This window comes from Bubalus bubalis, chromosome 22 (assembly GCF_019923935.1).
Source record: "Bubalus bubalis isolate 160015118507 breed Murrah chromosome 22, NDDB_SH_1, whole genome shotgun sequence".
Lineage (NCBI taxonomy): Eukaryota > Metazoa > Chordata > Mammalia > Artiodactyla > Bovidae > Bubalus > Bubalus bubalis.
In genome coordinates, this window is record NC_059178.1 from 9422 (window position 1) to 81070 (window position 71649).

Below are 71649 nucleotides of genomic sequence, written 5' to 3' on the forward strand. Positions count from 1 at the left end.
GGGCCCGCCCTATGCAAATTGGGCTTAGCCAGGAGTGCTGTTTATTCTACCCGAAGTCTTCACTCTGGTCCTCGGACCTTCCTTGGACCTTCCTTTGTTCTACTTTCGGGGGCTTTTCCCTTCCTTGTCTTTTAGCCACCACCATTTTGGACTCCTTTTCCTATTCTACCTACCTAACAGTAAAGAATCTGCCTACCAATGCAGGGAACATGGGTTCAATCCCTGGTACTAGAAGATTCCACATGCCCAGGGGCAACTAAGCCCCTGAACAACTGTCACGCGAGTGTATGTTCCTCGGTTCTTTGTCTCGTCACAACAAAGATTTGGAGCGACAGACTTTAAAGCCCTCGGCACGTCACAGCTCTCGGGTCTTGGACAAACCGTGCTACAGCTCTTAGGCAAATCAGTGTTACAGCTCTATTTTATTTAGAAGATAGCAGGAGAGTGAGAGAGAGAGAGAGAGAGAGAAAAGAGTGCAGGCGCGCGGGAGACAGAGTCCGAGAGAAAGCACTTTGGCTCCTCCTTTTATATGTTTTTTCCTCCACTTGGGCCTGCCCTATGCAAATTGGGCTTAGCCAGGAGTGCTGTTTGTTCTGTTTCTTCTGCCTGAAGTCTTCACTCTGGTCCTCGGACCTTCCTTGTCTTTTAGCCACCGCCATTTTGGACTCCTTTTCCCTATTCTACCTACCTAACACAACTATTGAAGTTTGCATGCTCCAGAGCCCAAGTTCTGCAACCAGAGAAAGCACTGCAATGAGAAGCCATGGCACGGCAACTAGAGGGCAGCCTCTGCTCACTACAACTAGACAAACTAGCAATAAAGACCCAGCATAGTCAAAAATAATTTAATGTTCAAAAAAAAAAGAGGACAGTTCTTTGAAGAAATGACTGAGACTAGGGGTGAGACTGTAAATATATGAGCCAGGGTAATCTTAAATTATGAGAAAGTAAAGAAAGTAAAGACAACTATCAAGCTGTCCAAACTGATAAAAATGAATGATTACACAGTTTTATCTGTATATACTAGCAAATAACAATCTGAAAAGGAATTTAAAAAAACAATTCCCCTTTTTCTGAGGGCTGTTCTTGCGGCGCTCTGGTACCATTCAGAGAGCAAGACGTCAGGCCTGAAGCCACATGCACCTTTGGTTCTATTTCTGTGCATTGGAGGATAAGAGGTGGATTTCTGGAGGAGGAGCCAAGATGGCGGAGGAGTAGGATGGGGAGAACACTTTCTCCCCCACAAATTCATCAAAAGAGCATTTAAACGTCGAGTAAATTCCACAAAACAACTTCTGAATGCCAGCAGAGGACATCAGGCACCCAGAAAATCAACCCAACTCTTCGAAAGGAGAGAGAAGAAATACAGCTCCATCCACCAGAACATCGACACAAGCTTCCCTAACCAGGAAACCTTGACAAGCCACCTGTACAAACCCACACACAGTGAAGAAATGCCACAATAAAGAGAACTCCACAAACTGCCAGAATACAGAAAGGACACCCCAAACCCAGCAATTTAAACAAGATGAAGAGACAGAGGAATAGCCAGCAGATAAAGGAACAGGATAAATGCCCACCAAACCAAACAAAAGAGGAAGAGATAGGAAATCTACCTGATAAAGAATTCCGAATAATGATAGTGAAATTGATCCAAAATCTTGAAATTAAAATGGAATCACAGATAAATAGCCTGGAGGCAAGGATTGAGAAGATGCAAGAAAGGTTTAACAAGGACTTAGAAGAAATAAAAAAGAGTCAATATATAATGAATAATGCAATAAGTGAAATTAAAAACACTCTGGAGGCAACAAATAGTAGAATAACAGAGGCAGAAGATAGGATTAGTGATTTAGAAGATAGAATGGTAGAAATAAATGAATCAGAGAGGGTAAAAGAAAAACGAATTAAAAGAAATGAGGACAATCTCAGAGTCCTCCAGGACAATATTAAACGCTACAACATTCGAATCATAGGGGTCCCAGAAGAAGAAGACAAAAAGAAAGACCATGAGAAAATACTTGAGGAGATAATAGTTGAAAACTTCCCTAAAATGGGGAAGGAAATAATCAGCCAAGTCCAAGAAACCCAGAGAGTCCCAAACAGGATAAACCCACAGTGAAACACCCCAAGACACATATTAATCAAATTAACAAAAATCAAACACAAAGAACAAATATTAAAAGCAGCAAGGGAAAAACAACAAATAACACACAAGGGAATACCCATAAGGATAACAGCTGATCTTTCAATAGAAACTCTCCAAGCCAGGAGGGAATGGCAAGACATACTTAAAATGATGAAAGAAAATAACCTACAGCCCAGATTTTTGTACCCAGCAAGGATCTCATTCAAGTATGAAGGAGAAATCAAAAGCTTTTCAGACAAGCAAAAGCTGAGAGAATTCTGCACCACCAAACCAGCACTCCAACAAATACTAAAGGATATTCTCTAGACAGGAAACACAAAAACGGTGTATAAATTCAAACCCAAAACAATAAAGTAAATGGCAACGGGATCATACTTATCAGTAATTACCTTACACGTAAATGGGTTGAATGCCCCAACCAAAGGACAAAGACTGGCTGAATGGATACAAAAACAAGACCTATACATATGTTGTCTACAAGAGACCCACCTCAAAACAGGGGACACATACAGACTGAAAGTGAAGGGCTGGAAAAAGATTTTCCATGCAAATAGGGACCAAAAGAAAGCAGGAGTAGCAATACTCATATCAGATAAAATAAACTTTAAAACAAAGACTGTGAAAAGAGACAAAGATGGTCACTACATAATGATCAAAGGATCAATCCAAGAAGAAGATATAACAATTATAAATATATATGCACCCAACACGGGAGCACCGCAGTATGTAAGACAAATGCTAACAAGTATGAAAGGAGAAATTAACAATAACACAATAATAGTGGGAGACTTTAATACCCCTACTCACACCTATGGATAGATCAACTAAACAGAAAATTAACAAGGAAACACAAACTTTAAACGATACAATAGACCAGTTAGACCTAATTGATATCTATAGGACATTTCATCCCAAAACAATGAATTTCACCTTCTTCTCAAGCGCACATGGAACCTTCTCCAGGATAGATCACATCCTGGGCCATAAAGCTAGCCTTGGTAAATTCAAAAAAATAGAAATCATTCCAAGCATCTTTTCTGACCACAATGCAGTAAGATTAGATCTCAATTACAGGAGAAAAACTATTAAAAATCCAACATATGGAGGCTGAACAACACGCTGCTGAATAACCAACAAATCACAGAAGAAATCAAAAAAGAAATCAAAATTTGCATAGAAACGAATGAAAATGAAAACACAACAACCCAAAACCTGTGGGACACGGTAAAAGCAGTCCTAAGGGGAAAGTTCATAGCAATACAGGCACACCTCAAGAAACAAGAAAAAAGTCAAATAAATAACCTAACTCTACACCTAAAGCAACTAGAAAAGGAAGAAATGAAGAAACCCAGGGTTAGTAGAAGGAAAGAAATCTTAAAAATTAGAGCAGCAATAAATGCAAAAGAAACAAAAGAGACCATAGCAAAAATCAACAAAGCCAAAAGCTGGTTCTTTGAAAGGATAAATAAAATTGACAAACCATTAGCCAGACTCATCAAGAAACAAAGGGAGAAAAATCAAATCAATAAAATTAGAAATGAAAATGGAGAGATCACAACAGACAACACAGAAATACACAGGATCATAAGAGACTACTATCAACAATTATATGCCAATAAAATGGACAACGAGGAAGAAATGGACAAATTCTGAGAAAAGTACAACTTTCCAAAACTCGACCAGGAAGAAATAGAAAATCTTAACAGACCCATCACAAGCACGGAAATTGAAACTGTAATCAAAAATCTTCCAGCAAACAAAAGCCCAGGTCCAGACAGTTTCACAGCTGAATTCTACCAAAAATTTAGAGAAGAGCTAACACCTATCCTGCTCAAACTCTTCCAGAAAATTGCAGAGGATGGTAAACTTCCAAACTCATTCTATGAGGCCACCATCACCCTAATACCAAAACCTGACAAAGATCCCACAAAAAAAGAAAACTACAGGCCAATATCACTGATGAACATAGATGCAAAAATCCTTAACAAAATTCTAGCAATCAGAATCCAACAATACATTAAAAAGATCATACACCATGACCAAGTGGGCTTTATCCCAGGGATGCAAGGATTCTTCAATATCCGCAAATCAATCAATGTAATACACCACATTAACAAATTGAAAAATAAAAACCATATGATTATCTCAATAGATGCAGAGAAAGCCTTTGACAAAATTCAACATCCATTTATGATCAAAACTCTCTAGAAAGCAGGAATAGAAGGAACATACCTCAACATAATCAAAGCTATATATGACAAACCCACAGCAAACATTATCCTCAATGGTGAACAATTGAAAGCATTTCCTCTAAAGTCAGGAACAAGACAAGGGTGCCCACTTTCACCATTACTACTTAACATAGTTTTGGAAGTTTTGACCACAGCAATCAGAGCAGAAAAAGAAATAAAAGGAATCCAAATTGGAAAATAAGAAGTAAAGCTCTCACTGTTTGCAGATGACATGATCCTCTACATAGAAAACCCTAAAGACTCCACCAGAAAATTACTAGAACTAATCAATGACTATAGTAAAGTTGCAGGATATAAAATCAACACCCAGAAATCCCTTGCATTCCTATACACTAATAATGAGAAAACAGAAAGAGAAATTAAGGAAACAATTCCATTCACCATTGCAACGGAAAGAATAAAATACTTGGGAATATATCTACCTAAAGAAACTAAAGACCTATATATAGAAAACTATAAAACACTGGTGAAAGAAATCAAAGAGGACACTAACAGATGGAGAAATATACCATGTTCATGGATTGGAAGAATCAATATAGTGAAAATGAGTATACTACCCAAAGCAATTATAGATTCAATGCAATCCCTATCAAGCTACCAACAGTATTCTTCACAGAGCTAGAACAAATAATTTCACAATTTGTATGGAAATACAAAAAACCTCGAATAGCCAAAGCAATCTTGAGAAAGAAGAATGGAACTGGAGGAATCAACCTACCTGACTTCAGGCTCTACTACAAAGCCACAGTTATCAAGACAGTATGGTACTGGCACAAAGACAGAAATATAGATCAATGGAACAAAATAGAAAGCCCAGAGATTAATCCACGCACATATGGACACCTTATCTTTGACAAAGGAGGCAAGAATATACAATGGATTAAAGACAACCTCTTTAACAAGTGGTGCTGGGAAATCTGGTCAACCACTTGTAAAAGAATGAAACTAGAACACTTTCTAACACCATACACAAAAATAAACTCAAAATGGATTACAGATCTAAACGTAAGACCAGAAACTATAAAACTCCTAGAGGAGAACATAGGAAAAACACTCTCTGACATACATCACAGCAGGATCCTCTATGACCCACCTCCCAGAATATTGGAAATAAAAACAAAAATAAACAAATGGGACCTAATTAACCTTAAAAGCTTCTGCACATCAAAGGAAACTATTAGCAAGGTGAAAAGACAGCCTTCAGAATGGGAGAAGATAATAGCAAATGAAGCAACTGACAAACAACTAATTCGAGAATATACAAGCAACTCCTACAGCTCAACTCCAGAAAAATAAATGACCCAATCAAAAAATGGGCCAAAGAACTAAATACACATTTCTCCAAAGAAGACATACAGATGGCTAACAAACACATGAAAAGATGCTCAACATCACTCATGATCAGAGAAATGCAAATCAAAACCACTATGAGGTACCATTTCACACCAGTCAGAATGGCTGCGATCCAAAAGTCTACAAGTAATAAATGCTGGAGAGGGTGTGGAGAAAAGGGAACCCTCTTACACTGTTGGTGGGGAATGCAAACTAGTACAGCCACTATGGAGAACAGTGTGGAGATTCCTTAAAAAACTGGAAATAGAACTGCCTTATGATCCAGCAATCCTACTGCTGGGCATACACACTGAGGAAACCAGAAGGGAAAGAGACACGTGTACCCCAATGTTCATCGCAGCACTGTTTATAATAGCCAGGACATGGAAGCAACCTAGATGTCCATCAGCAGATGAATGGATAAGAAAGCGGTGGTACATATACACAATGGAGTATTACTCAGCCATTAAAAAGAATACATTTGAATCAGTTCTAATGAGGTGGATGAAACTGGAGCCTATTATACAGAGTGAAGTAAGCCAGAAAGAAAAACACCAATACAGTATACTAATGCATATATATGGAATTTAGAAAGATGGTAACAATAACCCTGTGTACGAGACAGCAAAAGAGACACTGATGTATAGAACAGTCTTATGGACTCTGTGGGAGAGGGAGAGGGTGGGAAGATTTGGGAGAATGGCATTGAAACATGTAAAATATCATGTATGAAACGAGTTGCCAGTCCAGGTTCGATGCACGATACTGGATGCTTGGGGCTGGTGCACTGGGACGACCCAGAGGGATGGTATGGGGAGGGAGGACGGAGGAGGGTTCAGGATGGGGAACACATGTATACCTGTGGCAGATTCATTTTGATATTTGGCAAAACTAATACAATTATGTAAAGTTTAAAAAATAAAATAAAATTTAAAAATTAAAAGAAAATAAATTAAAAAAAAAAAACAATTCCCTTTCAATAATATCAACATTAATAAAATACTTTGCCATGGATGTAATGAGGATGACAAGACTGGCACACTGGAAATTATACACGATTGCTGAAAAATACCCTAAATACATGTACAGATATTCCATAGCGATGGAAAGACTTAAGTTGGCAATACCATGGAATGCATCTTCAATCTGAAATGAAGATTCAATATGAATTACAAAAGGCTGAAAGGTTGTTGCTAAACCACAAAAGATGCCAGGATTCTTGGCCTCCAGAGGAGAAGAGTTCAATCCAGGGCCAGTGACAAAGCTTGATGGCTCAGAGGTTTTGTGTTATAAAGTTTTATTAAACTATAAAAGAGATAGAGAAAGCTGCTGACATAGACATCAGAAGGGGGAAGAAAGAGTACCCCCTGCTAGTCTTTAGCCAGATGTTATACAGCCACTGCTGCTGCTGCTGCTAAATCACTTCAGTCGTGTCCGACCCTGTGTGACACCATAGATGGCAGCCCACTAGGCACCTCTGTCCCTGGGATTCTCCAGGCAAGAATACTGGGGTGGGTTGCCATTTCCTTCTCCAATGCATGAAAGTGAAAAGTGAAAGTAAAGTCGCTCAGTCGTGCCCTTAGCGACCCCATGGACTGCAGCCTACCAGGCTCCTCCGTCCATGGGATTTTCCAGGCAAGAGTACTGGAGTGGGGTGCCATTGCCTTCTCCGATACAGCCACTAGCAATCTGCTAATTAAAGAAAGACAATGTCTCAGAGAATGGCACCAGGCCCCTCACCCGCAACATGCATTGAGATAACATTGGCAGCAGGTGAGTCATCCCAGGCCATAAAATGATTGACATGAATCTTGAAGAAAGGCAGATTTCCAAGCAAATATATAGTTTCATTAACATAGATGAGGAGAACAAGGTATGAGTAAAACATACTGGTTTGTCCAGTCGGTTCTGAGCCTTTAGGGGGAACCGACCTGAAGACAGAGTCTTGGGTAAATACATAGTACATTAACATAGCTTAAGACAAACATTTCCATAAGAAAAGTGCATTGCTTAGCTCAAGGTTTGAGAAAAGTTAAATTCAGGTGGAGCCATGGCAACACAGAATTTTCAGAGAAACCTCCTTTTAAATTTTTATCGAGATGGATAAAAATTGCAACACTAGTTTCTTTCCTCCTGCCTCTTAAGAGAGAGAGTAAAAAACATCTGACACTTGCAGCCTATTCTCTCTGTCTGAAGACCCCTGGCCTTCCTGCCTGTTAGCCTCTCCAGGCCTATAGGAAGCAATACACAAGCTGACCCCAACATACACGTGGAATGACAAGGAACTCTAAGGAGCCAAAACAATCACATGAGTCTGCAGTTCTAAGGTCCTCTGGTATGCTGTGCTAAGTCGCTTCAGTCACGTCTGACTGTCAGAGCCCGCCAGGCTCCTCTGTCCATGGGAATTTTCCAGGCAAGAGTACTGGAGTGGGTTGCCGTGCCCTCCTCCAGGGGATCTTCCCAATCCAGGGATCGAATTCCTGCATTGGCAGATAGGTTCTTTACCACTAGCACCACCTGGGGCAAAAGTGCCTAAATGGAGATCAGGGAAACCCATTTAGGAGAAGGGACTCAGAGACAAGGAAGTGAGGGAAGGAGATTCTTAGCCACATTCAGAGAAGCCCCGCAGGTAGTTCTGCAGGTGGGAGAGGAGGAGGAAGCAGGCTGGAGCTGTGTAGAAGATGAAAGAGGGAACTAAAGCAGGGGCCCCCAACCTCTAGGATCTAATGCCTGATTATCTGAGGTGGAGCTGATCAAATAATAGAAATAAGTGTTCGGTCACTCAGCCATGTCCAACCCTTTGTGACCCTATGGACTATAGCCCATAAGACTCCTCAGTCCATTGAATTCTTCAGGCAAGAATACTGGAGTGGGCTGTCATTTCCTTCTCCAGGAGATCTTCCCAACCCAGGGATTGAACCCGGGTCTCCTGCACTGCAGGTAGACTACCGACTGAGCCACCAGGGAACAGAAAGAGTGCAAAATAAATGGACTGCACTTGAAACATCCCAAAACCTTCCCCCACCCCCATCTGTCAAAAAATTGTCTTCCAAAAAAACTCCCAAGGTCAAGGAAGGAACTTCAAGTGTACTCAGCTGTCCCAGGTTGCTGGCTTAGGGAGATGCTGAAGCAGGGGTGTCCCAAGAGGTAGACCCTCCCTTGTGTGGGGTCCTCAACAGACCTCCAATGGCCTTGGTGATGATTGGAGAGATTTGTTTCATTTTTTTTTTAATATCCTTGTGGGATAAACTTAAAACTTAGCAATTGTTACAGCCTTCCTAAGAAAAACTTTTCTTTCTTTACTGATCTGTGAAGTACCAACTATGATGATCACTGTTCTAATATACCTCATAGTGTTGCTGCCACTATGGATATAATTATGTGAAATTGAACTTGTTCAATAAAAATGATGAAGCATCTGCCCTGTGGCCAGATGCCTTCTATGGTTTCCACGCTGGTGCCTTTGCAAAAATACTGCTCCTTCAAGATATATGGAAAAGACTTTTCTAAGCTTAACCATAAACATTTTGTTTGTTTGTTTGTTATCTGGTAAGCTGGTCAGACTGGAATTTAGTCTACTCTCTAGGTTAAGAGAATACAGTTTGCTTAGAATGAAGCTTTCGATCACAGATTATGAATTTCTTTTCCTTTCAGTGATTTATATTTGTTTATATATATATATATATATATATATATTTTTTTTTTTTTTTTTTTTACTTTGGTAAAGTACATAAGCATTATTTGAGATTATGGTACATGTAGGATGGACCAAGCTTTCCCCACTCCTGCAAATTCCCTTAATCCCTCAGATTCTTCTGATGGGACCAAGGTCTCACTTCCCTCCAGAAGGACGATACAAGCTTTTTATCAGCTGATCTGCCCCTGATATCAGAGTCAATTTGAGCATTATTTGGTCTATAATTTAGGCATGAAACTATGACTACATAAAGGAAAGATGACTTTTTGATGCAAGATGGCCATGATATTCCTTGGTTTTCAGAGAAAATTGGTTTAAATGAAATTTTTTTTTTCTTGGAAACTGCAAAGCTGGTTCTTTTGGCATTTGCAATTGAAAACCTCTAGGTTGTAAGGTCAGTTTTCATTCAAGTCCCAAAAAAAGGCAATGACAAAGAATGTTCAAACTGCCTCACAGTTGCACTCATCTCACATGCTAGTAAAGTAATGCTCAAAATTCTCCAAGCCAGGCTTCAACAATACGTGAACCGTGAACTTCCAGATGTTCAAGCTGGTTTTAGAAAAGGCAGAGGAACCACAGATCAAATTGCCAACATCCACTGGATCAAGGAAATAGCGAGAGAGTTGCAGAGAAACATCTATTTCTGCTTTATTGACTATGCCAAAGCCTTTGACTGTGTGGATCACAATAAAGTGGGGAAAATTCTTAAAGAGATGGGAACATCACACCACCTGACCTGCCTCTTGAGAAATCTGTATGCAGGTCAGGAAGAAACAGAACTGGACATGGAACAACAGACTAGTTCCAAATAGGAAAAGGAATATGTCAAGGCTGTATATTGTCACCCTGCTTATTTAACTTATATGCAGAGTACATCGTGAGAAACACTGGGTTAGATGAAGCACAAGCTGGAATCAAGATTGCCAGGAGAAATATCAATAACCTCAGATAGACAGATGACACCACCATTATGGCAGAAAGGGAAGAACTAAAGAGTCTCTTGATGAAAGTCAAAGTGGAGAGTGAAAACATTGGCTTAAAGCTCAACATTCAGAAAACTAAGATCATGGCATCTGGCCTCATCACTTCATGGCAAATAGATGGGAAAACAGTGGAAACAGCAGCAGACTTTATTTTCGAGGGCTCGGAAATCACTGCAGATGGTAACTGCAGCCATGAAATTAAAAGAGTCTTGCTACTGCTGCTGCTAAGTCACTTCAGTCATGTCTGATTCTGTGCGACCCCAAAGACGGCAGCCCACCAGGCTCCCCTGTCCCTTGGATTCTCCAGACAAGAACACTGGAGTGGGTTGCCATGTCCTTCTTCAATGCATGAAAGTGAAAAGTGAAAGTGAAGTCACTCAGTCGTGTCCAACTCTTAGCGACCCCATGGACTGCAGCCTACCAGGCTCATCCGTCCATGGGATTTTCCAGGCAAGAGTACTGGAGTGGGTTGGCATTGCCTTCTCTGAAAAGACGCTTATGACTTGGAAAGAAAGTGATGACCAGACTAGACAGCATGCTAAAAAGCAGAGATGTTACTTTGCCAACAAAGATCTGTCTCGTCAAGGCTATGGTTTATCCATGTGTCATGTATGGATGTGAAAGTTGGACTATAAAGACAGTTGACCGCTGAAGATTTGATGCTTTTGAACTGTGGAGACCCAACCACTCCATCCTAAAGGAAATCAAGCCTGAATACACATTGGAAGGACAAATATGAACCTGAAACTCCAATACTTTGGCCACTTGACGCAAAAGAGCTTACTCATTTGGAGGTCACTTTGATTTGCCTGTGAGTGTGGGAGCCCAACCTAGGTGCAGGGCCTCAGGGGCAATTGCTACTGAATAATGACATTAAAGCAAGTGCATTCCAGCCCTGTGTGACTCTCAGCACACAAGAGACTGGGAAAGCTATCTATCTTGGTGGAAGGAAAGGCAGGCGAGAGAATGTGTTTTCAGGGCTCTCCTCGCAGCTGGGGTTTGGCTCCTCAGGTCAGACCACCAAGCCTGCTCCCAGGGCCTCAGTTCCCAGGTCAGGGCCGTGTGCCCCCTACACCTTCCGAGCCTTGCAAACACGAGCCTTGCAAACACATTTCTAGGTGAGCGCAGCACTGCCCGTGGGGAAGGAGGCTTCCGGAGTGTATCAGCACCACAGCGGGGCGCCATGCTGGGGTCACCCAGCCGAGGGCGCCTGGCACCTCCCATGGGTGTGCCATGCTGGGGTCACCCAGCTGAGGGCACCTGGCACCTCCCATGGGCGTGCCATGCTGGGGTCACCTAGCTGAGGGCGCCTGGCACCTCCCATGGGCCCCCGGCGAAGATTGGCAGGCGGAGCCCTGGCTTGCGAAAAACCGAAGCGGAGAGCACAGCTAGCTCTGGCAGAAGGAAGCAAACAGCCACGGGAGGCCTTTGCAGGCAGTTGCTGGCCCGCCCCACGTTAGGGCTCCCCAGGCAAAAAAATCGCTAAAAATTTGTAACACCAATGTTACACCAATAATTTAGAAAGTATTCCTGATTATGTGTTGAAAATAATTACTGTAAAACTATTTGTTGCTGTTCACTCACTCAGTCATGTCTGCCTCTTTGTGACCCCATGTACTGCAGCATCCCTGTCCTTCACTGTCCCCCGGAGATTGTTCAAACTCAAGTCCATTAAGTAAATGATTATAAAGGACTCTACTTTTTAACATATGTGTATTCTAACTCTAACTACAAGTGTACTTTTTCACGTTTAGAAAGTACTGTTTGAAAATGAATAAATTACATATGAATCCAAAATTTGCCTAATTCACAAATACAAATATTTAATTTCCTCCACTTTTCTATCCATGGAATATCCTGTTTAGCTTTGTATTATATTTACCATAATGAACATTTGTTAAAATAAATGTCTATTAAAACAAATAAAATGTTACATGTTAAAGTTTTACTCCAATGAGAAGTAAATATGGGAGCAGGATATTTTAAAATGTCTTTACTCTATTATTTAATATGACTAAAAATAATCTAAACCTAAAATATTACATATATTTATAAACATTATTTTTATTAAACCTCAATTTTTCGCTTCAGAAAATTATAAATAGTCAGACAGGAGAGTTTGAGAGGGGATATATGTATTTGTTCTGATATTCTGCTTCAGGACTTCTGGGGAACTTCCCTGGTGGCTCAGATGGTAAAGCGTCTGCCTGCAATGCGGGTGACATGGGTTCAGTCCTTGGGTCAGGAAGATCCCCTGGAGAAGGAAATGGCAACCCACTCCAGTACTCTTGCCTGGAAAATTCCATGGATGGACCAGCCTGGTAGGCTACAGTCCATGGGGTCGCAAAGGGTCGGACACGACTCAGCGACTTCACTTATTCTGCTTCAATAAGCAATAATGTCTCAAGTTAAAACACATACATCACACACAAAACATCAGTTTTGGCATCTGATGACAATTCCTTACTCCTGATAACTTATCTGTCTTTAACTTGTCTCTTTTCAGCACTTCAGAGACTAGAACAAATGATTGAAGAGAATATTACCAGGTGATGGAACTCATTCTTTTGGGTTTTCCAGTCCAGAGAGAGACTGAAATCCTCCTCTTTCTTCTCATTTTAGTGGTATATTCTCTAACTCTGGTGGGAAACGTTGGCATGATTTCCTTAATCCAGTTGGATCCTCACCTTCAGACACCCATGTACTTTTTTTCTCAGTAGTCTGGCCTTTGTAGACTTTTGTTACTCCTCATCAATAGCCCCAAAGTTCCTGGAGATCCTCCTAACCAAGCATAGGTCCATATCTCACTATGCATGTGTGCACAGCTGGGCTTTTTCCTGAACTTCCTGATTTTGGAGACGTTCCTTCTTGCAGTCATGGCTTATGACCGCTATGTGGCCATCTGCAATCCTCTTCTCTACATGGTGATCATGTCCCAAAAGGTGTGCATGCAACTGGTAGCAGGCCCTTACTGATACAGCTTTTCTGTTGCTTTCCTCCACACAGCTGTTACTTTTCAACTGATCTGCTAGGGCCCCAGTGATATTAATCAATTCTATTGTGATGATGTCCCTTTGATGGCCCTTGCCTGCTCAGACACCAGTCTCAAAGAGATCTTGATTTTTATCTTTGCTGGATTCAACATAATCAGCTCTTTGACCACAGTCCTCATTTCTTACCTATACATTGTGGCTGCCATCCTGAGAATCCAATCTGTAGAAGGGAGGCGAAAAGAATTCTCATCCTGTGGTTCTCATCTGACTGCTGTTGCTATATTCTACGGGGCTCTGATCTTCATGTATCTGCAGCCCAAATCAAACCATTCCCTTGACACAGACAAATGGCCTCTGTCTTCTACACAATAGTCATTCCTTTGTTGAATCCCATGATCTACATCCTGAGGAACCAAGAGGTAAAAAATGCCATTAGGAAAGCCTTTGAAAAATGTTATTTCCTGTCTCTACTAAACATTAAAATGTATCTTGTAACACTGACTGTCTTGGAACTGTGCCACATGCAGATATGTTGTTTTTATTATCTTTGATAGGTTAATTTTATTTCTACCATTTTTATATGAGCAAAATGACTCTGCACATGTGTTCTATTTTTCATATAATTTATAAGATAAAAGGTTTAAAAGATTATAATGCACACTTTTAACAAATTGCTACTATTTGCATCTGTGACACTTGATAGTTTTGACCTGGATAGTTTCTATTTAACTGATAATAAGATTTAGCCACTGCTTTCAAAAATGTTTCTATTTTATACATTGTGGAGACAGAAAAAAGGAGGTGATAAAGTAAATTTCTTGTCCATCCCCATGTCATTCCATGCAGTAGCTGTTCCTCAACTGTACCTTGTTTGCTAAAAATCATTCCTCTCTGTTGCTGACTCCCACTAAATTCACTGTCGGTCACTCTCTGTAATTCCATGGTTCTCATGTTGTTTGAAAAGATGTCATTTTTCAACATGCAGATCTGAAAATCAGGGTCAGCTTTTGGAAAGTCATACTCTCTTTTTCTGTATCAACAAAAATGCAGACATACCTCTATATTCCCTCAGAAAAATTAAGATCCTTTTATATTTTAGGGATTTGAAGAGATTACAATGGTTTGACAGGAAGCGGTAGTTTAAAACCAAGTTATAAATGTGGTTGCTGTCAGATGTCAGGAATATTGTTCTATGTTGGGGTGGTTGTAAAGCGATGAAATCTAAGATCCACTTAAACCATCAACTGGAATGTTTTTTTTTTTTTTTAATTCCGATTCAAATGTTTGGTGTCTACCATGTGGGTGATATTGTGAGCTATTCTCATAGGGTAAAATAAAAAACATTCCTGAATATGCTGAATAGTCTGCTATTTTGGATAATACTGTCAAAAAGTTGATTGTATAAGTTATTTAGAAACAGTTTAGCTTATTTTATCCAAGTTATCTTAGTAAACATTTCATTGTTAAATTAGATTTCATATTTATGTGAAGACATCAATATTGCCATGTTAAATTATTTATATTAAACTTTATTTTAATATATGCCTCACCTAACCTCAACACCATTATTAAAGCAGCAACAAGGTGTTCTAAATGGATGTAAACTGTACAAATTCTGAAGAGAAGCAATGAATTGCAATCCTGATTTTCAAGTTCTTAAATCAACTTCTTTTGGGGTCAGGGAGCACAGTTGCAGAGAAATTAATCTTGGGAATCATGACTGTCAATTGCCAAAGATAAAACTCAAGAGAGGAGAACATCTTTGTTGTTGCTATTTTTAAAATAATTCCAAAAGTATAATTTAAATAGTTTAAAGCACAGCAGCGAGCTTCTATAGTAAACTACAGAGTAAGGGCTGAACCAGAGATTGGCAATGTGAGAAGGGTTTAAAGGTCAGTGAATCTTTCAAAAGGAATCTGGTGCCCCTTCTGGGTAGCACACTGGATTCAGGGGAGGTTGCTGCAAAACCACAGGTTTACTAAAGAAACTTTAGATACATTTGAAGAGCTCCTAGAGCAGAAAGGATGATAGCCTGGGACACTAAGAAAAACTAAAGTAAAACCAAAGTTATAACATTTAAAAATTACTGTAAAGAAATATATTAGTTTCATCAGTCTGTGTTAACAAAGTACCACACGCTCATCTCATTGATTAGAACAACAAAAATTTATTTTCTTACAGTTCTGGAGCCTACAAGTCTGAAGTCAAGGTATTGGTGGAACCAGGCTCTCTATGAAGCTCTAGGGGAGGTTCCTTGCTTGTTTTTTCCAGCTGCTCATGGTCCCAGGCATTCCTTGTCTTATAAGCATCTTTCCAGTCTGTGCCATCTTCTCATGGTCATCTTCCCTCTACATTTGTGTCCAAATTTCTTCATTCTTGTAAGGACATCACTCACATTGGATTAACAGTCCACCTTACTTCAGTATGACTTCATATTAACAATTGCATCTTCAACAACCCTATATCCAAATAATGACCCTATAACCCAATGATCCTATAACCAAACTCTAAAGTTCTTCAGGTTAGGAACTTAACACATCTTCTGGGGGAACAATTTCACTCAGAATAAGCGCATGTAAGTGTGTGCATGCTCAGTTGTGTTTGACTCTGTGTGACTCTATGGACTGTAACCCGCCAGGCTCCTCTGTCCATGGGGTTTTCCAGGCAAGAATACTGGAGTAGGTTGCCATTTCCTTCTCCAGCGGATGTTCCCCCAGGGATTGAAATCATGTCTCTTGCCTTGCAGATGATTCTTTGCTGCTGACCCACTGGGGAAGCCCCACTAATAAGTAAGGACAGTTAAAGATGTGCTGGCTCAAATGTATGGTGAAAACACACCTTATCTACACCTGCAAGCACAGTGCAGACAAAAAATAGCTGAGATTTCCTAAGCTTAAGAAAGAGACTTGTAAGTACCTTAAAAGGCTAGCGAAATGGCCCAGATGACAGGTCAAAAGGGATCCAAAACCAGTTAATGTGACAACTGGACTCTTAAAGGTCATAACAAGCCCAAGGACTCATCAAGTAGTTAGGACAAAGGGATATATAACCTAATATCTAATATAGATCAGAACCTTGAGTTTTTCTCCTTCTGGTTAAGACAGAAGACAAGATGCCCTTCTCTCAATACCAGAATAGTTTCTGAAGAGACTTGATCATTCTCAGGTAAAAATTGTCCTAGTGAGTGGTAAGATGCAGAGGTGAAGTGCCAAGGATACGTTTATGGAAAGTATTGTAACAGCAAATATAGCACTATAGCTAAGTGAACTCCCAAGATGCAGTGACTTAATAAAGTAATTTATTCCTTTCTCAGGCAGCAGTATGAGTTAAGGGGTTTGGAAAAGGCAATTAGACCCTCAATATGTGGTTTCCATCTTTGTCTAAAAAGTGATCATTTCAGTGGCAACATTTTCAAGTGGGAAGGAAGAGAAAAAAGTCCATATCTAATGGCTTTAACATACAGAAGGTGGTCTTTAGGTTTCAGGCACCACTTTCTACGGATGGCTCATTGCCAAGACTTGACAACATTCTGTCTCCCACTGACAAGGGGCAATGGGAACGTGGTGAACAGCTGGATGACAAATGTTTTACTTATAAAATAAAACATAAAATAATGGACACTGAGGAATATGTCTGCCATAAGGATCACAGAAAACGTGATATTAAAGGTTCAAGTTATAATAATCTCTGTCAGTATGATTGTTTCTTGAGCAGCCTATCATTTCATACTTGATACCAACTTGTTAGAAGCAAATTTGGGTGATCTGAAAACATTAAAAAAAAAAAAAAAAAACCTTTGTTAATGTAGTTTCCAATACTAATCAAATAGTACTTTTTCTTCCTGCTCAGAACCTAAAGTTATGAAAAACAACTCTCCTCCCACCATCTGCTTTTTCTCAGAACCAATCTGAGGGAATGTGGCTTGTGGGCAATTAGTAAATTAGCCTGAGTAATAATACTTTCTGTGCTTAAATGAATCTATCTTTCCACTGATACTACCACAAGTAAATGTTACTTCTCAGAGTCTTTCTCACTTCAGTTCAGTCGCTCAGTCGTGTCCGACTCTTTGCGACCCCATGAATCGCAGCATGCCAGGCCTCCCTGTCCATCACCAACTGCCAGAGTTCACCCAGACTCATGTCCATCGAGTCAGTGATGCCATGCAGCCATCTCATCGTCTGTCGTCCCCTTCTCCTCCTGCCCCCAATCCCTCCCAGCATCAGAGTCTTTTCCAATGAGTCAACTCTTCACATGAGGTGGCCAAAGTACTGGAGTTTCAGCTTTAGCATCATTCCTTCCAAAGAAATCCCAGGGCTGATCTCCTTTAGAATGGACTGGCTGGATCTCCTTGCAGTCCAAGGGACTCTCAGGAGTCTTCTCCAACACCACAGTTCAAAAGCATCAATTCTTCGGTGCTCAGCTTTCTTTACAGTCCAACTCAGCCATCCATACATGACCACTGGAAAAACCATAGCCTTGACTAGACGGACCTTTGTTGGCAAAGTGATGTCTCTGCTTTTCAATATGCTATCTAGGTTGGTCATAACTTTCCTTCCAAGGAGTAAGTATCTTTTAATTTCATGGCTGCAGTCACCATCTACAGTGATTTTGGAGCCCCAAAAAATAAAGTCTGACACTGTTTCCACTGTTTCCCCATCTATTTCCCATGAAGTGGATGGGACCAGATGCCATGATCTTCATTTTCTGAACGCCAACTTTTTCACTCTCCTCTTTCACTTTCATCAAGAGGCTTTTTAGTTCCTCTTCACTTTCTGCCATAAGGGTGGTGTCATCTGCATATCTGAGGTTATTAATACTTCTCCCGGCAACCTTGATTCCAGCTTGTGCTTCTTCCAGCCCAGCATTTCTCATGATGTACTCTGCATATAAGTTAAATAAGCAGGGTGACAATATACACCCTTGACATACTCCTTTTCCTATTTGGAACCAGTCAGTTGTTCCATGTCCAGTTCTAACTGTTGTACAGCTTAAATACGTACAATTTTTATTTTTTAAAAAAGATCCAAAAATAAATAAAAACAAAGCTGTCCTGAACATTTGCTAACACTTTTTTTCTTCTATTCCGAATTGTACAGCCATGAATTCTAAAGCAATAAATAGTCATAGTTGTCATTGACAATTGCAAGGAAAAGTCTAAATATAGTCGGTGATAGAATAATACAAACACAACTCCAAGGCTTAGAAGAAATTTTCTTTCAATCCAAATAACATGACCTGAGACAGAAGATTGATTTGACCAGAGACAAAAAGATCAATATAACAATTATTTTAGTATTTCTCTTTCCCATTCCAATAAGAGATATACAGGGGATATGAATTTCATTCAGAAATAAATTAAGAATCAAGACTGTGAAATAAATTATTTTTTCCATTCTTCACAATGTTTCCCAGCGTTTTTCCCAGAGTATTACTTTAAAAAGTAACAATATGTCTGCAAAATATTTTCCTACCTGGTTAGTCTTAAAGGGCATTCCCCTTCTGTGCTTTCTGTCAAATTGATCATTCTACTTGCCTTTGAAATAGATGGCATTCACCAGGATGAGCTTAATCAGAGGACAGACTGTCTCAGCCCCCAGTATCTCATATCTTACCTGTAAAGAGTATGAGAGAAAGTTACTGCTACTGGGGGAGAATAAACTTTTCCTTTACAAAAGTTCTCTCAATATTGAGAAAAGGCTGGAATCCTGCCTTTCTGGCCACCTGAGCACTCAGGGGGATGATGTTTCATGCTGGACACATGCAGTGTGATGCTTGTCCTCAAACAACAATCTTGAAGCAGAGACTAACACTGGATTTAAACATTTTTCAGAAATTACCATTTCATAAGCCCAAAAATATCAGATTGCCATTGGGGCTTCCCTGATGGCTCAGACAGTAAAGAGTCTGCCTGCAATGCAGGAGATCCAGGTTCAATCCCTGGGTTGGGATGATCCCCTGGAGAAGGGAATGGCAACCCACCCCAGTATTCTTGCCTGGAGAATCCCATGGACAGAGAAGCCTGGCAGGCTAGAGTCCATGTCAGAATGGTATTACTGGCCTGAAAACCCAGCAAACACACACAGGTCACTGGAAGCAGGGTCAGAGTGGTCACGCCGTGGGGTCAAATCCAGGCAGTCTCGGCTATCTCCCTCATAACAGCACCTCCCCCGAAAAGACAAGCTCTCACCTTCCGTCTTCTCCATCATCCAGTCGTCTATGTGTTTCCTGCATTCTTTGGTGTCTTCAGCAAAGGACCTCCAGGTCAGCCTGATAGAACTTCTGGCAGGATTCCTTAAAAGCATACAAATGAATTCCAAGTGTAGCCATATTCTACTTGGCAAGGTTTCCTCAAAGTGTGAAAACATTTTTTTCTGAACATTTTTCTGGCATAAATGCTTGCACAGGGCAATCTATACTTTAAGACTCATTTGTGCAATTAATAAAAATGTATAGACCACTGACACTGTGCCACGTGTGGACACCAGGGTGAAGACAGGACATTGGACCTGAGGTGGCTCACAGTCTGCTGAGAAACACACACACACAGAGAAGCTGTAGGCTGTTCTGAGAACATGGGCAGCAGCAGCTATGCATAAAACAGCCCATAAACGTTCCTGTTAAACATGTAACTCCATGTTGACCTTCTGTTTGATTTTACCTCCTCCACTAGGTGGTCTAATCATGTTTTACTCATTTCTGCACCACCAACACCAACCAGAGGGTCTGAAACATCCTCATGGAATGATTGGGAGGCTTGAACTAGGCTATCAAAGTCTTTTAGGTCTTCCAGGAGTAGAATCTGTGTCTGTGTGTGTGTGTGTGTGTGCGTGTGCGTGCATGCACACGCACGGGGGGTGCAGGAGGCATGCGTGCATGTGTGTGTGCATGTCTGTGTCTGTGTGCACATGTCTCTGTGTAGGGAATTAGGGGGAAAAGTAACAAGGGATGAGTCATGAAATGTAAGTTGGAGTCAAATCAGGAAGGGCATTATATGTAACACATTAAAATTCACAGATAACTCACCTCATGAAAACTTGTTTTCTGATATCATGTGCCTGGCAATTGGCTCCCATCCTTTGCCCATCTCCTGTCCTCAAACATTTTAGCTTCTACAGAGGAAAGAAAATGTAGAGAGAAGAACCCAAGCGACCGTGAAAAGTGGAGAATGATCCCCTGTGTCCTCAATATTCCCCAATTACAATATTCAAAGATCTGGCTCATATTCAAAAATGAGCATCCATTAACCAGAAGATTCCTGGAATCACAAGTATTTATCCTAGAAAACCTAACTAGCTAAAGGACTCAGAATCATCTCCAAGGACACTGAAGCCCAGAGCAGGCAATCTGCACTGGGTAGCACCCAACAGCAGCCAGGACAAGGTTATAGTTGCATCTTACAGAATAATCCTTGGAGCTGCCAACTGGTAAGATGGCCAGACTTACCCTGATCATTTCATTGATCTTAAAACAGCATCCCGCTGCTTATCGTTTGGCACAGTTGTTTGATTCTCACTTATTGAATAATGGCAGGCTTCTACTGGACTAGGGAACTTTGGAATCACACGCTGCAGTAAATAGGAAATACTCAGATACAAAATCTTATCTTTTAGGGACAGATTTTAATTTTAGAAAGACTATTTTATCAGTAGTGTAGAAGGACCAGGTTGGACTTGGAGAGATCAGTTAGAAAACAATTAAAATAACAGTGCAGAAGGTGTGAGAACCTGGACACCAGCAATGCCAATGGTGATTCAGAAGAGGGGCAAATTTAAGAGACCTCGAGGGCAGCTCCACAGAAAGTGCCCGGCAGAGACGAGACAGGGGTTAGGGGTTGTGGTCACTGAGATGGGGATGGGGGAAGGCAGGTGTGGGTGCAGGAGGATGGAGAAGTTGAAACTGATATCTAGGAGCATGAGAGATCAGAAACAATCATTTTTAAAGGACACAATTCAGAGGCAACCACAAAATTCTCAATTTACAGAAGTATAATTCTAAGCACATTTTTAAGGCAGTACAGCTATTCTTTATTTCTGCTCTTCCGTAATTTCTGTTTTACTTTCAGTTTCTTTTTCATCAATGTGGGAGCACTGCTTACTGGCAGGAAATCACACGTCTTTTCCCCAAAGAGTCTGTTGGCAGTTGTGAGCAGGCTCTGTGGGCCGGGCGTGCTCACTTCCCTGAGGAATGACTGCAAACCTTGGTGGACATCTCCACCTTCATTCAGACAAAGTGCCTGGTGGTAGAAGACAAGAACACCGACTTATAACATGCCATCTTCTCCCTCAAAGAGCTCTTCCCAAACAAATGTCTGTGCTGAAAATCACAAAGGATCCTATTTTAAAAGAAGTTTGGTTTGACCATCTAGCACAGAGTTACTCAACCTGGAAATACAGACGTTTGGGGCCACAAAGCTGGTGTTTCAGCGGTAAAGAATCCGCCTGCCAATGCAGGAGACATAGGAGACACGGGTTTGATCCCTGGATCGGGAAGATCCCCTGGAGGAGGAAATGGAAACCCACTCCTGTATTCTTGCCTGGGAAACGCCATGGACAGAAATCCCAAGGTGGGGTACAGTCCATGGGGTCTCAAGAGTTGGACACGACTCAGCGACTAAACCACCACCACGACTTGGCTGTGAGGCGGTCCTGCACACAACAGAATATTTAGCTGCATTTCTGGCCTCTGTCCACTAGATGTCAGCAGCACCTCTTGGGTATGACGACCAACTGTCCAGACCTTGTCAACTGTCCAAGGGGTGCAAAATCGCCCCCAGGTGGACCGACAGCCCTGCTTCAGCAGGTGTATCTATTCCAGGAAGGCAGTACGCAATCACTCAGGAGGGAGACTGAACAGAACAAAGAGATATATGGAATAACCTCTACGATACAGGAATGAGCAGAAGTAAACATGAAAATGTTTTGTTAGGAATTCCACAGAAGTCCTCCAGTCTAGACTGTATTTAAATGTCAAATCAGAATTAAGGTTGTTCCCTTATCTCCCAGTGATCCCAGCCCAAAGCCACCCTCCTCCAGGGAGCTGAAAGAAACAGCCACCAGGGATTCAACTGGGGCTGGGGACAGAGTCTGAGGAGGGTCCGTGCACCCTGGTATTCATGAGAATGTGATGTGTATATGAGAGTTTTCTGAGACACTTCCACCAGGAAGTCTACTTCCCTAAAGTAATAGCCACTGTTTCCCTGGTGCATGTGTGTGTGCTCAGCCACTTAAGTCGTGTCTGACTCTTTGTGACCCCATGGACTGTAGCCCACCAGGCTCCTTTGCCCATGGGATTTTCCAGGCAAGAATACAGGAGTGGATTGCCATTTCCTTCTCCAGGGGATCTTCCCAACCCAGGGAGCAAACCCGGTCTCCTGCATCTCCTGAATTGGCAGGTGAGTTCTTTATGCACTGAGCTACCTGGAAAGCCCACTTCATTTGTATCTAAAGTCATATATAAACCATGTCAGATCAACCAGATTATATATTGATTGATTTTATACACACACACACACACACACACACATATTGATGTTTTTGAACTGTGGTGTTGGAGAAGACTCTTGAGAGTCCCTTGGACAGCAAGGAGATCAAACCAGTCAATCCTAAAGGAAATCAGTCCTGAATACTCATTGGAAGGACTGATGCTGAAGTTGAAACTACAATAGTTTGGCCATCTGATGTGAAGAACTGACTCATTAGAAAAGACTCTGATGCTGGGAAAGATTGAAGGTGGAGGAGAAGGGGATGACAGAGGATGAGACAGAAAGATGGCATCACCGACATGATGGACATGAGTTTGAGTAGGCTCTGAGAGTTGGTGATGGACAAGGAAGCCTGGTGTGCTATAGTCCATGGGATCACAAAGAGTTGGATATGACTGAGCGACTGAACTGAACTGATATATATGGCTGATCTATAGATAGATAAGATTATATCTAAAAAATTCCAGAAGATATAAGTCCCTATTTGTGTTGCACTTTTTCCACTTATGCATAACCTTATACTAAAAACAATGCATTAAAGAAAAAGCTCATTTACATGAATGCATTTCCATTTGAAATATAATATCGGTAAAGGTTTAAAAGAGAACAAAGTTGAAATTCTTGGCTTTTTTGTGGAATAGAGTTGTAATTTCCCTTGCTTATCAAAGACGCAGCATATAACACTCAGTGCATCCCATGAACACCAGCAGGAGGTTTCATCTCACACAATTCTCCTTACCACTTTCAGGTCTGCATTCTCTCCATCACTTCAGTGCCCCTCCAATCTCCTGGCCTCACTGGCTTCCATCAGCCAATGTAGAGTAAGAACAGACGAGCTCGATGAGAACACAGAGGAAGCCCACATACCTGGGACATCTGGGCCACCGTGTTCCCCTCAGCCCCCATTAAGACCATGGTCAGGACAAAGGAGAGGCTCAGCAGAGAGAAGAACACGTGTCGCGAGTGGTCCTCTTCAGCCAACATTTTTAATAAGTTGATGGCAAAAGTGCCGTTTGCTTCACAGAGAGCATTCATCAGTGGAGGTCTGTATCAAAAGCCAAACAGAAGCACATCAACCATGCCCTCCACTAGTCACCTGCTCATTGATACCCCATCTGTGGACACTGGATGTGGTTAGCAAAGTAGCTGCACCCTCAAACACCCACATCGAATCCCAGAAACCTGTGGGTGAGACTGAATTAAGGATCGTGCGATGGAGAGAGTCACCTGGATCACCGGGTGAGCTCAGTGTAACCACAGGCTTCTTATAAGGATTGCAAGGGACTTCCCTGGTGGTCCAGTAGTTAAGCTCTGCGCTCCCAATGCAAGGGGTCCAGGTTCAATCCCAGGTCAGAGAACTAGATCCCAAGTGCCAAAACTAAGACTTGGCACAGCCAAATAAATCACTATTTAAAAAAAAAATCAAGGCAAGAGGGTCAGAGGCAGAGAAGGAAATATGAAGATGGAAGTAAAGATGAGGATGATATGGGGGTCACAGATCAAAGAACAGCCTCTCGGAGCTGCAAAATGCAAGGAACTGGACTCTGCCCTAGAGCCTCCAGAGGGGGAGAAAAAAAGTAGCTCTGCCAACCTCTTACAGAACTCTGACCTCCATAAGTATGAGATGAATCCCCCTATTACTGATCATTCTCCCTCAATTTGGCATCTCTGGCATAATCTTGAAGCAACGTTCCCCCCTGGGAACACAGATGGGATATGAAGCTCAGATCTCAAGTCATCAGGTGAACACTTTGAATCAGGCACTCATTACAGATCCAGCCTTGACCTTTCCCCAGCTTAACTAAACTACAGACAAGATTCTTCTCGCCTCTAATCCCTGACCTCCCTTTCCTTAAAGAACTTACTTTAGGCAATTGGTCATCTTAAGATTTTTATTTGCAGTCTCTTGTGGGTTCTGCAGAAGTGGAACCTCTGAATGAATGGAGGACAGACTGTATTCAGCATCTTTTTCTCCTGGGGCCCTGAATGCCGGCCACCTCCCTGCTCCACCCTCTACCTCTAACACATACATACATCCGAAAGGGAATTTGTTCAAAGATCATTTATGTTGAACTTTCCTTGTAAGATTCTGGAGAAAAAAAAAAAAAACAAGGTAAAAAACATAGGCCATAATTCCTGACGGGGAGCTCCCACCCTTGGGGAGATACGCAGGCATAAATGTTCAGTTTCAAGCCAGCTTTGCACTCTATACCAGGATAAACAACAAAGTGCTAAGGACGCCAACAGTAAAGCAGAAAGAATTGTCTGCAGAAGCCCAGGAGAAGGGGAGCAGTAAGCTGGTTCTCAAAGACTGGGCAGGAGCTCTGGAAGGCAGAGTGTCAGGGCCAGCAGGTGCACAGGATGGAGAGGAAGGGCCGGGTCCGCATGGGGCCCAGGAAGCACGTGAGCTCAGTTTCCTATGAGAGACACGGGGCATGAGACCAGAAAGAGGTGGCCCACATACCAGATTGAGAGTTTGGAACATGAGCTATGATCTAGGAAGCCAGGTACTGTTCTCAAACAAATGTTTTATATGAGTTTTAGAAAAATATTGGGGCTCATGGTTTGGTGTAGAAAAAAACTGGGGATCCCTGCTACTGACCAGCACCTCCCAAACACAGCGGAAAGGTCTGCACTAGAGAGTGGAAGACAGAACTTCCAGGCTGGGGGGCTGGTCACCCGAGGACAAGGAGGACAGAGTCCCATGCTGAGGCTCTTAGCTAATCCACCCGAAGGGTGGGACACCAACCACAGGAAGGTGTATGAATCAGCTTGGAATGGGGAAGGTGCTACATTCCATTTGAGATGAGTGGAACATACCATTTCAAGGGATCCTGTGACAAAGACAGCCCAGGGGTGTTTGTCAACATAGAGAGGGGGCTTGCGATGACTAAAAGCTCTAGAGCAAAAGACTGACAGCCCTCAGTCTGCACCTCATTCCAGGAACCTCTAGGTAAATGGGTGAAATTAGAAAGAAAAAGTGGAGGCCTAAGGGGGGGTGGGGGTGGGGAAATCCACCTCGTTCTGGGAATTTCCAATGTTTGGAGGTAGTGAGAGGAAAAGCCAAGAGACTGGGACCCGACAATCTGGATGTCCTGGGAGAACCAGACATGAGAGAGGGACCAGGGACCTGGGGAGGATGGAGGAGGACAGGAAGGCAGCACCCCGGGCTGCCCTGGGGAGCGGGCTGCAGAGGGCAGTTTGGACCTCAAATCCCTCAGCAGAGTTAGTGGGAGCAGGAGCCAGGGAGCTGGCGTATAGGGGGAGTGTGGAATCCATTCTGTGGCTGCTGCGGAGCCCAAACGGGAAGGAAACTCTTTCTTTCACGCGAGAGAGAGGGCCCCACTGGTAGCTCAGCTGGTAAAGAATCCGCCTGCAACAGCGGAGGCCTCAGTTGGGATGATCCCCAAGATCCCTGGAGGAGGGCACCGCACCCCACTCCAGTATTCCTGCCTGGATTTCACCTGGATCTAATGGACGAAGGAGCCTGGCGGGCTACACACAGCCGATGGGGTCTCAAGGAGTCAGGCACGACTGAGCGATTAAGCACAGCGAAACAGAGACAGGAGTCCATGAGTAAGAACAGATGAAAGATGTTAAAGAAAAACAAGAAAAAGAAAAAGAATGCAAGAAATGCAGAAAGAAAGAAGGGAGGGACAGAGGGAAGGAGGAACAGAGAGAAGAATGTGGAGGAACAGGAGGGGAGGGGAGGCGGCTGGTCACACCCGATGAGCTGGACCGCAGCGGGGCCGCGCTGGTCTGGAGGTGGCCGGCACCCAGCACCGCCCGGAACTCGCCCGAGGCTCCACTCCCGCCTGGAACGGGGGCCACAGACGCCCACAGATCCTCACCCCCGCTAGGGCCCTCCCCCCGTCCTTCTCCAGGAACCACAACCCAGGCGGAGCTCCGGCCGCGCCCTCCCTGCCGGCAAATCGCCGCGCAGTGGAGGGACCACCCTGTGACCAGGGCGGGTCCGCGCTCCTGAGCTCGGATCTCCCAGCCCCACCCTTGGAGACTCACCTTTGAGGCCCAAACCAAGCGAGCCGGGGTCCCCAGGGTGCGGCGGGGACTGGGGCTACCCCAGCCCCGCGGCCCTCCTGCCCCCACACCGGGTATCTGGGAGATTCCTGCTTCCCCGGCGGCGGCGGCTCTTCCAGCTGGGTGGATGCTTCGCGTCCGCTTTGATTCTGGCCGGGCTTCCGACGATTACTCAGAACTCCGGGAGACGGCCGGCTTGTGCAGCGGCTGGACCATGGGCACAGCCGAACCTCGCGCGTGTCCCCCTACCCCGGCCTGAGAGCGGAAGGACTGGCGACGGAAGCTTGCGCTGGGCCTCCGAGGGTGTTTGCGGAAGGCCTCTCCAATTAGGGAATGCGTGTGCTTTCCTGGGTTAATTTGCCGCAGTCTTAGCTCATTTAGTGGGCTTCCCAGGTGGACCTGGTGGCATAAAGAACCTCCTTGCCAATGCAGGAGACATAAGAGATGTGGGTTCAATCTCTGGGTTGGGAAGAGCCCCTGGAGAAGGAAATGGCAACCACTCCAGTATTCTTGCCTGGGAAATCCCATGCACAGAGGAACCTGGCGGGCCACGACTGAAGTGACTTAGCAGGCACGCACAAGCTTGTTTAATACGCCTTGTTTAGTACGCCTATGGAAGAGCACTTTCAAAATCCAGATTCCAGTCTGTCTAGTTATATTTTTAGCCATGTTATTTAACTTGTTGTTGTTTAGTTGCTCAGTCCTGTACGACTCTTTGTGACCCCATGGACTGTAGCCCTCCAGGCTCATCTGTCCATGGGATTCTCCAGGCAAGAATACTGGAGTGGGTTGCCATTTCCTTCTCCAGGGGATCTTCCAGACCCAGGGATTGAACTTGTGTCTCCTGCATTGGTTTTCAGATTCTTTACCACAAGAGCCACCAAGGAAACCCATATGCTCTTTAATTACTATACTGCTTTTCCAATTTTTTAAAAATAGTTTTGTTTTCCCTGGGGGAAAAAAGGAAGTTAACAGACCATGATTATTATCTATTTTCTAAAGTCTGTGATACTTCTAAAAAGACAGGCTATATATATATATATATATATATATATATATATATATACATTTGCACTAAGGGAGAAAAACAAATATCATCAGTGAATATTTTAAGCCTCATAATTGAAAAAGTCTGATGAGTGCACACACATACGTGTGTGTCCAGGATGACTGCAGTTTATTTTGCAATCACTCTTTGCACTAGCATCCACTTTGAGTCTATTTCCCCCTTGAGTTTGTAAGCTCCATGACTCCAAGAGACAGGGGTCCAGGGTGTTTCTGTTCGGAAACATAGTCTTCATGCCTTAAATATCAACTGATACAGCACAGATGTCTAGTAACCATTTTTTAAATGAATGACTGCCTGAATGCATCCTCGGTTCAGTTCAGTTCAGTCGCTCAGTCGTGTCCGACTCTCTGCGACCCCATGAATCGCACCACACCGGGCCTCCTTGTCCATCACTAACTCCCAGAGTTTACCCAAACTCACGTCCATCAAGTCAGGGATGCCATCCAGCCATCTCATCCTCTGTCGTCCCCTTCTCCTCTTGCCCCCAATCCCTCCCAACATCAGAGTCTTTTCCAATGAGTCAACTCTTCGCATCAGGTGGCCAAAGTACTGGAGTTTCAGCTTTAGCATCATTCCTTCCAAAGAAATCCCAGGGCTGATCTCCTTCAGAATGGACTGGTTGGATCTCCTTGCAGTCCAAGGGACTCTCAAGAGTCTTCTCCAACACCATCAATTCTTCGGTGCTCAGCCTTCTTCACAGTCCAATTCTCACATCCATACATGACTACTAGAAAAACCATAGCCTTGACTAGACGGACCTTTGTTGGCAAAATAATGTCTCTGCTTTTGAATATGCTATCTAGGTTGGTCATAACTTTCAGAATGCATCTTACTAACCTGCAATTTCTAGTAGCATCCTTTTTCCTCTTTGTTTGGAAAATACTGTGTTGAATATTCTTTGACTGTCAGCTTCTGACAGAGTCACTCTGGTCTTCCTTTATCTTGGCTCGGTTTCCAGGCTCCCTGTTCACTTGTTAGCCTACTTTTCTTTTAAGTCCACATGACACCTAAAACATAAGGACTTTTAATTTGGTAGAACACAGACACAGGGATTTCTTTCGTTGTTAATGTGAAGTGCTATGGGTAGAGGCAAAATGTTTCATGATGATGTGATAAATGTCATATATACTACAATTTCCCTTCTTTGGAGCTAAAGCAAAGGACCCAGGTCTCCTGTATTGCAGACAGATTCTTTATAATCTGAGCCACCAGGGAAGCCCGAAGTATAGGATCTTTTTTTTTTTTTTTAATTCTGTGATACCAAAACAAACTCTGATACAGAAAACACATTTTCTTGTACTAATTTATACACTGCTCATATCAGATCCATAGTAGATTATATCTTTCACTTAGTAAATTAAAATGGAAAAAAGCAACTAGAATGATACACTCAGTCTCTAAAATTAGAATATCAGCTGATGAGACTACCAATAAGACATTGTGTATGAGCATTTTTAGTAGAAATTGGTAAAACACAGGCAATTTTGTGGAGATAAAATGTTAGTAAGAATATCTTCTTATACCCAACAATATGCATTTATATAAATTAGAAATTTACTCTTCTAGTTTATAAGATTTTTAAAAGCAGAGATGTTAATGTGACAACTGTTACCCATAGTAATTCTTTCTAATAAAATTTTTATTTTAGAATACTTTTAAATTCACATATCAATATCAGTGATATCATTATATCACCTTTATAAAGATTTTTCTTCACTAAATGATGCATGTGAAATATAAGCGACAATGGAGATACAGTGACCAGGTAGGTCAAGCATTGAAGGCATTTGATTGAATAACCAAATTTCTGAAAAGCAAATAAAAGTCACATTAAAATGTTAAAAAAAATTAAATATGCATTCTCTCTAACTATATAGGCCTGATAGGATCACTATAATATATTATTTCAAGATAATCTTTCTATTATTTATGCATAAGAAAGAGTCAGGCTACAAACTGGTTGTATTGTAATTGTGTTTTCCATCATATGTGTATTTTTCACACTGTAAGATGCTCTTGTTTGATGAGAGAGATGCAGGGTTTAGGGGGAGCAGAATCTCCCATAAAATAAAATGCTGTTGGTTTTGTTGTGCCTGATGAAGAAGAGGAACGGGTGGTCTGCATTGAATTCAATGGAGGGGAGTTTAATTCTTACACTCACTTCACTCCCAGTACCAGCTGCAGCCTCTGTACCTTGTTCGTTTATTTCCACAAAACACTTATGGAAAACACTGGACAGAAATAGGTTTCTCTCTGAGGACATTCCTGAGAAATCAGCTTTGCTCTGGTTAAAGGCATCGCTCATCCCCATACTGCTCAAAGTTGACTTGAGATCGTAAGTCTCTTCCAGCTTGAACTTGGGAAGGTTTAACTGCACGTCGCACAACTCCATCATGTCTGCGCTGGTCCACTCACTCAGCTTCTCATAGGTGATTGCCTTTTCCAGCTGCAATTTGGAGCCAATGAAGAAAGAATCAGTAATTTTCAATTGAGAAATAAGAAATAAAGGTTGAGTGAGATCTCTAGATATTACATAGATGAATTATAATCACTCCCATTACCAAAGGTAACAAAACACACACATTTGGAATTCTTTTGTTTATAAAGAGATCTTTCACACTGTTGACATATCATTTTGCAGATTACTAGTTCTCAGGATATAGGCTTAATAAGTTAGACCTTGATTCAAAACAGAAGTACTTCTATGATGTTTGCAAGACAGCAACTACATATACAAATATATTAGTATAAATATACATTTAGATGTCATCAACACAAAAACATATACTCTAGGACATGTTGTATGCCAGGGAACCAAAAAAGTTATTTTTATTAGTTGTATTAACTAGTTTAAAACTAGTTTATTAACTAATACACTAGTTCAATAACTAATTCCCATGGACAGAGGAACTTGGTGGGTCAATGGTGTTGCACAGAGTCAAACATGACTAAAGTGATTTTGCATGCATGTGTGCATTAGCACAGTATACAATCCTTCAAAAACAAAATCTGAGATAAAATAAAATGCCTATACTCTATAATTACTCCAATGTGAAACTAGTAATTATAAATTATGGGGAGAAAAAGAATAGTAAAGAAAGGAAAATCATTCTATCTTAAGAGTAATAACTTTTTAAATAGTGATTTTGAAGCTGCTTTTTCTCTTGATATTTAAATTTTTAAAACAATAAATATATATGTATATACACATATGCATTACATATATAGGATAAAAATCAATGTTTGATTTTTTAAATAACATGTTTGTTTAAAGCACATGGTTTTGCTACTTTGGAGTTTTCTAGATCCAAGTATTGCTATCAAAGACACATATGTAAATGATGTGCATTAAGTGAAAATGTTTTCAGGTCAGGAACTTGCACTTTCTAAAAAAAGGCTTATAATGATGTAACTCTAATGGTTTAGTATTCACACTTGGTCTTACCATCCTCTCCAGTTTCACAAATTTTATGACACTATCTAGAGATCTTTCTAAACACCAATAGGGCAGTGGAAGCAGAAATATAAACAATCTGGCACACATGAAAAATTACACACAGTGCAAAGAAAGACAGACCACTTATTGCACGTGAATTGCTCAGAAATGTGGTCTGGCCAAAATCAGGCTTCAGTTCAGTGCAGTTCAGTTCATCGCTCAGTCGTGTATGACTCTTTGTGACCCCATGAATCACAGCACACCAGGCCTCCCTGTCCATCACCATGTTTAACAGGTGAACAACTTAAACAATAACCTGAAGATGCACTGATACAGACTATATCTTCTGAAGAGTGTTTACTTGATAAAAAGTATTCTTTAAAAAATGTTTTAGACTCCGTTTATGTTTTTAAATGTATGTCTAAGGCTAGCTTAATGCATGTGACTTAAAAATTAATTAGGTAGGTTCTACCAGAAGGAGAAAAAAGACCTATACTACCTGAAAGATTGTTATGATCAATCTACACAGCTTTGTTACTCACAATAAATATTTCTAGCTGTTGTTTGTGTGGCTACCCAATGCTAAAGGTGTCTGTAGACTACTTATCCTTCCTGAGAAATAGTAACATCAACCTTACAAAGTTTTGTAAAGCTTAAGTGATACGTGAAAATACAGTAACTAGGGTTGAAGATGTGTTGGTTGCCCTCCTGTGCAGAAATTCAAGAACTGGGAGATCATATCTTTATAAGATCATATTTTTTTTCCCAGGAGGGATAAACACTAGAACCATATTCATGTCAGACTGATGTCTCTTTTTTTAAGTTATTTTTCCATGCAAGTAAATATTCCCAAGTGGTGCTAGTGGTAAAGAGCCTGCCTGCCAATGCAGGAGATAAGAGACACAGGTTCAATCCCTGGGTCAGGAAATTTCCCTGGAGGAGAAAATGGCTACCCACTCCAGTATTCTTGTCTATAGAATCCCATGGACAGAGGAACTTGGTGGGTCAATGGTGTTGCACAGAGTCAAACATGACTAAAGTGATTTTGCATGCATTTGCAAAATAGACATAGACTCACAGAAAGAAAACAAATATTACCAAAGGGGAGAGGAAAGGAGGGAGGTATGAATAGACTGATCCCTTTACCTCATCCAGTCCATCAATGTCTTCTGGCAGCAGTATGAGCAGACTGAGGTCACGGCTCTCATAGTAGAGTTGAAGGCCCATGGCTTGTGGACTTTCTATGTAAAATACTTGAAGTTTTTCTTTCATGGACATCATTTGCACTGGTTTTCTTGTAGTCTGTAGAATATATGCAGCAAAATCACTGGGGAGGTATCTCACCAAATTCTTAATTCTTTAGCAACATTGGTTCCCAGCCATCTGTGACACTGACAAAGATGATGATCCTATGCTAAATGCTGAATAAAATTATTCAGACCTTGCTTTCAGGAAATATGTGTCCTACTGATAACATCATCAATACATGATGTGAGAATTTCTTTCTCTGACAGTATTATGGCATCCTCTATGAATCATGGCAAGCTGGATTCTACCAAACACTTAAAACAATATATAATCTTATGCAAACTATGCAAATACCAATGATTCAGAAACTAAGTTGCATTTCAGATGCAAACATTTGAGACAGCCTTTTAATATCATAAAACTGAAATCCACTAAGAGAAGGAAAACACAAGCAATAAACTAGGAGCTAAGAATTGCAAAACATATGTTTGGTAAAATACCAGTATCTGGAATTTGTGAAGAACTCTTAAAACTCAACAATGATAAAGCAATGAACCCTACTTAAAAAATAGGCAAAAGATCTGAACTGATACCTCACCAAAGGAAGACCTATAACGTATGAAAAGATGTTCAATCCCATGTGCTTAGGCAACTGCAGATTAAAGCAGTGAAGATGAGCTGTGGAGTGCCACAGTTAATAGAAAGCCCGAAAGTTCAAAACCCTGATGACACAAACGTCTAGCTAAGATGGAACTGACATTCTCTGCCAATGGGAATGCAAAGTGGAAGCCGCACCAGATGGCAGTGCAGTGGTTTCTTCCAAAGCTAAACACAACCTTACCACATGATCCAACAACTGTGCTCCTGGGTAGTCACCAGAATGAGTTAAAAACATGTTCATGCAAAATCTTGCACATATATGCTTATAGCAGTTTGAGTCATAATTGCCATAAACTAGAAAGAACCAAAATGCCCTTCAGAAAGGCAAATAGATCAACAAAATCTTAAATCCATACAATTGGAGATTATTCAGCAATAAAGTGAAATGACCTGTCAAGCCACAAAAAGTGGCTTTAAATACATATTGGAGGAACTTTAAATACATATTGCTAAGTAGAAGAATGTGGTTGCACCTTCAAGAAGATTGCATACTATGCAATTCCAATTTTACGGCATTCTGGAAAAGGCAAAACTATACAGACAGTAAAAAGATCATCAGTTGCGAAAGACTTAGAGGGAGAGATGAATGTGTTGAGTACAGGGCATTTTTAGGACAATGAAATTATTCTGTACGATACCGTAATGGTAGATACATGACATTATGAAATGTCGGTAAAGACAATGGTAAACAAAAGCAAAACCGTGCAATTCAGACATTTTATACTTGTTATTTATCCACTCTATGTGGTGCTAAATGTCAATCACAAAGCCCTACCTTTCTGCTAAGGTAGTGGCCTCGTGACCATGGCTGTTCACTCAGGATGCTCTGTGTTGAAATGATTGTCTCAAGGATAAGCATATGGGTGGGACCAATCAGAGTCTTCTTTGGAAGCATTCTGTTAGAGCTAGCAGCCAAGACTCTCTCTGTATTAACAGTAGAGTTGTGAAGCTAGAATAAAGGGCAGTCGTATTCCCTGGTCATATGGATAAACTCCATCCTTAATATTAGAGAATGAGAACAATAATGGCTCAAGGGTAGAGGCAGAGAGGACAGATTCGTTTGAGACTCTAGAGGTCCCACTCCTGGTTCCTCTTAGTTTCTTTGATATTGTTTAGTTTATTAGTCATGTCTGACTCTTTTGTGACACCATGAACTATAGCCCACCATTGTCTTCTGTCCATGGGATTTCCCAGGCAAGAATACTGGAGGTATTTACTTCTCCAGAGGATCTTCTTGACAGAGGGGTTGAACCCACATCTCCCACATTGGCAGGCGGATTCTTTACCCCGAGCCATCAGGGAAGCCCTTGAGCTAACACTAATATAATTCTCATGTCACTGGAGCTAGTTTGGAAAGCTTTCCTATCACTTGCAGCTGAAAATTTCTAGTGGTTTTATTAAGCCAAGTAACTATCCAGCTTATTTCCTGTTAGCCCATAGGATTATAAATTCAGTCCTTTCTATATCTTTTCCCCACTGATCATCTGAAAATTGCCTATTGCACACAACCTATTGCACACAACCTATTGTTACAGCCATATGTCATCAGCAGCAGTGTTTAAGTGAGATAATCCACCCAGGACTAAAACATTTTCACACACTTTGGCCAGTCAGTTCTTTACCTAAGAATTTGGAATGTGACCTATCAAACTCATCTCTAGAATGGAGATCAGACTTCAGACTGAGAGAAGAAGGATGGGAGAAACAGAGTTGAGAAGATAGAAAATGAATCCTGACAATATTTGAATCCTTGTTTCCATTCAATTCTCAAGACCCAGCCACATTCCAGCCCTTGGGTGTATCTGTAACCTTCTGTTCATCTCCCTTGTTGCTGAAGTAGTTCCTACTACAAAAACAAATGCTCTGTGTGCCAGGCCAGAGGGAAAACTTAAAGAAAGAGATGAGATTTTAAAATGTTTTTTATTTCTTTTTCTTCTGGAAAAGTAACAGTTTGGTGTAAGATGGTGCTAGTTTAGTAGAAGAAGAACAGAACTCATAAGTGAAGAGCGTGGAATCATGGTTCTGGCAGCCTTCTAACTGAGGCACAGCTCGAGGCACTTGGGGCTTCCCCAGTGGCTCAGCGGTAGAGCATCTGCCTGCCACTGCAGGAGACACAGGAGACCCAGGTTCGATCCCTGGGTCAGGAAGCTCCCCTGGAGGAGGAAATGGCAACCCACTCTTCTTGCCAGGACACTCCCATAGAAAGGGGACTCTGGCAGGCTACAGTCTGTGGGGTCACAAAGAGCAAGTAACACACACACCCCAACACTGGACATTTAATGGTTGGTTCCTCTATTGACCAGAGAAACTATAATGAAACCAAAACAAATAAACTTGAAATGAATCTAGTCACTTAGCCCCACTGCACTTCTAACTTGGAAAATAAATGCAATAACTACCTTACCTACTCTACCATGATTGCAGCGAGGGGTGAGTGATAAAACATGTGAGATTAAAACAGTGAAAGGGTAACGTCCAGTGGGACGAAACTGGGGCTTTTAGGTCAGTCATCCCTGCCCGGGTAAAGAGCCATAGTTTACAGGAACAAATATTCAGATAGAATGAATTTAAAATAGAATTTCATTTGCAATGTCTTATAAAATACATACTGGTTATTAACAGGCTCCTACCTTGTTTATTTTGAAAGACTTTTCTGTGGTATTTTGGACTAAGAATTGATGTTCCCAGACTCCTTTAAAGTAAAGAGCATTCACCAGAACCATTCTGGTTGTAGGATCCACAGCATCATCAGGTAGGAGATTTAGGATTTTTCCTACAAAAGCAAAGGGACATATTTCAAATGATACAGTTATGTCCTGGTGAAATGCCACACTTATAAAACTTATGATTATGAAATACTGTTAAATGGTAACATCTTATACCCAGAAAAATTCAAACCAGGAATTCGGTATTGATAGAATACCATTAATATTAACAGATCTACTTAGATTTCTTCTTATAGAAAATCATAAAAAATTATTTTTATGTAGACCATGTTTAAAGTCCTTACTGAATTTTTTACAGTACTGTTTCTGTTTTATGTTTTCATTTTTTGGCCACAAGTCATGTGATATCTTAGCTCCCCAACCAGGGATCAAACCCATACCCTGTGTTTTGGAAGGCAAAGTCCCAACCCCGCTGGACCACAAGAGATGTGCCCTGTTTAAATTATTTCATCCGTTGTTCCAATAGTGTCCTTTTTTTCTAGATTAGAAATCAATCCAAGGGCTCAAGTTGCATTTAGCTGTCATTTCCTCTTAGTCCTCTTTAAGCCAAGGAAGTTTCACATTCATTCTTTGTCTTTCATGACCTTGATACTTTTGAAAAAAAAAAATTGTAGAATGCTTAACTCTCTGCTCAGATTTTTCTGATGCTTCTTCAAGATAATATTTAGGTTATGTATTTGGGGGAGAATATTGAAGAAAGTGGGGAAAAACACTAGATCATTCAGGTATGACCTATATCAAATCCCTTATGATTATACAGTGGAAGTGAGAAATAGATTTAAGGGACTAGATCTAATAGATGAGTGCGTGATGAACTCTGGACAGAGATACGTGACATTGTACAGGAGACAGGGACCAAGACCATCCCCAAGAAAAAGAAATGCAAAATGGCAAAATGGCTGTCTAAGGAGGCCTTACAAATAGCTGTGAAAAGAAGAGAAGCGAAAAGCAAAGCAGAAAAGGAAAGATATAAGCATCTGAATGCACAGTTCCAAAGAATAGCAAGAAGAGATAAGAAAGCCTTCCTCAGTGTTCAGTGCAAAGAAATAGAGGTAAACAATAGAATGGGAAAGAATAGAGATCTCTTCAAGAAAATTAGAGATACCAAGGGAATATTTCATGCAAAGATTGGCTTGATAAAGGACAGAAATGGTATGGACCTAACAGAAGCAGAAGACATTAAGAAGAGGTAGCAAGAATACACAGAAGAACTGTACAAAAAAGATCTTCATGACCCAGATAATCACGATGGAGTGATCACTCACCTAGAGCCAGACATTCTGGAATGTGAAGTCAAGTGGGCCTTAGGAAGCATCACTACAAATGAAGCTACTGGAGGTGATGGAATTCCAGTTGAGCTATTTCAAATCTTAAAAGATGATGCTGTGAAAGTGCTGCACTCAATATGCCAGCAAATTTGGAAAACTCAGCAGTGGCCACAGGACTGGAAAAGGTCAGTTTTCATTCCAATCCCAAAGAAAGGCAATGCCAAAGAATGCTCAAACTACTGCACAATTGCACTTATCTCACATGCTAGCAAGTAATGCTCAAAATTCTCTAAGCCAGGCTTCAGCAATACGTGAACCATGAACTTCTAGATGTTCAAGCTGGTTTTAGAAAAGGCAGAGGAACCAGAGATAAGATTGCCAACATCTGCTGGATCATGGAAAAAGCAAGACAGTTCCAGAAAAACATCTATTTGTGCTTTATTGACTGTGCCAAAGCCTTTGACTGTGTGGATCACAATAAACTGTGGAAAATTCTAAAACAGTTGGGAATACAGGACCACCTGACCTGCCTCTTGAGAAACCTGTATGCAGGTCAGGAATAAACAGTTAGAACTGGACATGGAACAACAGACTGGTTCAAATAGGAAAAGGAGTACATCAAGGCTATATATTGTCACCCTGCTTATTTAACTTACATGCAGAGTACATCATGAGAAACGCTGGGCTGGAAGAAGCACAAGCTGGAATCAAGATTGCTGGGAGAAATATCAATAACCTCAGATATGCAGATGACACCACCCTTATGGAAGAAAGTGAAGAAGAACTAAAGGGTGTCTTGATGAAAGTGAAAGAGGAGAGTGAAAAAGTTGGCTTAAAGCTCAACATTCAGAAAACTAACTTCATGGCATCCAGTCCCATTACTTCATGGCAAATACATAGGAAAACAATGGAAACAGTGGCTGACCTTATTTTGGGGGGACACCAAAATCACTGAAGATGGTGACTGCAGCCATGAAATTAAAAGATGCTTACTCCTTGGAAGGAAAGTTATGACCAACCTAGATAGCATATTCAAAAGCAGAGACATTACTTTGTCAACAAAGGTCTGTCTAGTCAAGGCTATGGTTTTTCCAGTGGTCATGTATGGATGTGAGAGTTGGACTATGAAGAAAGCTGAGGGCCGAAGAATTGATGCTTTTGAACTGTGGTGTTGGAGAAGGCTCTTGAGAGTCCCTTGGACTGCAAGGAGATCCAATCAGTACATCCTAAAGGAGATCAGTCCTGGGTGTTCATTGGAAGGACTGATGTTGAAGCTGAAACTCCAATACTTTAGCCACCTGATGGAAGAGCTGACTCATTTGAAAAGACCCTGATGCTGGAAAAGATGGAGGGCAGGAGGAGAAAGGAACAACAGAGGATGAGATGGTTGGATGGCATCACCGGCTCAATGGACATGAGTTTGGGTAAACTCCGGGAGTTGGTGATGGACAGGGAGGCCTGGTGTGCTGTGGTTCATGGGGTTGCAAAGAGTCGGACACAACTGAACGACTGAACTGAACTGATTGCTCTTGTGGGCTGAATTTTGTCCTTCCCAAAAGATACATTAATTCCTAATCCCCAGTCCCTGTGAATGTGATCTCATTTAAAAATAGGGTCTTTGCAGGTGCAATCAAGTTACAATGAAGTCATACTGGATTAGGTTGGGCCTCTAATTCAATGACTGGTGTCCTTATAAAAGGAGAGAAATTCGAACACAGACACACAGACTGTGAAAACACAAAGACAAAGGAGAGGAAGAGTAGAAAGCTATGTATCAACAGAGGCAGAGATCGGAGAGATGCTTTTACAAGCCAAGGTTTGCCAGCAACCATCAGCAACTAGGAGAGAGGCATGGAATGGCTTCTTTCCTAAAACTTTCCAAAGAAGTGCAAACCTGGCGTGCCACAGTTCATGGGGTTGCGAAGAGTGAAACTCAGATTAGCGACTGAATAACAATAGAGCCCTGTTAACACCTTAATTTCAGATGTGCAGCCTCCAGAACTATGTTGTTGCATTGTTTAGCACTAAGCTGCGTCTGACTCTTTGTGACCCCGTGGACTGTAGCCCGCCAGACTCCTGTGTCCATGGGATTTCCCAGGCAAGAATACTGGAGTGGGTTGTCATTTCCTTCTTCAAGGGATCTTCCCACCCCAGGGATGGTACCTGCATCTCCTGCATCTCCTTCATTGGTAGGCACATTCTTTACCACTGAGCCACTAGGGAAGCACCAGAATTATCAGAGATCATATTTCCATTGGTTTAAACCACACAGTTTGTGGTCATTTGCTATGACAGCCCTCAGATTTATGGCATATTTCTATCATCATAGGAAAGTCCGGACAGCTCTGTGATCTGGTGAAATGGATTCTGTCATTCTCCTTGACTGCATCAGCCTATATGGGGAAGATGGCAAGACCCTTATGCAAACCAATCTTGTGAGCATCAGACATTTACTCTCTACTCAGCTCTGAAAGGATTTGCTTGGGTGAAAGACAGCATATGAGTTGTTCCCTGTCTTCCTGTCCCTAAGGCCCTCTTCTGTCTTCTAGGGACCCAAGTAGGCAGAGGGTAGGCATTTGAGAGCTGAGATTTAGTTCAGCTCCATCACTATAATTGCTTCTACATCTACTGGAAAGAACCCTCTGTCAATGCAGGCAGACATAAGAGACATGGGTTCGATCTCTGTGTCTGGAAGATTCCCCTGGAGGAGAGCATGGCAACCCACTCCAGTATTCTTGCCTGGAGAATCCCATGGACCAAGGAGCCTGGCGGGCTACAGTCCATAGGGTCTCAAAGAGTCAGACATGACTGAAGTGACTTAGCACAGCTACTGTGTTGAGTTTGTGTTGTGCATTTCAATGTACTTTTGCCTGTACAATCACATTTGGTTCTCACATGAACTGGAACAATGTAAGTAGTTTCTTTCTGTAAATACAGGCTAATCTATAATTCTCAAACCAGACTCACATTTGGATGAATCCAAATCAGGCATAAGTTAGGAAAAACAGTCACTCCTGCCTCAGCATGGCTTCTGAATCACTGCTGCTGCTGCTGCTAAGTTGCTTCAGTCATGTCTGACTCTGTGCAACCCCATAGACGCGGCAGCCCACCAGGCTCTGCCATCCTTGGGATTCTGCAGGCAAGAACACTGGATAGGGTTGCCATTTCCTTCTCCAATGCATGAAAGTGAAAAGTGAAAGTGAAGTCATTCAGTCGTGTCCAACTCTTAGCGACCCCAAGGACTGCAGCCTGCCAGGCTCCTCCATCCATGGGATTTTCCAGGCAAGAGTACTGAAGTGGGTTGCCATTGCCTTCTCCTCTGAGTCACTAGTTCAGTGAAAAAAGAACTGAGAATGTAGGGCTGCCAGCTTCCTCAATTCACTTCAATAAACATTAATGTTCTGAACAAATACCATAAGCAAGGTTATTATTTGTTAGTGATTCAAAGCAGAAACTCAAATAAGGTAGGGTTATTGCACTTAGGTCTTTGAATCTAGTGGGAGAGGCAGGGACGTCAATGAACAACTGAACAATTGTTAGTTTTAGGAACGACGTGGTAAGTGTCAAGGTAAAAGTTCCCAAAGGGGCTTTGAGAGCAAGGAGGAAGGCTCTTTGTCTGAAGGAGGCCCTGAGTTGTTATCCAGTGGCCATGAAGGGGCTGGGAGTGGCAGGAGAGGGGCAGTTTCTGATTGAGGAGACACAGGAGTAAATGTGTGGGGGTGTGAAGTAGCACAGGAATCTTCTGGGATTCTGTGCGACTTGAAATTCCTGAGCATTAGTTTTGAGTCAGAGAATGATAAGAGTTGGAGTGGAGAGACAGGCAAGACCCCGTGGTCATGCTGAGCTTCTATATCAGTTTAGGGAGTTAGGATTCATCTTTTACTACAGGTCCAGGTAACTATCTTGGTTTGTCCGGGCCTGAGAGACTTTCAGAAAATAAAGATGGGAAGTTCCCAGGCAAACTAAGACAAAATGGTCACCAGAGCATAACGTATGCTGTGTTCCCAAGTTTGGGATATAAATGGAATTGATGTATGAAAGTTTCAGGGCAGCCACTTAAAAGCAAAGAGGCTTTATCTTCCCTATTTCCTGCTGACTGTGAAACTGACGAATGTTAAGAATCACCTCCTGTGTGCACAGTCTCAGCGGTGTGCCACTCTGCAACCTCATGGACTGTGGCCTGTCAGGCTTCTCTGTCCATGGAATTCTCCAGGCAAGAATACTGGAGTGGGTTGCCATTTCCTTCTCTAGGCGATCTCCCCAACCCAAGGACTGAACCCGAATCTCCGATGGGCAGATGGGTTCTTTCTACTGAGCCACCAGGGCAGCCCAAGAACCATCTTAGACAAATACAAAAGCCACATCTTGAAGATGCAACTCTAATCCACAAGGTGTATCTCTGGAAGGCCTCTGGGAAGAGAATGCTTATCTATCCTGTGATGAATAGGTCAGAGATAAACTTCTATCTTTTTTGGACATGAATCTGAGCAAACTCTGGGAGATGGTGAAGGACAGGGAAGGCTGGTGTTCTGCAGTCCACGGGGTCAAAAAGAGCCAGACAAGACTTAGCAACTGAACAACAATAGCAACAACAAACTTCTATCCTATTACTAGGATAGTTACTGTATTTTAAATCTGTTCTAATATATGGCCTTATTCTGGAACTTACTTAAGGTTATACAGTATATTTAATGCCACACATTAATTATTCATTAGCAGCCACTTTTCTTTAGAAACCACATGTGCATCAGTATTTCAAAACTTTTTGCATTTCTCTAGAGTCCTCTTTGGAATTAGTAGAGTGTGATCATTCTCTTGTTTAATTGGTATTAATTAAATGGTTGTCTTATCTGTTTTAGATAAGACTTAGAATAAAAACAAATGTTCTGAATAATTAGAATATGCCCACAGTTCTATTTAAGAAATGCACATACTTAACACATAACACAATTCAAAATGATAAAGTAATACTTTTCAAAAATACACTGGTGATCACCTTGCAGAAAGCTTACCCTCAGTCTGTTTTTCAACCCAAGAGTTGATCTCCTTTCTGATTTGATCAGAAGCTCCTATAAAGTTCACAGACTGTGGCTCTGCACCAAAATATGTTTTCACATCTTCTAAATATTTCTGGAAGATATAGGTAAAATCTCCTTTTGTAGATTTTTTTTTTTACCAAAGCTGAGAAATCAAGTCTATTTAGATTATTGGAAAAAAAAATCCAGCTAGATGGATAATTGCAAACTCTCACCCCATTTTTTTCTTCAGTCTTTCCATACTCCGGCTATGGTTAAAACTAAGCTCCCCTGTGTAAACTTAGCTGGATGCAGACTAGCCATGAAGAACTGCAGTTGTGGAAGGAAGACCTGCCCCCTACAGCTCTGGAGCCCCCACATCCGTATATATATGTGCCATGTGGCATGTGGGATCTTATTCCCAGGAGCCTTCTCCACTGTACAGCTTGACTTTTTCTATTGCTATCCTTCTGTCCTATTCAATTTCTTTACTTCTTACCCACAGGGCACCTGGGTCTTCTGGCTCTTTTCTGAAACATGCCAAAGAATGTGACAGACAAACAGAAAGAACTAAATGTTTGGCCGGACATAGAGCTGACTCCCGGAGAAGGCAATGGCACCCCACTCCAGTACTCTTGCCTGGAAAATCCCGTGGACAGAGGAGCCTGGTAGGCTGCAGTCCATGGGGTCGCTAAGAGTCGGACACGACTGAGCGACTTCACTTTCACTTTTCACTTTCATACATTGGAGAAGGAAATGGCAACCCACTCCAATGTCCTTGCCTGGAGAATCCCAGGGACGGTGGAGCCTGATGGGCTGCCGTCTATGGGGTCACACAGAGTCGGACACAACTGAAGCAACTTAGCAGCAGCAGCAAAGTTGACTCCTCTGAGGATCTGCATTGTGGGGTCTCAACCATCAGAGAAGAGAAGGTGACTTAATTGCATGTAAATAATATTTTCTATAGTCATAATGTGAAGTGATTTATCTGATCCTAAAGTCAGCTTTGCTCTTGAGGACAGAGTCTCCAGCCACCCTCTGATGATGATGCCACCCTCTGCTCCTTCAGACTCACCACATGGAACTACTCTAGATCTTTTGTTCTAGTTCCCAAGAAACAAATGTTGGCCCAGGGTTTATATAAACCACATTTCTATGTGTGTTAGTGGGTTGTACCCCTTTATTCTGGGCATAAAATTCTGATCACTAGATGTGGTTTGAGATACATTGTTGGTTTCCTTTACAACTTGACACATTGGTCAGTTTAAATGATTATCAGAAATACTGACCACAGACATCCTATACATTAAGACTGTCCCGGGGATCCTTGTAGAAAAGTACAAAGCGTTTGATTGGTTTCACATGGCTCTTTCTTTCCCATCAACTTAAAATAAGAGGTCTGCACTTACTTTGTGAAACGGACAAGTTTCCTCCCCATAGATCCTGTTGGCTGTTTTGAGTATGCAAGCATGGCTGGAACTGTTGATTTCTGAAATAAGTGTCTGGAAATCAGAGTGTATTTCTTCAGGCTTGCCCACATTGAATTCCTTTCAAAGAAAATAAATTGGTCAAATAAAAATGTTGAAAAAGAAACACATGTATATGAACAATTTAGAATAAAAGAAATTATTTCATGTTCATGAACAGATCATGAAATCAACTGTATGGTAGGTAAATTTTTTTTCTTTGGTATTCTTAGTGCAGGATATAAAAGTTGTTGAGGCATAATTTGCTTCACACTTAGTATGCAAAGATAAGAACAAGGTTGAAAGTGAAATAGTTTTGAAGGGAAAGAAAGGGGAGAGATAAGAGGAAAGAATATAACTCTTTCAAAAAGTGTAGACATTGTGTACTCTAAAATTTTCCTATAGTTTTAATATCTTTTTCTAAGAAAAATTACCCATTAAAGGTTGTTTGATTTAGCCACTAAAAAAAAAAATGCTAAAAGTACCTTCTCCTTAATTATCAAATGGATATTGAAATATAAGACATACCATTTTCCTTTTCTTTTCACTGTCAGGACAAAATTTGCTGTCCTGGTCTCTGCTAAATTGAAGAACCTATAATTTCAATTAAAAAGGCAATACATGAGCACATTTTGCAGAGATGTGATCATTCGAAATACACATCAGTAAATATAAGCCTGTCATTCCCATAGCTGCAAAACATATGATTAATGAATCAAGGGAGCTCTGATTTGACTTAAGTGGTATATTACCTGGACTAACAGAGTAAGTCAAGAGCTGCTTTTAAATAAATTTTTAAGTTGAATTTAAGTTGTTAGTCTCTTTACTTTAATACTTTGCATTGGACATTGAAAATAACATTGGGAATAGCCTTAGATGTAAAATTCTCATGTTTTCCATGGTTCATTTTTATCTATCATTGTTTGAGAAGAAAGCTAAGTATTCAATTAAGTGCATCATTTAGCCAGTTTAAGCAAAAGCCACCATTGCCCTAATTATCTGGAAAATTCAGGAGTTTTAGTTGTTTTTTCTACTTAAGTGCTTCAGTTCTCACTGCCAACCATCATCTGACGATAGAGTCAGAGTCTTTGTGTTCACCCAGCATTTATGTGAAAATTCACAGGAAGTATGTGGACTCTGTGTTTCTCTTAAATTGTCCAAGAAGAGAAAAAGACACTTTAATTATATCTCCCACATGCATCCTGGATGCAGCTCACAGAAAGGAATAACACTACTGAACGGCTTTCACTTTCACTTTGCTATATAAGGCTACACACACACACAGAAACATGTGATTTGAGAATGCTTACATCAAATTAACTGCTCATACAGTAATCAGTTTAGTTCAGTCACTCAGTCGTGTCCAACTCTTTGTGACCCCATGGACTGCAGCACGCCAGGCTTCCCTGTCCATCACCAACTCCCGGAGCTTGCTCAAACTCATGTCCATTGAATTGGTGATGCCATCCAACCATCTCATCCTCTGTCCTGCTGTTCTCCTCCCACCCTCAATCCCTCCCAGCATCAGGGTCTTTTCAAATGAGTCAGTTCTTCGCATCAGGTGGCCAAAGTATTGGAGCTTCAGCATCAGCATCAGTCCTTCCAATGAATATTCAGGACTGATCTCCTTTAGGATGGACTGGTTGGATCTCCTTGAAGTCCAAGGGACTCTCAAGAGTCTCCTCCAACACCACAGTTCAAAAGCACAACTCTTTGGTGCTCAGCTTTTTTTATTGTCCAATTCTCACATCCATACATGACTACTGGAAAAACCATAGCTTTGACTAAATGGACCTTTGTTGGCAAAGTAATGTCTCTGTTTTATAATATGCTGTCTAGGTTGATCATGGGCTTCCCTGGTGACTCAGTGGGTAAAGAGTCGGCCTGCAGTACAGGAGAACCATTTTCTATCCTTCACTTGGGAAGATCCCCTGGAGAAGGAAATGGCAACCCACTCCAGTATTCTTGCTTGGAGAAGTCCATGGACAGAGGAGCCTAGTGGGCTACAGTCCATGGGGTCCCAAAGAGTCAGACATGCCTGAGTGACTAACGTGACTAGGTTGGTCATAACTTTTCTTCCAAGGAGCAAGCATCTTTAATTTCATGGCTACAGTCACCATCTGAAGTGATTTTGGAGCCAAAAAAAATAGAGTCTGTATACAGCCTTGACATACTCCTTTCCCGATTTGGAACCAGTCTGTTGTTCCATGTCCAGTTCTAACTGTTGCTTCTTGATCTGCATATAGATTTCTCAGGAGGCAGGTCAGGTGGTCTGGTATTCCCATCTCTTTTAGAATTTTCCACAGTTTGTTCTGATCCACACAGTCAAAGGCTTGGCATAGTCAATAAAGCAGAAATAGATGTTTTTCTGGAACTCTCTTGCTTTTTCCATGATCCAGCGGATGTTGGCAATTTGATCTCTTGTTCCTCTGGCTTTTCTAAATCCAGCTTGAACATCTGGAAGTTCACATACTGTTGAAGACTGGCTTGGAGAACTTTGAGCATTACTTTGCTAGCATGTGAGATGAGTGCAATTGTGTGGTAGTTGGAGCATTCTTTGGCATTGTGCTTCTTTGAGATTGGAATGAAAACTGACTTTTTCCAGTCCTGTGGCCACTGCTGAGTTTTCCAAATTTGTTGGCATATTGAGTGCAGCCTTTTCACAGCATCATCTTTCAGGATTTGAAATAGATCAGCTGGAATTCCATCACTAGCTTTGTTCATGGTGATGTTTCCTAAGGCCCACTTCACTTCTCATTCCAGGATGCCTGGCTCTAGGTGAGTGATCACACCATCGTGATTATCTGGGTCGTGAAGATCTTTTTTGTACAGTTCTTCTGTGTATTGTTGCCACCTCTACTTAATATCTTCTGCTTTTGTTAGGTCCATACCATTTCTGTCCTTTATTGAGCCCATCTTTGCATGAAATGTCCCCTTGGTATCTCTAATTTTCTTAAAGCGATCTCTAGTCTTTCCCATTCTATTGTTTCCCTCTATTTCTTTGCACTGATTGCTGAGGAAGGCTTTCTTATCTCTCCTTGCTATTCTTTTGAACTCTGCATTCAAATTGGTATATCTTTACTTTTATCCTCTGCCTTTAGCTTCTCTTCTTTTCTCAGCTATTTGTAAGTCCTCCTCAGACAACCATTTTGCCTTTTTGCATTTCTTTTTCTTGGAGATGGTCTTGATCACTGCCTCCTGTACACTGTCATGAACTTCCATCCATAGTTCATCAGGCACTCTGTCTATCAGACCTAGCCTCTTAAATCTATTTCTCACTTTCACTGTATAATCATAAGGGATTTGATTTAGGTCATACCTGAATGGTCTAGTGGTTTTCCCTACTTTCTTCAATTTAAGTCTCAATTTGGCAATAAGGAGTTCATGATCTGAGCCACAGTCAGCTCCTGGTCTTGTTTTTGCTGACTGTATAGAGCTTCTCCATCTTTGGCTGCAAAGAATATAATCAATCTGATTTCGGTGTTGACCATCTAGTGATGTCCATGTGTTGAGTCTTCTCTTGTGTTGTTGGAAGAGGGTGTTTGCTATCACCAGTGTGTTCTCTTGGCAAAACTCTATTAGCCTTTGCCCTGCTTCACTTTGTACACCAAGGCCAAATTTGCCTGTTACTCCAGGTATCTCTTGACTTCCTACTTTTGCATTCCCATCTCCTATAATGAAAAGGACATCTTTTTTGGGTGTTTGTTCTAGAAAGTCTTGTAGGTCTTCATAGAACCACTCAACTTCAGCTTCTTCAGCATTAGTGGTTGGGGCATAGACTTGGATTACTGTGATATTGAATGGTTTGCCTTGGAAACAAACAGTAATACTGTTCTACTATTTTAATGCTCTTCATGTATTCATTGGATTCACCCAGACAAGCAGGGACTGAACAAAATAACAACCAAACAAAGCATGAGGTTTAAACAGATATCACCAGATTTTTCTATTTGTGTCTTTTTAAATCAATTTATTATTATTTTGTTTATTTATTTTTGACTGTGCTGGGTCTTTGCTGCTTTGCATGGGCATGTGGGCTTTCTTTATTTGAAGTGCCTGAAGGCTACTCTTTGAGTGGGGCTTCCCTTGTTTTGGAGCCTAGGCTCTAGGTGCACAGGCTACAGTAGTTGCCCTGCAGCCTGTGGGATCTTCCCCGAGCAGGGATCAAACCATGTCCCCTACACTGGCAAGCAGATTTTAACCACTGAGCCACCAAAGAAGTCCTCTATTTGTGTTTTTAAGAAAATCCTTCCAAGATTAGAAAGATGATGACTAACTCTATTAAAGTATGAGCCATGACTTTCTTGAAATATTTTAATAATCAGAATTTTAAAAAATTTTGACATTGAACCAAACTTGATAACCTCATGTCTCCGTCTGAATTTGCCAGAGAACACAGGTTCTTAAATAGTTTTCCTAGAAACAGTTGTCTGTTGATTCACTTTCTCAGCCTTACTTTTTAAGGTCTGGAAAATGTGTGTGTCTTTTATTTTGGAAGACATGATTGTAAAATGTGGACTATTGGGGTTCCAGGAGAGGAAAGAAGGTAAAAGCCAAATAAAAGCATTTCATTTTAAGCCGATAGAGGATAGTTGACCTTTCTCACTCACCTGGGCCATTTGGGCTGCAGTGGTCCCTTTGGTGCCCAAATACACCATGGCCAAGGAGGCTGAGATCCCCCAGGGAGAAAAGAAGATATTTTTACCCTCCGCAGATTCAGCCAGCTTTTTACTAAACTCCAGAGCAAATTGGTTGATAGATTTTGCTAGAGAGTCCATTGGGAAGATCTAAGAAAAATAAAGCAGGGTTAAAGAATATATTAATAATCTTTTCCATTTATTTTACTTTTTTAAATGGATTTTTTGGCTTACACAATTATCTTTTCTATCATCCTTCATTGAAATGACAAAAGAATGTATTATCCAACCTGATTATATACATAATAACCTATGTAACAATCTATATGGGGCTTCCCTGGTGGCTCAGTGGTAAAGAATTGGCCTGCCAATGCAAGAGACATGGGTTCAGTCCCTGGGTCAGGAAGATCCCTGGAGAAGGAAATGGCAACCTACTCCAGCATTCTTGCCTAGGAAATCCCATGGACAGAGGAGTCTGGTAGGCTACATTTCATGGGTCGCAAAGAGTCAGACACGATTTAGCAACTAAACAACAACAATAATCTATATATCTGTATTTATGCCCTCCTAAGAGCTGAATGAACATAATTCCAATATTATTTTAAATCTTAGAAAACTGAAGTCCAGAAAGTTTGACAGAACACCCTCAAATTCTAGCGCTGAAACACCTGAGAGAACACCTGGATTCTGGTCAGTTGGGTCTTCTGTTGAGATTGCCAGAGTTTAAATTGTAGTAGAATCAGCCAAGTGCTTCTTTTCTATACACTACATACCTGCTGGCTTCACCAGTAAATGAGGAATAATTATACACCTTTTTGACTTTGTACTTTTTCTCACTTATCTTTCATCCTTATTTTTATACTTTTTAACCTTGTTTATCCATTCGCACCTTGATAGATGGTATCCTGGTTCGTGGAGAGCCTTTATCCTCCTTCATAATAAGATGAAACCCAACCCTGCTCCAGACCTTTTCCTCTGGATGCTTTTTCTGAACTTTGGGGTTCACAGGAGCGTGTCTGCCACCAAAGTCCCATAACGTAGCTTTTGCCACTTGCCTGGTGCTTATCACACTGCTAGTTCTGTTTTCATATGTTCGTATCTTTTCATCTAGAATAAGTTCCCTGAGAGCAAAATTTTCTTTTTCTGCTCTGCGCATCTGCTAGCACCCATCTCAGGACTTTGTACAAAATGGAAACTTCCAAATATTTATTTATTTTTTATTTAGAGTGTTTATAGTTAAGGTTCTAGTCACCATTTTTTAAAATCTATTTAAACCTGAAACTTTCACAGTCTAGTGGAAATGCTTATAGAGAAGTAGAGAAGTCAAGACTCTTGTCTTTATTCTCACTCACTTGAGACCCCCTGAAACCAATCATAATGAACAAAGGAACTCAAGCTTTCTCATTTTTAAAAATATTGTATTCAGCTTCTAAATTTCACCTCTAATCACCCTGATATTCTCATTTAAGATTTTTAAAACTGGATTGCTATCAAAGAAATAGTGAGTTTAATCTATTGTGATTTTATAGCCACATAATTTCTCAAACTGATTAAATAATTTAAAATAAACCAAATTCCTAGGTCTAGAGATTCCTATTAGGGTGAGTATTGTATAGAACTTGGTCTTGCACTGATATCATCTGGCCCTCTGAGAAACCTAGAATGAGAACTTTAGAGAAGTCAGGAGATCTCTCTAGCTAAATGGTTAAATCAAGGGAGAGACATGTGCAGACAAAGTCTTGATTTCTTCATGACTTGAATTAACAGTGATACTGTTGAAACCCCCCCTAGTCATAGGCTTACCCTTAAACAAACAACTTCTCAGCCTTTAAATCATCTTTAGTCGTAGCTTCTACCTATTGCAGAAGCTGATGGTAATTCTAGGCTAACACTATTTTAATAAATGAAAAAAGCAGCAACTCTTGTTTTGTAATAACTCTACACCCTCATAAAATGTTTGAATTTTACATATAAGCACTTTCTCCTGACAGATCCAGTGCCATCTTGGAAATAAGCTCCCTGTTTTCTTTATAGCTATATCCCTTTAAATGATGTTTGTTTACTACCTATATATTAAGCTTTATCTTTTATTTTTTAATTTTCTTATTTGGCTGCACTGGGTCTTATTTGCAGCATGTGGAGTCTTTGCTTGCAGAATGTAGGGTCTAGTTCCCTGAACAGTCATCAAACTAGGGTCCTCTGCTTTGGTAGCATAGATTATTAACCACTAGACCACTGGGACAGTCCCCTAAGCTTTCTATTTTAAGAACTCATGAATTTTTCATATGGAAAATGCTTGGCTCCATGGCCAAAGCATAATCATCATGAAGGGAAGAGAGGAGAAATTATTATTTTAAGGCTGAGGACTTTTATCTTTCTACCTGTGATTTATGATTATTCTAGAGTTTAGATACTGGTAGCAAATTTCTGAAAATGATAATTCTCTCTCATGAAAGAGTTAATTTCTTGTGGAAAGTTAATAGTTATCTTCAGTTTCATTAACTCTCTCATTAATATCATCATTAATATATCATATGCAGCCTAGAACATACAAGAGGAACAATTCTTGCCTTTAAAAAAAAAGTATCGAAGTGCTAAGCCAGCATTAAAGGTGATTCCTTAAAGATGCAGAATTTGGGGATGAAATACTCATGAAATAATTTATCCATTCAAGGGATGGAGAGTGATCTTCTCAGAGGATACTATAAATAAAGACTAAAGTCTAGATCAAATGCCATGTGTGCCATTTTCAGAACGAATTTTTCTTTTGCAGTTTCCAGGAGGTATATAGATACATCAGTATGCCTGCTCAGTCATGACTGACTCTTTCAGACCCGGTGGATTGTAGTCTACCAGGATCCTCTGTCCATGGAATTTTCCAGACAAGAATACTGGAGTGGGTTGTCATTTCCTAATCCATATATCGTTATCCATACATTTATGTAAAATATATAATATCTCAGTCTGTAAAGGGGCTTAATCAAAGAAATATGAAAATAAGAAAAGAGTAGTATCATTCATCAAAATGTGTCATTATAGATACACATATTCCCAGAAAAATCAGTGTTGGAAAGAATCTTCTAATCCTAATCAAATTGTCTCATTTTCTCTGCTAGGAAACTAAGGCCCGAGAGGTGAAATGCGCTAACATGCACAGCTACCCAGCAGCAGAGCTATCATTTCAATCCCAGTCTCTGGACTCTAAATACAAATCCTTTTGCCACTATATTTTATTGCCTTTAAGGTTTTATGGTGAAAGGGAGGGATTGGGTGACAAAAGAGGTCAAATAAGAGGAGGGAGAAATGAGGGGTGATGGTGGGCGGGAGGAGGGAGCAGGAAGGACTCTGCTCTGCTTTCCTGTTAGAGGACAGTCAAGGCCTCCTGACCTTCCCAGGGTACTAACAATACTGTCTACTTGGTGGAGTCATGCATGTCAGAAAATGAGTTCTCCACACGCCCAGCACTTCTGAGTTTACCTGAAGCCATTTCTGAAGGAATTAATAGTCTTGAAGGGTTTCTGATGAGCATGTAGTGTAAGGTTAGGGTCTTGATTATTCCATGAAAGAGAAGAAAGCTATCGGCCCCTGGAATGAAGGCCAAGACTTGAAATTGGGTAGGGGTAGGGGGTAGAGAGTCAAATCATTAGTTCCCTACGCAAATGAGTGAGATCAAGTTCATGTTGCCAAGTCTACTCTTTTGAAGGGATAGAAGGGTTTTGGTTCAATCATTCTGAGAATATCCTATTTCTTTTTGCCCCTGTTGACAAATACAAAGGTAGCAAATCAAAAAATGTGACTGGAAAAAATATCATTCATAATTTCACAATTCACGGTAAAACCACATCTCTCACATCTTTGGAAATGAAAGCGCTCTCCTGCTTAGCCTTTCCCAGCACAATCTTTGAACCAGTTCAAGGTTAAATCTCTCAGACTTGCACAGAATTCTTGGTGGATGGCCTCAACTATCATTTCTGTTCTGTGGAGGTCTTGATAATTTGTTATTCATCTAGGCAGTTCAATGAATAAAGAAAGCATAAACACTTTTAAACAAAGAAATATTTACAATACCTTGTTTTCTTCCACTGGAGCAGAATTGGCAGTGGGTTCCTTTAGTAAGAAATTGTGGCTGAGTTAAGTAACTCTTAACTGTAGAAGTAATTTTTAGCAATTTTAGTACCACCCTTTTCTTAGCCCCACCCTCTGAGTCACTTTTACAAGCCCATACACTCTTCCTTTCAAGTTTATCTTGGTCAGAAGCTCAAACAAAAAGATAGATAGACAAGGTTTTGCCTCAATTACTTAATGGCCCACATTTTCCATGTCTGTCTGTACACAGAGCCTGGAATTCTGACAAATTGTAACTCACACATTCCTGGCTTCATGTTTTCCCTAGTCTGCAAACTGGCAGAGATTAGTGGCTTCCCCTAGATATTTTTTTTTCCCATAAAAACAGAAAGTTTTAAGTTAGTAGAATAATTATGAGTAATGAAATGGAGATTATTATTATTATAAACACCAATGTTTGCTGTTAAATTGCTCACAAGGTATTAAGTGAAGTATCCAAGAAATGTTTCTGTTCTCATTTGGGCTCTGGTGTTGACCCCTAGGCATAACTCAAACTATTTCATGTCCATTGTCCCCACTCCAGACACACGGGGTTTGGATGGATGTTTTACATGCAGTTACTAGGTCTGGTAATGAACCTGCCTGCCTATGCAGGAGACGCGGGTTTGACTCCTGGGTCAGGGAGATCTCACCACTTCCCAGGTAGCACTAGCAGTAAAGAACACACCTCCCAGTGTGGGAGACCTAAGAGATGTTGATTCAATCCCTGGGTCTGATCCTCTGGAGGAGGGCATGGGAAGATCCCCTGGAGGAGGCCATGACAACCCACTCCAGTATTCTTGTCTGGAGAATTCCATGGACAGAGGAGCCTGGTGGACTGCAATCAATAGGGCTGCCAAGAGTTGGACACAACTGCAAGGACTTAGCACACACATGCGCGCACGCACACACACACACACACACATCATATGGAGGCTCCAGATAGAGGGGTTGTCCATCTTGACTGCCAATGGTTCACCAGAGAGTGGCTCATGCTTTATCACTGCACAGATCTAGTTATTTGCATTACATTCAATGCATCTATATAGATTTGGGGGGATCAAACAAGAAATTGTTTCATCTCCTCTAAAGCCTCTTCTCTAAAACCACAGACAAGGTTTTATTCATGTTTCCCCACAAACCTTCTCCAGATTCCTTTCTCACTTACCTCTTGTTTAAAATTTTTAGGGACTTTCCCGGCAGTCCATTGTTTAAGACTCTGCACTTCCACTGCAGGGGGAATGGGTTCAATCTGCGATCAGGGAATGAAGGTCCCATACACTGCACTGCACAGCCAAAAATAAATAAGTACTAAAATGAAGTCTTTATATGTTGATACACTAGCTATGGGCCTCCCAGGTGGCACCAGTGGGCTTTCCAGGTGGCGCCAGTGGGAAAGAATCATCTGCCAGTGCAGGAGACATAAGAGAGGCAGGTTTGATCCCTGGGTTGGGAAGACTGACTGAAGCGGGGCAGGACAACCCACTCCAGTATTCTTGCCTGGAGAATCCCACAGAAAGAGGAGCCTGGTGGGCTATAGTTTACAGGGTTGCAAAGACTTAGACACAACTGAAGTGACTGAGTTCAGCACACACATACTAGCTATATTGATAAAATTTTGATTTTGCATTGTTTTGATGGCTGTTTGGAGCTGGCTGGGAAAGAGGTAATGCTATCCTAAGTCAACAATATAATATTATCAGCAGAATTTTGCTCATATGTTTATTTGTTGTTATTAGTTATGGCCTGCCCTATGTATGTTTAGCAATATGTACCAATATTCCTAATGAGAATGAAGGAATAGGAGCTATATGAATGGAGAACAGGCATCAAAGGAGAGTTTTGCTCTAGCTTTTGTTTTGTTTTTACAATATTTGATGTTAAGATTGCAGGAATTTATTAAGTATTCAAAATCTATTAGAACATAAAAAAGAACTCTAGGTGCATCAGGAATATTCAAATAGAAACCAGAAGAAGAGAGGAGATAGAGTGGAGCCAAGACGATTGTGTGGATGATGGCTGTCATTCAACCACCGGTCAGGTAATAGGACACCACTGACTAGGTGCCTAGTGAACATGCTTACCCACTGCAGTATTCTTGCCTGGAGACTCCCATGGACAGAGGAGCCTAGAGGGCTACAGTCCATAGGGTTGCAAAGAGTCGGACACAGCTGAAGCAACTTAGCATGCATAGGTGTTACAGAGTCCAAGCTCTCTCTGCTCACCTCACGATAAGCTAATAAATCCAAGATGAGGTGTTAAGTCAAAGAAGGGACTTTATTCGAGAGCTGGCTGACCAAGAAGATGGCAGGCTAGCACCTCAAAATAGCTATCTTGTCCAAGCCTAGATGCCAGGTTCTTTTATGGATCAGAGATGGGGAGGTGGCGAGGCAACAGAGTACATGTCACCTTGCAGATGTGCCCGAGAATGGCAAGCCTCAGGCAGGGGATGTGCTGTCACTTTCTTACAGTGGTGTCCTGGGTGGTGTGAAATGGACTATCTCCCGTCATATCAACAAACAGAGATGCCGCATCTATCTGCAAAACCCACCTCCCCAAATGTGAATTTCTGGGCCACGCCAATAAGCAGCCAGTGAGGGGAGGCCCCACCATATGCCACACAAAGAATTTAAGAATGTCACAGTCTATCACAGGTGGGCAGAGTCAGGTTATCTCCCTGAGGCTGACCACTATGTATGCCTATAATAGCAAAACTGGCAAGATAAGGGTTAAAGTCACAGAGCAGATCCATTGTGAATTCAAAATTAACCCTTCCGGGTTACATAAGAACACTGATTACATCCTTGACTCGCCCTCAGGACCAATTCTAATCCCAATTATCCAGCAAAGGCCCAGCATACAAACTACATTACATCAGGGATTAGGGTTTCAACATCTGTGTTTGAATGAGGATAACAAATATTCAGGCCATATTGGTGGCTGAGAGTTTCCCAGAACTAAACCAAGACATAGGCTTCCAAATGGAAAACATCTCCTGACGAATAAGCTAAACTTTGAAAACTATTTTAAAGGACTCCTAATACAATGAAATATCAAGAACAGCATCAAAAATAAAAACAAAATTATTAAATTTTAATAATTTAAACTACAAGAAGCAAAACTACAGAGACATCACTTTGCCCACACAAGTCCCTACAGTCAAAGTTAGGGTTTTTCCAGTAGTCAGGTACGGATGTGAGAGCTGGACCATAAAGAAGGTTGAGCACTGAAGAATTGATGCTTTTGAATTGTGCTGGAGAAGACTCTTGAGAGTCCCTTGGACAACAAGGAGATCAAACCAGTCAATCCTAAGGGAAATCAACCCTGAATATTCATTGGAAGGACTGATGCTAAAGCTGAAGCTCCAATACTTTGGCCACATGATGGAAAAGCCAACTCATTAGAAAGTCTCTGATGCTGGGAAAGAATGAAGGCAGGAGGAGAAGGGGACGACAGAGGATGAGATGGTTGGATGGCATCACTGACTCAATGGACTTGCATTTGAGCAAACTCAGGGAGATAGTAAAGGACAGGGAAGCCTGGCATGCTGCAGTCCATGGGGTCACAAAGAGTTGGACACAACTTAGCAACCAAATAACAACAAAGTGTGAAGAACACTTTGAACCTAAAATTCTACGCTCATGCTCTAATTCAGTAATGATGGTCATATATATCTTAAGACTCACAACCTCACAATGATTCAGAAAGTTACTATTTATCACCTTGCTGAATGAATTGGTAAAATACATTTTTTTAATGAATCTAAAAGTAAATAGGAGAAAGCAAGGAAGAACCTCTAATTTTTAAGAATGTCTGATTTAGAGAAAATAAATCACAATTCAAGCCTTAAAGAATTAGCTGAATAATTTTTGGTGACTCTATGTTTGACCAGCTGACAATGAGACAGTTTATTGCTGACTGAGAAAATAATTATACTCACTAGTATTTATTAAGTACTGTGTGTGCTAAGCGTTCATTTAATTTCTTGTTAGGTATGAATTCATTCCACCATCAGAACAACCTTATGAGAAAAGCACTGTTTTCTCTAGTTTACTACCGGGAGCCAGCGTGAGGAACTCCGCCCGTGGCAAAGGTCATGAGGAAGGAGGCTTGGCATATGCAAAGGCGGGATCAAGCCTCAGGAGTCCCCCTGGAAATTCTCGAGCATCTACCCCCATAACCAGAGTCTGCCTACTTTACTGCTTTGTGCTCTCACCTACACCTCTGACTTTACGGGGGGCTGTCCCCCACCACCTCTCTCTGAAAAAGAGTTAACTTATAGCTCCAGTTAATAAAGTTCCTGGGCGTGACAAGAGTGTTTCAACCTACAAACTCCTTTGGAAGTCCTCTAGCCTGCCTGAACAGGATCTTCCGGCCACATGTGATTGTTCACAGCCTCCCAACCGTGAGAGGCATGAGATGTTCTAAACTGTCTAAATACAGATTCCTTTGAGCAGTTAAAAGATTGATTAGAAATTGTATTGGTGAAGGGTTTTTCACTTGTTGGGCCAATGTTTGCTGCTAAGTTTCCATATCCCTTACCTACTGTGTCCCTGGGAGTATATTGATTAATATAATTGGTGTATAGGAATGTAAGTAGTAGCTTTAATGTTTGTAACCTTGGACCCTTGAGTTAATTATTTTCTTGTTATAGCCCTCCACACCTTTGCCCTATAGGAATGCAACTTTATCTAATGCTTTTGGAGGGTGGCGCCTGACTTTAGAATAATCACCTTTAGAGAAAAATAAGTTTTCTGAAGAAAGGATCATAAAATGCTAACAGGCCTCCTGGCCTGAAGATGATGTAAATCACCTAAACTTTTGCATATGATAAGTTTGAAAGCCTGACTTCGATAGGGATCAAGGACTGCTGTCCTTGCATGACTCTACCCCTTACCCCATTATTCTCTATGCACAACTTAAGGTATGAAAACTACTTTGGAAAATAAAGTGCGGGCCTTGTTCACCGAAACTTGGTCTCCCCATGTCGTTCTCTCTTGCCTTCTGGCTGAATTCCCATCTAGAGTGTGGAGGCTCGTCAAGCCTACTAATTTTGCCTGGGTTTCTAAGATCTGACCAGGGAGGCCTTAGTGTCTCCTCTCCTTCCGGAGAACGGGAGGACGCCTGCGGCCTACGTAGGTGACGCAAATTCCTTGTTTTGGAATTTTATTAGCTTTCCACGTAAACCAAGTTATTCAGCCTCTTTTCTCCACTGAATTTTCTCACTGAGCTATCCTTATTTAACCACTCTTTATATCTTTAATTCTATAGTATCCTGATCGCCAAAGCCGTCTCCCCTTCGAATTCCCTGGATCCACCGGGGCTGGACCCCGGCAGTTTACACTGAAAGAAAACTGAAGCAGGAAGAAGCATCATTCCCAGCTTGTGGTTAGCAGACTCATAAGTGTTCAAACTGGGATTTAGGTGCAGTTAAGACAAGGTCATAAGGCTGCCTCTTTAGCCGTGGGTCACCCATCCCTGGATTTCATCATAAAGAGGGCAGTGCCTGGAATGCATTTTCAGGACCAGCCACACTTCTGTAGCCAGGTCAAACTCCCTAAACCTCAAATCTTCCTTATTTCTCAGGACTTAAATTATGTTTTTATGTGTTGCTCATCCACTCAGAAGTATTCAGTGCTATTTGAAGCAAACACACTTAAAAGAAGTCAGCTTATGTTTTCCTTCCACCCTTGTGCCCAGCTCTTCTCTACCCCTCTGAACGCTCTCTCAGTGCACTCTATGAGTTGGCCTTGATGCTGTGTCTGCACCACTAGACTCAGTGTTTATTCCTGATGTCCTGATTTGAACACAGGGGTCCCCAGAGGACTCTGACCCAAACTATCCTTTTGAATTGCTATACTTTCTGCTGCTGTGAGAAAGCAGTTTAATCAATTTTTCACACAACTCCATTCCACCCCCACCACTGGGGCCCCTTGCAAAGCAGTTGTTTATTCCCTTGGCTCTCTTATTCTGTTTACTTGGTTCTCACAAATGAGCCGTGATGCCTGATTGCTGAGAAACAAGATAACCAGATCTTATAATCTAAAGACCTAATAGAATGTGAACAAACAAACAGTTTGTGAAAATAGGTTTATTTTCTACATTTTTGCAACCTTATGTAAGTTACAGCCAAGTGTATGGGATACATAATGCTAGAAATGCACACAATATACATTTCCCTGTTGTTCAATGCTTTCTTCTAGGTTTCTATTACAAAAGGGCATGGAAGGCCACCTACTTATCCTTAATTATAAGGACAAATACATATGCCTGCATGCTTAGTCACTAAGTCGTGTCTCACTTGTTGCAACCCCATGGACTGTAGCCTGCTAGGCTCCTCTGTCCATGGAATTCTCCAGGCAAGAAAACTGAAGTGGGTAGCCATTCCCTTCTCCAGGGGATCTTCCCGACCCAGGGATCGAACTCAGGTATCCTGCATTGCAGGTGGATTCTTCACCCTCTGAGCCACCAGGGAAGCCCACAAATACATATATTTTCTTAGAAAGAAAAATAAGTGATAACTGGCTTCAGTAGACAGCGACCATAATTTTTTTAAAAAAGTATACAAAACAATAAATAATACAGTAAAAGTTAATGCTATAAAATAAACTGAGAGTAAGAAAGAGCTTAATGAGATATCATCCCATTTTAGGAGGCCAAATGATTAATGGCGGGGGGGCGGGTAATGTTAAGATTGACAGATGTCACGCTATGTCTGTGTTTCTAGTTAGTGTGTAATAGAAGTTCAGAAAAGCAGAAACATGCAGAGGTCTCTAAAGATTTGGCACTTGCAGAAATCCTGAGGTTTATACCCCATATTATAAATTCCTGTGCAGAAACGGAAACTTTCAATTTAGGGTGATGCAAATCTACCCCAGAAGAGAATGCTCTTGGTTATCTTGTGCACAATAAGGAAGAGGAAAGGATGGTCTGCCACGAACTGCGGGCCTCCGTGGCCTGTTCTCCCTGTTACAATGGCCCCAGTGCCGGCAGCAGCCTCAGTGCCCTCCTCATTCACATCCACAGAAGCTTGATGAAACACTTCAGACAGAAACAGGTCATTCTTTTCTGACATGCCTGAGAAATTGGCTCGGCCTTGGCTGAAGGCATCGCCCATGCCCATGCCCGTGAGAATGGTCTTGAGTCCATAACGCTCTTCCAGTTTGAACTTGGGGATGTACACCTCCACGTCATCCTCACCCATGGTGTCCCCGCTGAGCCACTTGCTGAGTTTGTCATGGGTGATTTCACTCTCCAGCTATGAATCCAAAGCATAAAACCACTGAGTGCTTAGCAGAGAAGGACAACAACCTCTAATGTTGACAACCAATGACTTTACTATATTAAAGTAAAGAAGGTGATATTAAAATTTAATAGTTAGGTAAAAATTTTCCAAGAAGATAGCATATATGAGATGTGTTTAAAGTTTCTGAATGACTGGGAAACCTGGCACAATTTGTCTCAAACAAGTTCACATATTCAAACTGCACACCATTTCCTCAGATGGTAGGCATGTGCAACAGCTTCCCAGGTGACTCAGTGATAAAAAATCCACTGGCCAATGCAGGAGACGTGGGTTTGATCCTTGGGTCAGGAAGATCCCCTGGAGAGGAAATGGCTACCTGCTCCAGTAATCTTGCCTGGGAAATCCCAGGGACAGAGGAGTATGGCGGGCTGAAGTCCCGGGGGTCTCAAAGAGTAGGATGTGATTTAGCAACTAAATAGCAACAGCAGCAGCAGACATGTGCAAAGGCAAGTTTAGCCCCAGAGTTTAAAACAAGGGAAGTTGGAATTCTTACCAACTCCAAGCCTGTAGAGGATTCAGCAATTCCATCTGGAAGCAGCAGGAACATACTGACCTCTCCAGCATATGGGAGTTCTAGAATCTGGACCTTCAGGTCTGCTATGTATCCAATGTTTAGCTTTTCATGCAGGAACATCATCTCTACTGATTTGTGCTGAGTCTAGAGTAATTAAAAAGTAAAATATGAAAGTTGATAATAAGATGTCAAAAGATTTACAATCAGATACAAAAGAGAATGGGTTCTTCTTTCATGCTAAAGAAATAGATTTTTTTTAATTAAAAATTTGTTTTGAAATTTGTCTAAAAACATCCAAATATATTTTAAAAAATAAAAATTTATTATTTGTGTACTCTCACAGTGATTCTGATCTATTTTGTTTTTTCAAGATTATGCCCATTAGTAATAAGATGGACAATTATAATTAAATACTAAAACATTTGTTCAGGACCTACTAGGGGTCAAGTACTCTGCAAAATCTCATTGAATCTTTACAACAACATTTTGAGTTGGATATTATCATCCTAGTTTCACAGATCAAAAAAAGGAGTGTATGAACCACAACTAACATCATAGTTGGTACAGCCTACATATGAGTCCAAGATTGTGTAATTATAAAGCCCATGGTCTTTACCATTACTCATATGACCTCTCAGAAAATTACTAAGTGCTATTCAGTAACCTGAAAGAGTCAATCAACTATCCAGTGTGTATAACTATTAATAGCAAATCATGTATGGGTATCAATGAGTGGTCCCAATTTTTCTTTTTCTATTTTGTCAAAGACCCTAAAATATATATTAAGAAAATCTGTTTTGTTTTCATTGTCTCATACCGAGTTCACACGGAAAGGATAAAGCCCCTTTAGTTTCTTCTGAAATGGAGTCTTCCATTTTCCTTTGAAGTAGATAGCATTCACCAGGACCATCTTGGTGTCTGCATCAACAGAACCTTCAGGTAACAAGTTTGGGATTTTGCCTACAGAAAATATGATATATGCTTATGTTTCATGATTAACAATTACAAAGTCATTATGATTTCTTGAATCTTTTGAGTCACCATCAAGCTTAGCATCCACATTTATCAAACTCTGCAGAGATGTTGATATTCACATTCAAATTTTTCTCTTAATTTATTTAAAACATAAGTAAAAATTTTTCAGGTTTGCAAAATTCAAAAGCAAATGAAGAATGTATTTAAGATTTAGAATTGCTATCAGACTTGGGAAAAAAATTTTAAGTTTCTTTTAATTTTTTTTTCTTTGTGCTGCATGCAGGATCTTATTCCTCTGACCAGAAACTGAACCTGCGTCCCTTGCTTTGAGAGCACAGAGTCTTAACCCCTGGACTGCCAGAGAAGTCCCAGAAAGTTTTAAATTCCTTTTATACTGTTTTCTCAAAGTTTTATAGTTATATGAAGTTAGTTCATTCAGATGGGAGTGAAAAAGAGACTCAAGGAATATAATGGGCTTCCCTAGTGGCTCAGATAGTAAAGAATCTGCCAGGAATGCAGAAGACCCGAGTTCAGTCCCTGGATGGTGAAGATCCCTTGGAGAAGAGAATTGCAACCCACTCCAGTATTCTTGCCTGGAGAATTTCATGGGCAGAGGAGCCTGGCCGGCTACAGTCCATGGGATCGCAAAGAGTCAGGCACGACTGAGCGACTGACACTACCAAGGCATTTAATAGTGCATTTCCCCAGTATGTCAGTAGGGCCCCTTCTAGGTCTGGTCTAGACAGCCCATAGGTCTAACTCATTGATTCATCCAAAAACAGTGTTTTGGAAGTTGTGCTACACCTATATCAGGAATAGCACAGATTCATGAAGTAATAAAGGAAAAATTGTCCTGGGGGTGGGGCGGGTTTAGAATATTGGAAAAGACATTCTAAATCATTCAGGAAAGAAAGTGCGGTGAGTTCTATTAAGAGAGCTGAATAATGCAGAGAACTGTAACAACACAGAGAAGGGAATGAATGACTGAGTCCAAGAAAGTTCCCAGAAGTGATAATATTTGAGTGTGATTTTTTTTTTTTAAGTTGGTTTAAGAAACAGCCCATTTATAGTGAATACTTGCTCTGCAATATTTCAACCACATTATTCTATTTACTCCTCACAACCATTCCAGTAAGGGAGTATTATTAGTGTCATTTTACACAAATAGGAAATCAACCTTGAATATTCATTGAAAGGACTGATACTGAAGCTGAAGCTCCAGTACTTTGGCCACCTGCTGGGAAGAGTCAACTCATTGGAAAAGACCCTGATGCTGGAAAGACTGAGAGCAAGAGGAGAAGGCAGCAACAGAGGATGAGATGGTTCTATGGCATCACTGACTCAATGGGCATGAGTTTGAGTAACCTGCAGGAGATAGTAAAGGACAGGGAAGCCTGGCTTGCTGCAGTTCATGGGGCGGCAAAGAGTTGGACGTGACTTAGCAACTGAACAGCAACACAAACGGACACCGTAGTGAGATCTTAGTAATCCTTCCAAGGTCACAATGCTTGGGAGCTGCTCAGAACTCCACCGTCTTCCATTTCTGCTGACAGATACAGGACTCAAGCAAAAAGGTCACTGTAGTCTGACCAGTTTCAGTACAGTTATTCAATATCTTCATTCAGTATGCTTGCTATGCTATGCTAAGTCTCTTCAGTCGTGTCTGACTCTGTGCGACCCCATAGACGGCAGCCCACCAGGCTTCCCCGTCCCTGGGATTCTCCAGGCAAGAACACTGGAGTGGGTTGCCATTTCCTTCTCCAAGGCATGAAAGTGAAAAGTGAAAGGGAAGTCTCTCAGTCGTGTCCAACTCTTAGCGACCCCATTGACTGCAGCCTACCAGGCTCCTCAGTCCCCAGGATTCTCCAGACAAGAACACTGGAGTGGGTTGCCATTTCCTTCTCCGATGCATGAAAGTGAAAAGTGAAAGTGAAGTCGCTCAGTCGTGTCCAACCCTCAGCGGCCCCATGGACTGCAGCCTTCCAGGCTCCTCCATCCATGGGATTTTCCAGGCAAGAGTACTGGAGTGGGTGCCATTGCCTTCTCCGTCATTCAGTATAACCCCTAGCAATTAAAACTCCTGGTTACCACTTGGAAATCTACTGGGACTTTATTTAACTTTGTGACACAAAATGATCATAACAAGGAAAAAAGAAATTTTTCTCAAATTACTATAAAAATTGGTAAAACAATCAGTCTAAATGACTATTTGGCATTTTTGCAGTTTCACTGATTGATTTATAGCCATTCACCACAAACGCTTAGAAAGAAGGAAATTCTTGCTGTTCTCAAAAAAGCAAAGCTTTCATGCATCTCTTTGATTTTGCAATCTGCTTTGACTTGCATTTTTGTTAAATCTTCACTTTCTCTGCTTCATTTTTGTCAGTGGTGCATCAATCTTTCAGAGCAGTAATTTAAAAATCTAGAAATGAAGAACTAGAGTAGGCCAACTGTTTTTAGAGGAACAATAATTCTTTTTTCAATTCTACAGAACTTAATACAAGTGCTTTTTCTATTATGGTAGCTAAGAAACAAGGATAGCATACTATGGTTTGAAATAATGTTTTAAACATAGGAGGCAGGGACTTCCCTAGTAGTCCAGTGGCTCAGATTCCATGCTGCCAACGCTGGGGGGCCCAGGTTCAATCCCTGGTCAGGCAACTAGATTTCACATGCCACAACTGTGACCCAACACAGCCAAATAAAAATGTATTTGCTGCTGCTGCTGCTAAGTCGCTTCAGTCGTGTCCGACTCTGTGTGACCCCATAGACGCCAGCCCACCAGGCTCCCCCATCCCTGGGATTCTCCAGACAAGAACACTGGAGTGGGTTGCCATTTCCTTCTCCAATGCATGCAAGTGAAAAGTGAAAGTGAAGTCACTCAGTCGTGTCCGACTCCTAGCGATCCCACGGACTGCAGCCCACCAGGCTCCTCCGTCCATGGGATTTTCCAGGCAAGAGTCCTGGAGTGGGGTGCCATCGCCTTCTCCAAAAATGTATTTAAAAGTAAATAAATAAGCATAGGAGATACGTGAAAATATGTTTTCTGCATTAAGTTATCAAACTCTTTAAACGTTAATTTGAAGAATTCCAGAATTAGACTAAGGCTCAGAAGAAGAGGAAACCCCAGCTGCACCAGGAACAGATAGTGGGATCTTGGATGAGTCAGTTAGGAACTGAGGACACGCATAATACAGGTAGAAGTAGCTTAGACGGTTAATGGGAGATGAAGAAGGGACTGAAAGAACTGGACAGCATACTGACTCTGGATGGTGAAACAGAAGAGCTAAAATTTTATGATCCCTCCTTTTTCCATTGCCCATATTCTCACATCAATTACTCAGTTGAATATTGTTCCTTTTTTCTTGGTTTTTGTTTGCAGTGAATATAAAGTCACAATTATTTCAATACTGATATTTCCTATATTAGAAAAGATCTGCCTCTTCTTATATTCTATTCAGTAATAATCCAAACCAGATTACTGAATATATATCTTCTATTAGTAGACCTTGATTATTTTTTTCTCACTTGCTGCTGCTAAGTCGCTTCAGTCGTGTCCTACTCTGTGCGACCCCATAGACGGCAGCCCACCAGGCTCCCCCGTCCCTGGGATTCTCCAGGCAAGAACACTGGAGTGGGCTGCCATTTCCTTCTCCAATGCATGAAAGTGAAAAGTGAAAGTGAAGTCGCTCAGTCGTGTCTGACTCTTCTCGACCCCATGGACTGCAACCCACCAGGCTCCCTCGTCCATGGGATTTTCCAGGCAAGAGTACTGGAGTGGGGTGCCATTGCCTTCTCTGATTTTCTCACTTAAAACACCACAAAGCTCAACAAGAATCAGGTTACATTAGCCAAAATAACTAAGATTAGGAGTAAGGGCTAAGTTCAAGGATTTTAAACACACACACACACACACACACATACACACACACACACACACACATCAGAGTTTTCTACGTGGAAAGAAGAGCAGAAACTATTTCTTGGTTTTACCTTTGGTTTGAGTCTTGACCCAGGAATTAATCTTTTTTCTGGCATCTTCTGCACATTCTAGGAAGTCGACTGCCTGAGGTTCTGTAGAGTAATATTTCTTGGAGAGTTGCATGTATTCCTTTAAAGTGAAAAAATAATGACAAGATTACTTAGAATATATACCCAACAAGTGAAAGTGAAAGTGTTAGCTGCTCGGTTGTGTCTGACTCTTTGTGACCCCGTGGACTGCAGCCCTCTAGGCTCCTCTGTCCATGGAAATCTCCAGCCAAGAATACTGGAGTGGGCTGCCATGCCCTCCTCCGGGATATCCAACCATCTGTGGTATATTTGTAAATTACAGGTTTCCTGTCAAGACTGGGGAGCCTGAAGCAGGGTAGGGGGAGGTTGGCTGGAAGCTGATTATGTGCTCTCTTGACCCCCCCCCCAATCCAGTCCCGACTGCCTTTGTTCTGCTGCATACTTTGCACAATGAACCCTGAATGCAGAGGGAGAGGCTGGGCGAGGGGTTAGTGGTTCTGGGAACACCTGTGCGCACCTCCTGACTTGTGACTTTCCATGTGGGGTTTTTACAGTAGAAATAGGAAACACCCACGGAGGGAACACAAGCATGCCTGTGTTGGATCGTGTCCCATGGCCTCGGGGAGCCTTGCGAGCCTGAGTGGAATTCTCACCCTCTGGGAATGAATCAGAGAAAACAGCTTTGAAAGTGATCTCGTTGCAAGTTTGGAACCCTGCTATTTAGATCACAGGTTTCACTCACTTCCTTGAATCTTGCAGATTTCTCTCCAAACAGTTTATTGGCACTTTCCAATAAATACTCCCCCATGGACACGTTGATAGCATTGCTGAGAGAATGGAAGGATGAATGGATTACCCCCGCAGCTTGTGCCTTAAAAGGAAAGGAGAGATTCAATTTATATAACTCAGGACTTCTAAACAAGATATTTCTTAAGCAATAGTATTTTTTTCTAGGATATCAATAAAATGCTGTATTACAATATACTTTTTTTTCTGGCACTTTAGAGGTAACTCAGGAAATAATTTTGATATGGATATAGTACATTAAAACTTATCAGATAATTTTTGACTTGTTTCAAATTTTTCTGTGCCCATAGGATTGGATTTATTTGTAACAGAACTGAGATCCTAGAAAAAGTCAGGCTCCTTTGATACTTACCTAAGCTATAGTCTCTAAGCAATTTTTATCATATTAAAATGTTACCTTAGAAATGTTCTTTTAAAAGTTTATATAACTTATACAAGTCCCTTGGCATAATTAAGGGGTTGTCTGTGCAATGGAATCTGGAGTTTAGAAAACATAAAATCGAGGGGAATTCCAATCCCCAACCTGAAGTTTTCGAGCATGATGACAGACACAGGGCTTAGTCACAGCAGTGGCTGGGTGAAGCTGAGGTCAGAGCCCTGAAGATGGACCATCAGCTGTCCACTCAGGCCTGGCCAGAATCGCCTTTTGAAGAGGCCCTCTCGTCGTCTTGAGTCTGTAATTCCCTGAGTGACAGACAGATGGAGCATCAGCATTCCTAAGAAGGAACCTGTGAGAGGACCTAAATCAGAGGGTGATTGTGGAAGTTATTTACCAATAGGAGCCCATCTACACCATGCTCTTATAATGTGGCTGAATAGTGTTTAAGGAAGTGGAGTACTGGGAAAAGATACTAACTTGAGATTGACTAGATGAATGGATGGTAGATAGATAGAGAGTAGATGATGATCACAATAATGATAAATAGGTGGATAGATTGGTGTTGTTCTGTTGTTAATAATGATGATGATAGATCGACAGATAGGGAGGGAGAAGGAATATGATAGATAGAGAGATAGATAGATAGATAGAGAGTAGATGGTGGTCATAATGACAGTGTGTGCTTGTGCTCAGTCGCTCAGTTGGGCCCAACTCTGTGACTCTTTGAACTGTAACCCGCCAAGCTCCTCTGTCCATGGGATTTTTCAGGCAAGAATACTGGAGTGGGTTGCCATTTCCTCTCCAGGGAATCATCTTATCCAGGGATTGAACCTGTGTCTCCTGCATTGCAGGCAGATTATTTACCACTGAGCCATTGGGGAAGCCCTAGATAGATAGGGAGAGAGGAGATAAAGGATACATGAAGGTCAGTGACCTCTTCTGAAGTCACCAGGGCTGGCCACCTCCATTTCTCAATTACTTGTCACCCCTTACTCTGGAAATCCGCATTCACACATGTGTATAGTAGGAGTCTCTACCGTGGCTTTAGAATAAATTATACATACCCAACTAATGGCAGAGTAATGTGACAGAATTTACAAACAGTCTTGACCTGGAAGTCATAAAGCGTGGATTCTACCCCAGCTCTGCCCTTCCCTACGAGAGTGACTGTAAGATATTTACTCAAGGACTGTGAGTCTTAGTTTTCTTCCTATGAAAGGTGGAAGTTGTACTAGGTTCCTTCCCTAATATTGTGACTTTAAGACAAGAAGTTTCTGGAAACAAAATACAAAAGAACTAGGAATGGATGAGTCAGATACCTGCAAAATAGCATCAGGATAGGTGCCCCTCTGGATCTGCTGTGAGAAATTATAACTGCTGAGGCTCCGTGGGGTCACTGGGGTGCCTCTGTGGACTCCAACTTGGTTAAACTGAAGCACCTACAATTGGAATTCGAGAAAATTGGGTACATTTTTCTGCTGCATTATTTAGCTTTTAAACCAACGGCTGTCAAGTACCTCTTAGTGGTCCTACGTCAAGTTCCCTGCCTTTGTGTCTGGGCAACAAGCACAGATGCTCTTCAAGTATAATATGTGTCAGTCCATGAAATTCTCTTCATGGGAATTAGCATGAGTTATTTTATACTAATTCAAATACTGGCCATTTTGACCAAACAAAATATAATGAGATGATTTATAACCTTTTAATTAAATTATCTAAATTATCACCCAACTCATAAACCTCCTTGAAAACATCCCAGTATTTTGAAGGAAGAAATAAGGTTACCGCCTGACCTTGTATCTCTGTGTTCGGTGGCCTTACACGCTACGCCCTCCCGACTGCCAGCAGCCACTGCTAGCTTCAGCACAAACACAGGGTGCTCAGTATTACCGAGCATCACCTAAAACACTTGCACATACATTATTTACACATAAAGAAATCCCTCACTTCTGTCCATGTTGGGGGAAGATGGCAGGGGTCAGATGACAATATGAATTCCTTTTTTTTAATATTTATTTGCATTTATGTATTTATTTAGCTGCCCATGGTCTTAGTTGAGGCAGGCAGCATCTTTAGCTGCGGCATGCAGGATCTTTAGTTTCCACATGTTCCCCGGCCAGGGATCAGATCCAGGTCCCCTTGTGTTGGGAGCACAAAGTCTTAGCCACTGGACCACCAAGACGTCCCAATGTGAATTTCTTTATGTTGTAAGTGGCAGATCCAGCTAACAGTGAAACTGGCAGGTGCAGACTGGCCCTGGAAGGTGCCTCAAGCCCCCTCCCCCAGTACAGTAGACTCCTCCGCTTGACCCTGACACCCACCCCACCCCCACCACCTCCAGCATCCTTTCGGTCCCAGAGCCATGGGGCCCCAGGCAGGGAGGAACTTATTGGTAAAGCATTGATGGTGGAGGCTCTGCCAAGGAAGGGAAGGCAACCTTGCCCAGCAGATGGTGGATTTCTAGGCTGGAAGGAGAGGTGTTAGGATTTCTGGGGTCTTTCTCTGCTCTTCAGATCATATATCATAAGTTCCTACCTAATACTCTCTGAAAAGCAGTCTGACTGACACTGTAAAAGGGAGGAATACTTTGTGTAAGAGCTTCTCTGGTTGTCCTACCTTTTAAGGAAGTTGACCCATAAGTTGGGGTCTCTGGGTAGCACTGAAGCACACTCGAGTCATGGCAAGAGTCCTTGCAGGTGTGGGGTGTGGGGTGTGTGTCATGGTCCTGAGCCAGGCTGAGGCAGGCACCCTGCCCAGAGAGCTGGCCTGGCCCAGGCCGGTCTGTGGCCTTATCCTAAAGATAAGAGCTGGGTAAAAATACTCCTGCAAATCTCACATTGCCTGTACTCTGTAAGAGAGTATCTATTTATTCTATTTGCTCCTTTTTCCCCTACAACCGTTCCAGCCTTACCAGCTACACCAGTTCCCAAATGTGGGCAGCCTCTTCCTGCCCTGATTGTCTCATCTGTAAAGTTAATACGGTAATCAGAGCACCTACCTCACAGGATTTTGTATTCTGTGGATAAATTCATAAAACATTCTCAGCAAAGTACCTGGCTGGGGCATTGTAAGTATCAGCTATGAAAACAATTAGTTCTACCACATGCCTCTCCTGTTAACGCTAATCTTCATACTCATCTTGCCCAATACACATTTTCATTTACATTTTAAAAATATGAAAGTTACTACTAGACTCTTTTGAGTTATCAAATGGTGTTCGAGAGGTCTGCACCTATTGAACAAAATATGTGGTTAACAATCCGCATTTGGAGAAGGCAATGGCACCCCACTCCAGTACTCTTGCCTAGAAAATCCCGTGGATGGAGGAGTCTGGTGGGCTGCAGTCCATGGGGTCGCGAAGAGTCGGACACGACTGAGTGACTTCCCTTTCACTTTTCACTTTCACACATTGGAGAAGGAAATGGCAACCCACTCCAGTGTTCTTGCCTGGAGAATCCCAGGGACGGGGAAGCCTGGTTGGTGGGCTGCCATCTATGGGGTCGCACAGAGTCGGACACGACTGAAGCAACTTAGCAGCAGCAGCAGCAACAACAATCCGCATTATGTATGATCAAATTAATATAGTTTATGGGTACAGAATGTCTCCCATCCAAGTACTAACCAGGCCCAGCCCTGGGCTTAGCTTCCAAGATTGGGAGGGTTCAGGGTGGTACAGCCATGGACCATACAGAACCCCTTTGAGGAAGAAGAAGACACCCCAAAACTAGACTGTGGTGATGGCTGCGGATACCCTAAGAACCGCTGGATTGTAAACTGTAAATGGGTGCGTTTTACGAAATGTAAACTATATCTCAACGAAGTTGTTCTTATAAAATAAAAAATAAGAAAGCTGAGGCTCAGAGTGTTTAAATGTCTTCATTTACACACCTAGTAAGTGGCAAAACCACCAACCAAAGACAGGCAGCTCTGTCCCCAAAGTCCAGGCTTCCATGTCCAAACCAAAAAGCATCTCCTCTCTTTTTTTGGTAGAGAATTAATCCAATTTGCCTTTGAATTTTAAAATCTTCCCATGTGGCAGTTACAAGAAAACTGTATATAAAATTCTTGTCCCACATGCAAAAAATACTTTCCAAACACAGAAAAGCTGTGTTGTAGCATGAGTGACCAATAAGTTATTTTCCTCTGGTAGCAAAATCAAGATTTTCTCTTTAGCACCTAGAGCATTTTGTTTGGCATCTGTCCTCAAAAAAAAAGAAAAAATTGCTTCTGATTCTTTTATATTTAAAAAATGGAGACTTCCCTGGTGGTCCAGTGGTTAAGACTCCATGCTTCCAGTGCAGGGGGAAGGGAATTAACAGTCCACATGCCACACAGCATGGCCAAAAACTAAATAAAAATAAAAATTGAAGTCCTTGATGTTTTCTAAAGTTTTTAATGGAGTTCACTGCCTTTTTTTTTTTTCAAGGCAAAGAAAATAAAGGGGAAGGAGTTTTGCAAAATGTGGCTGGTATCAAAGAATTGAGCAACTGGGCTTTGTTGTGAGTCTTGATGTTCAAACTGCCACAAACAAAGAGAGAAGCTCCCAGCCCTTTTCCTCCTGCAGTGAGATTGGCTAACACTCTGTGTGAGCCACTCCAAATGAGGCCTGCCTTAAGTGGGTCACCGTGTACCTAGAAGACTGTCCATCTCCCTGTACTCACACACTCAGGTGCGATTCTCACGGGAAACTCCGGTGTGACTGAGGACAGCATCCACACTTGTGAGAAACAGAGCTTGGATGCCCAGCACTCAGTGCTGACGTCTGTATGCACGGGACTAGGAAAGAATTTTAACGATGTAATTACCTCGTCTCCTCACGGACGCAGGGAAGACAGGGTCGTGTGAGCTTTAATAGCACCACGTTCATCCCAGAGGATGACTGCTGTGTACAAGTGAAGTAAGTCAATGTATTTCCACAGTCCCTGACCCAGTGAAAGGGTCCCCTGACTGAGCTGCTGTCCATTCACCAAGGAAGGAAGCCAGCGGCCCTGACAGAAAGACCCCACAGTGCTGCCCCCCCGACCACCTTGACTTTGAAGACTGGCCATCCGGTCAGCCCCATTTTGTTGACATGAGCTCATGGGGCGGAAAATGTTGTCTGAG

General features: G+C 41.6%; 3 protein-coding genes across 11 annotated transcripts in view; all 3 read right to left on the reverse strand.

Annotated features, from left to right (window-relative positions):
- Positions 1–12392: 12392 nt before the first annotated feature.
- On the reverse strand, positions 12393–27719 carry LOC102402422 (serpin B8). 7 transcript variants are annotated; one of them, XM_044934526.2, is made up of 7 exons: positions 24753–26900; positions 23755–23932; positions 21502–21639; positions 20430–20515; positions 19594–19697; positions 18878–19018; positions 12393–13810 (listed from the first exon to the last, which is right to left on the reverse strand). In XM_044934526.2, exons 1-6 carry the CDS (start codon positions 24917–24919, stop codon positions 19008–19010), a joined length of 684 nt encoding a protein of 227 aa, XP_044790461.2. In that variant the 5' UTR covers positions 24920–26900; the 3' UTR covers positions 12393–13810; positions 18878–19007. The 7 variants fall into 7 exon arrangements, with proteins under 7 accessions (XP_044790461.2, XP_044790459.2, XP_044790463.2 ...); XM_044934528.2 differs by lacking the exons at positions 12393–13810; positions 18878–19018 and adding an exon at positions 16688–17170 and having other exon boundaries at positions 24753–24819; positions 24922–26900; XM_044934525.2 differs by lacking the exon at positions 12393–13810 and adding an exon at positions 16688–17170.
- A 1499-nt stretch (positions 27720–29218) lies between these two features.
- LOC102402751 (serpin B10) lies at positions 29219–52616 on the reverse strand. Its single transcript, XM_006050654.3, has 8 exons — positions 52519–52616; positions 48424–48600; positions 44342–44407; positions 43757–43894; positions 42345–42462; positions 35969–36111; positions 32577–32732; positions 29219–30440 (listed from the first exon to the last, which is right to left on the reverse strand). Exons 2-8 carry the CDS (start codon positions 48589–48591, stop codon positions 30036–30038), a joined length of 1194 nt encoding a protein of 397 aa, XP_006050716.2. The 5' UTR covers positions 48592–48600; positions 52519–52616; the 3' UTR covers positions 29219–30035.
- Positions 52617–59152: 6536 nt separating this feature from the next.
- LOC102403078 (plasminogen activator inhibitor 2) overlaps positions 59153–71649 on the reverse strand; it is a 17562-nt gene continuing 5065 nt past the window's right edge. For all 3 annotated transcript variants that reach the window (XM_006050656.4, XM_044934542.2, XM_006050655.4), the window contains exons 3-8: positions 67866–67985; positions 66103–66231; positions 65343–65460; positions 61192–61334; positions 60354–60518; positions 59153–59812 (exon numbers count right to left, since the gene is read on the reverse strand). In XM_006050656.4, the coding sequence (XP_006050718.1) occupies positions 59408–59812; positions 60354–60518; positions 61192–61334; positions 65343–65460; positions 66103–66231; positions 67866–67985 (1080 nt within the window). In that variant the 3' untranslated portion in view covers positions 59153–59407. The remainder of the gene's footprint in view (positions 59813–60353; positions 60519–61191; positions 61335–65342; positions 65461–66102; positions 66232–67865; positions 67986–71649) is intronic.

What these genes read in the sequence shown, in the direction of transcription:
- LOC102402751 (XM_006050654.3), bottom strand. Translation starts at nt 48,591, where the DNA reads ATGGACTCTCTAGCAAAATCTATCAACCAATTTGCTCTGGAGTTTAGT. An exon ending in CTGCAGCCCAAATGGCCCAG is followed by an intron (nt 44,408 to 48,423) that starts GTGAGTGAGAAA and finishes TTGAAATTATAG; the next exon opens with GTTCTTCAATTTAGCAGAGA. An exon ending in AGTCTTTCAAAATAAACAAG is followed by an intron (nt 32,733 to 35,968) that starts GTAGGAGCCTGT and finishes TATATTCTACAG; the next exon opens with ACTACAAGAAAACCAGTGCA.
- LOC102402422 (XM_044934523.2), bottom strand. Translation starts at nt 24,919, where the DNA reads ATGTATGTGTTAGAGGTAGAGGGTGGAGCAGGGAGGTGGCCGGCATTC. An exon ending in AGACGTGTGATTTCCTGCCA is followed by an intron (nt 20,516 to 21,501) that starts GTAAGCAGTGCT and finishes TTTCCTCTGTAG; the next exon opens with AAGCTAAAATGTTTGAGGAC. An exon ending in GATGATGGAGAAGACGGAAG is followed by an intron (nt 17,171 to 19,593) that starts GTGAGAGCTTGT and finishes TAATGTTTTCAG; the next exon opens with ATCACCCAAATTTGCTTCTA.